At 36.1% G+C, this 72,089-nt stretch overlaps 2 protein-coding genes across 4 annotated transcripts; both read right to left on the bottom strand.

Moving 5' to 3' along the window:
• Positions 1 to 14,264: 14,264 nt before the first annotated feature.
• Positions 14,265 to 28,247, bottom strand: LOC129238456 (uncharacterized). Its single transcript, XM_054873480.1, has 7 exons — positions 27,969 to 28,247; positions 21,197 to 21,921; positions 21,040 to 21,125; positions 18,343 to 19,013; positions 14,567 to 15,315; positions 14,482 to 14,508; positions 14,265 to 14,419 (listed from the first exon to the last, which is right to left on the bottom strand). The coding sequence occupies exons 1-7, from the start codon at positions 28,153 to 28,155 to the stop codon at positions 14,312 to 14,314; spliced, it is 2,553 nt and encodes an 850-aa protein (XP_054729455.1). The 5' UTR covers positions 28,156 to 28,247; the 3' UTR covers positions 14,265 to 14,311.
• A 3,735-nt stretch (positions 28,248 to 31,982) lies between these two features.
• Positions 31,983 to 43,400, bottom strand: LOC129238457 (kelch-like protein diablo). Of its 3 annotated transcripts, none has more exons than XM_054873481.1 (8): positions 43,372 to 43,400; positions 36,709 to 36,953; positions 36,536 to 36,651; positions 36,102 to 36,476; positions 35,722 to 36,038; positions 33,166 to 33,370; positions 32,996 to 33,097; positions 31,983 to 32,936 (listed from the first exon to the last, which is right to left on the bottom strand). In XM_054873481.1, exons 2-8 carry the CDS (start codon positions 36,920 to 36,922, stop codon positions 32,757 to 32,759), a joined length of 1,509 nt encoding a protein of 502 aa, XP_054729456.1. In that variant the 5' UTR covers positions 36,923 to 36,953; positions 43,372 to 43,400; the 3' UTR covers positions 31,983 to 32,756. The 3 variants fall into 3 exon arrangements, with proteins under 3 accessions (XP_054729456.1, XP_054729457.1, XP_054729458.1); XM_054873482.1 differs by having other exon boundaries at positions 36,536 to 36,648; XM_054873483.1 differs by having other exon boundaries at positions 36,536 to 36,633.
• Positions 43,401 to 72,089: the final 28,689 nt, after the last annotated feature.

The following is a 72,089-nucleotide window of genomic DNA, read 5'->3' as shown; positions in this document are numbered from 1 at the left end:
GTCAAGCCTTTCTTCACGGTACAGTCAGCAGGCATACGGATCACATGGTTTAGCCATCTTATGCGCTGCTCTTTAATAAAATAAACTCTCGTTTTGAGTTAGACCGATCAGTTCTGAACAGAATACAAAGATCAGCCTGTATATTCGGGTTAAATGAAGCGCGTCGCTGGAAGGAAAAGAACTTATGACCATGCCAGTCTATTACTGCGACAAACTCAGTACACCTCGGTGAGGACCGCAGTGTCTTCTAGGCGGAAGTATATACAGCAATTGGCGAAGTTTTTAAGCTACTAATCGCAAACTTCTCTTTTAAGGGAAATGTCGCTAATCTTTCGGTTAGCTAACCTGCAGTCTAGGCAGGGGATTCGCCTACAGCAACCTCTAAATTGTTGGAAGAAAGGAGAAATAGCCTTACCAATTTGAGCGTAAGCCATAATGTTACCTTAGGCTGGGTTTCGGGACATCGGAACATTGAACAAAACGAAAGAGCGGACGAGCTGGCAAGAAGGGCCAGGAATAACAGAGCTCGCCAAGAAAATATTCTCACAAAATCGAAATTCATGCCAATGAATGCAATCAAGAATGCAATTTTCTTCAAATTCCTATGAATCGCTGATTGTAGATGGAGATACCAGACGAGACAACATGCAAAGTTAGCAGAAGGTTATTGTCCACCTACGACCACACCCAAGCGTCAACATTGATAAATAAGAAATGAAAGGAATGAACTGGCTTCTGGTCCACAGGAGAGCAAGCAACCAAAAGGGGTATCCCATGCAATAAATACTGCCATAGTTGTAATCAGCCGAAGAAAAAGGAAACTATCTGCCACTTACTCTGCGAATGCCCTGCTCTATGGAAGGGGAGGATGTTAACTCTTGGCAAACCGATTTTAGAAAACCCCGAAGAATTGGTCCTGAGGTTTCTTAATCGCACAGGTTATTGGTAACGAAAATGTGGCAAAAAAACGCTGCAGAAGCACTTTTAGGACCCTTGGCGAATCACCACTTCAACCCACCACCACCTTCAACTATTTGTTTGGGGAATAGATCGTAGCGTTTTGAAATTTTTTTTAATTTCCAACGATTTGTTTGCTGTTTAGCAAAGGGTAGGTATACATTCGATAGAACTCTTCCTGCTCTACAAAACTGTGTTAGATGTATTTTTAAGTTAATTTTAAATTAGTTTTTTTTATTAGTTTTGAGGCTTAGAAATGTCAAAAATCAGCAATGGCAAAAATCAGCTCTTCTTTGCTTTTCATCGAAGTCAAAAAGCTGCCGAAGCAGGTCGAGACCTTTGCGGTGTGTATGGAAAAGGTGTCATAGGCGAGTCTACAGCATGGAAATGGTTTGCAAAGTTCACAAATAGTGACTTTGACGTCGACGACGCATCCCGCAACGGCAATCTTTCTTAATTCGATGAAGAACGTCCAAATCACTTTTGAAAGAGGACGGTCGCCAAAAAAATGAACTGTGATCATAAAAAGATTCAGAAACACCTTCATTTAATGAAATTTATCACAAAATTGGGAGCCTGGGTGCCTCACGAGCTCAACGGAAAAAACAAGGAAAGTCGTCTTCAAATTGCTTCTCACCCTCTCGCCAGCCATCGAGCAGCACGCGGTCATGAACAACGCGTTTTGCACCGGATCTTTACGGGAGATGGGAAATGGCGCCTATACATCAATACGAAGCAAAGAAAAGAGTGGGTGGCTCCAGAAGCTACGCCAAAGTCGAGAGTCAAGCCGGATCTTTATCCATAGAAGATCATGATATGAGTTTGGTGGGACTGGGAGGGCATGGTGCACTGGAAAATTCTCGAAAAGAATGCCACGGTCAACAAGGAGCTCTACATTGCCCTGACCGAGGTGATCGATATGATCAAACCATATTCCTTGATGACAACGTCAGGACTCATGTTGCATAATTCGTCAAAGCCTCCCTTAAAGAGATCGAATGGGAAGTCCTTCAGCATCCGCCGTATTCTACGGACCTTGCACCGACCGGTTACCATCTTTTCCGTTCCGTGTCCCTTCGATTATAAAGAAGTCCTTAAAAACTGCCCTAAACATTTTTTTCTTTGACACCAGACCAAGCGATTTTTGATGAAACGGCATCAAAAAATTGGTCTAGAGGTGGGAAGAGACTGTACTCGTAAACAGCAGTGGCAAATGTATAATTGATTAACTAATTAATATAATTCTTAGTTTTTGTTTAAATAAAAGTCTTCGGTAAAAACGTTGCGAATTTTTTCCCCAACCTAATGTATTGGGCGCTTGTTTTTTTTTTTTTTTGCGTACCCTTCTCTTAGCGATGTCTCTTGAGGTGCCTCTAGGCAGTGATTGAGTTTAAAAATTTTTGGACTTTTCCTGAGTTAGTTTGAAGTAAATATGCATGTTAAATTTAATGATCCTAGAAGCACCCCTTCTAATTATTTTCTGCCAATAATTGTATGAAGCCAATGTGTGGCATTCAAAAAGTATTTTTGCAATATCAATTTTTCATTGAATTCTTGAATTCTTATTACAATAACTATAACCACTTCTCCCACTTAACATGGAGCGATCGATGCATATATTTCTAAAAGCATGCGGGACTTAGTTATTTTATTCCCTGCTCACAAAATGTATATAGGTAACTAAATATTTAGGCCTCCTAAAGCAAAATTGTTTGTAAAGCAATTCATTCATCGGACAAACTACCAATTCTGCGCATCAATAACTTCTCACAATTTTTTACGCAATTATTTTAAATACTTAAACATATTCCTCTAACACATACATACATACATTTTCTTTATGCTTTTGACTTCATATTACTTTCCTAATCATCTGTGAATATTATAACATTTTTTTTGTATAATACTTTTGAATTTGCTTTCTCCTCTCAAAAATTGTGCACTCAAGTAAACTGCGTTAACAAAAATTCGTAACCCACACAATTTTGTCAAAGGATATTTTTCTATAAGTGCACTTATTCTATAGCTCACTATGCACATACACACACACACACACACATATATATATTATATATACATGCTTTTTGTACGTGTTTTGTTCGCACATTCACGTCTCTTTCAATGTACTTCAACTTTTACTGTCAAAGTTTTTCGTTATTGATTTGAAAGTATCACAAAGTTATTTCACTCTTCCGGCTGAAGATGTGTGAGTAGGACTCACTTGCTTGCGTTTGTGTTTGTACTTGAGCGCTTTGCAAAAGTAAGATATAGCTGTATATCAAGTGCATGTGTGTGTGTGTGCCAATGCGAATCTATATACAAATATGTGTGTCACTTGCGATGCGAGTGTGTCGGTGTGCGCGTATTTCTTTAGCTCAAAAAATTGTTAAATTGCATGTTATTGGAGTATTACAAAAACGTAACCAATATTCATGATTGCAAAACTGAAAAGTTGAAAATGCGCATAGGCGTAGTTTGGGAAAGATGGACAATTTGGAGGGTAGTCGCAGAGAGATTGTGGGCAAATATGCAGGTACTCTTTCACACTGATTTATTGTACGAGTATGCAAGAGAAATTTTCTTAAATTTTATTAGTGGGTGTGCAAGTATATTATGATCGGATAAAGTGGCAACAACAAAAGAACTAATTCCTCTCCCTAAATGCCCTCAAAAGCCATAATTAGAACAGAAAATAAAAAAATAAAATAAAAAACTATATAATATATAAAAAACAGAGCAACCAAAAAACTAAACGAAATTGTAGAATAAAAAAGTTCCTTTTCCTCCAAAACACAAAAGTTCAGAATAAAAATAATAAAATAAAAATATAAATACAAAAAATTAAAAAAAACAACAAATTAAAAAAAAAAAAAAACAAATTTTTAAACAGAATTTTTCTGAAAAATTGAAAAAAGTGTATATAAACTAAAAATATTTATAAAATAAAAATTGAAATAAAAAAAAATTAACAAATTAGAAAGAAAGAAAAACTAAAACAAAAAACCATTAATAAAAGTTTGCTAAAACTTTGAAAAAAATTTTAAAATTGTGAAAATAAATTTTTAAAAATAAACAAATATAAAATAAACAAAAATATAAAAAACATCTTAAAATAAAAAAAAAAATTTATAGAATTTTGATTAAACTTTGAAAGCAATTTTAAGATTTTAGAAGAACAAAAGAATTAAATAAAAATTTAAAATAAAATAAGAAATAATAAATAAATATATAAATACAAAAAAATTAAAAAAAAAAATTCAAAATTTCAACTTTTTCACCAGAATTTTCAGAACTTTTCTGAAAAATTTAAAAAAGTATATATAAAGCAAAAATATTAATACAAAAATTAACAAATCAGAAAGAATGAAAACATTAAAAAAAGAAAAAACAAATTGATGAAATTTTGATAAAACTTAAAAAAAAAATTTTAGTTTTGAAAAAAAAAATTGTAAATAAACAAATATAAAAAAATAAAAAAACAATTTTAAATACAAAAAATTCTTAAAATTTTGATAAAATTTTGAAAAAAATTTTAAAATTTTGAAAAAAAATTTAAAAACAAAAAAGAATACAATAAAAACAAAATAATTATATTAAATAAAAATCCAATAATAAAAAAAATGCCAAAAACTATTTTTCTGAACAAACTCCACTCAAAAAGAAAAAAAAAACAAATGAAAGGAAAAATAGTTATTAAAATAAAAATAGACAAAAAACAGAAATATACATATGTGTATGTATACTACATATATAATATACTATAAAAACGCAACCAAAAAACAAAAAACCGGAAAAATACCAAAAAAAAGTCTTTTTCTCCTTTCATAAATAAAGAATTGGAATAAAAGAAAAACAAAAAATTCAATAAGAAAAATCAAATACAAATAAAAGTCCTCCCTGGTCTCATACACTGACGATTGTACGATAATGGCGTTGGGCAATGACGTTGATGGCCTGTGCGCCTAAGTGAACGGCTACCTAACCGACCTTTCTCGCTTTTTCACTGCGAGTAATCTCCAAATTCCCAAATTAAAACTAGAAATAAAAAAATATAAAAATAAAAAAGTATTGTATATAAAATAAAAAAGTATTTTTAATTCTATAAAAAAGCTATACAAAACAAGATGGATAAAAGAAAAGAGAAAATTATGCCAAATAGCCGCTTCTCCACAAATACCCTTAAAAAAGGATTAGAACAAAGGGAAAAAAGAATAAGTGCATACAAAAAAGTTCCTCTCTAAAAAACAAAGAACACCAGAAAATAGAAAGATATATAAAATAAAAGTAAAATAAAAAAATACAAAAAAAAATAAATAAATAAAGAATAATAAAAATAAAAACATGAAAAAAATAAATAAATGTAAAAGTAAAAAAAATATAAAAAATGTAAATATAAATAAATTAAAAAAATAAAAAAAAAACACAAAATTAAGTATAATGAAACATTAAATAAAACCCGCCCAAAAAGCTAAATTAGCAAATAAAAATATATTTAATATATATAAATAAATTAAAAAAAAATTAAAATTAAAATTAAAAATTCAATAATCCAAAACAACAAAAATAAAAGACAAGGCAAAAAACAAAATCCCCGAACGAACCCTAAAGAAAAAAAATTCAAAAAAATGGATATAAAATAGGAAAAAATTATATAAAAAAATGGGTATAAAATAGAAATTCAAATAAAATAAGAAATTGAAGAAAATATATATAAAGAAAAGTTTCATGCTTCCAAAATATTTTGCTTTTTTTAAACATATTTGCATAAATGCTCTATATTTTTTAATAATAAGAAGAAAATTCGCAATACCGGTAACGAAAAAAATTATAAGAAATGAATGCGATTCTTCGGCATCTTTACACTTGCACTTTAAAATTTAACAGGCCATAAAAATACATACCAACATTTTTTCTAGGAATTCTAATTAAAACCCGTTGAATTATAATGAAAAGTTTGAGGAATTTTAATAATTCTAATATGAAGTTAGAAATTTAGATTTATTTGGGTTTTATTAAACATAGAGTTATTTTTATATTAAAAAAGAAATAAACAAAAAAAAAAAAAAAAAAAATACACCAAAAATTGTCTAAACGGGTGCAAAATGTTGAGGTGCTACACTTTTTTCGTGGGCTGTAGACCATTATTTCTTTTTTGTCGTGTTCTGTTGAGACGTTCAGATTAAGATTTTCATTACATTCCTGAGACCCACTGAGTGCGCGCTGCTCTGGAAAAAGTATCAAAAGAGACGCAGTAAAGTTATTCTCCAGCAGAATAATGCTCCGCCTCGTGGCACAGAAGAGCTGAAGGCATACTTAGAAACGCTGAAATGGAAGATCTTACCTCTCTAGATATTACTCCTTTCGACTATAATTTGCTTCGATCGATGGTGCATACTTTGGCTGTTTAGTATTTGCACTCTTATGAAGAAGTCTAAAAAGGGATTGTTCATTTAGGCGATCAGAAGACTAAGACTTATTTATGTGCGGTATCGTACACTATTCAAAAGTTGGTAAAAGGTAATGGCAAACGACTGATAGCACTTTAAATTTAGATAACACCATAAAGTTTGAGGAGGCAAAATTGTACACAAATACCTAAAACAAAAAAATAGTTTCAGTTCTAGCTAACTGTTTTATTTCAGTTATGAAATATCTGATTAAAATTTAGCGACCAAAAATTTCACCTTTTCTTTCTTTAATTTTCCAATCCCATTTTTCAACCATCGCCCCCCCTGAGACGCTGTCTTTTCTGTCTCAAACTTCAAAAACTTCATTCATATTTTTCGTTGCTTCCCTACTTTTCTTTTCTTTATGAATTTTTCCCTCCTAAAATGACAATATTTATATAACTGCATATTTTTCTTGATCACAATCAATAATTTGAATGGGTGTGCGCTTGTTTGTCGTTGGCAAATCTTCGTGAGTTGGCGCATACATGGCATGATAACGGTACATAGCAGTTATCAATTCCAATTACATACACCGTTCGCTACTTGAGACTCGATAATTTGAAAAGTTCAAAAGTTTTTCTTCGTTAAAACGAAAAAGCACGCACACATACATATACGCATGCACATGGATCCACATACTTTGGACGTGCTGAGGCAACAACGGTGATAACAAATACTAATGGAGCACAAAAAGCCAGCATAAGCCCAGCTAGCAAAATTGTCACACATTTTCTGATATCAGATAAGTTCGATAAGTGTCTGAGTGATATGTTGACTAATACGACAGGAGATTTCCGGCCTAATTCAATTCAAGAAATTAGTGTGAACAATAAGAACATAAGAGGACAGCAATAAATTAATAAAACAAATTAGAAATGGCAAACTTTAATTTGAAAAAGGGAGTAAAATAAGAAAATTTATATGTAATTAATTTCTTTTTATTTAATATTCAACTAAAATTCACAAAATCCTCAATCAAAAAAAAAAATACCAAAACAAAACAAATAAAACCAACAACAACAATACGGAGCTATTCCACTCCTATTAGTTCTACTCCTCAAATTGTTGTAAAATTTTTTAAAATAAAAATATATAAAAAATTAAATTATAAATAAGAAACAATTTCTTTTCCAAAACTGTAATTATTTTCAAATTTTATCAAAACGCTTAAATTTTTAAACAGAATTTTGAGAATTTTTCTTTAAAATTGAAAATGAAAATATATGTAGATAAAAAACCTTTTTTCTCAAAACGTAAAATTGTTTTTAAAAATTTCATCAAAACTTTCAAATTTTTAACCTGAATTTACAATTTTTCTAAAGAATTCAAAATAAAAATATATATAAAACAAAAATGTCAATACAAATTTTCACAATTTCTCTAGAAAATTCAAAATAAAAATTTACATAAAAAAATATATATAAAATAAAAGTATTTGTAAATAAAAAATTTAATTTTTTTTTCAAAACTTTAAATTTATTTTGAAAATGTTATCAAACTTTCTACTTTTTAAACAGAATTTTCAGAATTTTTCTAAAAAACTGAGTTAAGTATATAAAATATAAATATAAATAAAAAAATATAATTTTTTTTCAAAACTTAACATTTTTTTGTCATGTTTTATTAAAACATTTTTAAGAAGAATTTTCACAATTTTACTGAAAAATCGGAATAAAATATATAAAATAAAAATATATAATATAAATAAAAACAATAAAATTTTTTTTTGCAAAATTAAAATTTTTTTTTTCAATTTCATTCAAACTAACAAATTTTCAACCGGAATTTTGAAAATTTTTCTGAAAAATTGAAAATAAAAATATATATAAAACTAACAAAATGCAAATTTTTTTTTCAAATTTAATTCACACTTTCAAATTTCTAACCAGAATTTTCAGAATTTTTCTGAAAAATGTAAAATAAAAATATACATAAAAGAAATATAATTTTTTTTTTCAAAATATAATTGTTTTTTTTTTTTAATTTAATCCAAACTTTTAAATTTTTAACCCGAATTTTGAAAATTGTCTGTAAAATTGAAAATAAGAATATAATATAGGTAAAAGAAATTTGAACTTTTTTCCAAAATTTAAATTTTTTTTATAAAAAAATTATTTTTTTATCAAAACATTCGAATTTTGAAACAGATTTTTTTTGTGTACGCAGTTTAATAGCCCATTGAATTTTAGTCCAAAGTGCAAGTTTCAACTGACTACAAAAGGCCTTTGACTTAATTTTTTTTTCGCTCTGGTGTCATGCCTTTTATTTTATATAAACAAAAAATTGGGCTTTGCCAGGGATGCATATGAGAATAAATCGTAGGGGTGCGAATTAATAGTGGGTAGTAAATATGTAAATAATTGAAAATTCCCCACGCTGCGTCTGTTAGATTCGTCTCGCTGATTGATATGAGTCTGAAATCTTAAAGATTTCGCAATTTTTTGCAGTCTAGTCAGACAGATACGTGAAATATGCTTGACAATTTTTCCAGCTGGGAGCTGGAGTTCTTTATTCTATACACGTGCATAGGTATGTGTTTACTTACACACACAGGCATATAAATATTCTACAAACACGCATATGCGTGCACGCAGGTGCTGAATATTTCTTTGGAATTCGGAATTTCGTCAAATTTATTTGCCAAAAGTTTAATTTGACTTGAAGACTCTTAACTCCATGTCAGTATGTCAAGCTTTTATTTACGTTGTTGAATTTCGTTTGTGAAACTTAAAGCAATACACGACTTTTGGCTTAGAAAACTAAAAAATAAAATAAAAGTAGTTAAAATATTGCTTTCATTTCATAGAGTGCCTTTATTATCATTATTAATATTTGTTGAAAAGGAACAAAGGAATTATAAAATTTAATGCAAGAAAGTGAGGTTTTTAAGGAAATTTCTTGTGTTTTTTATTCTAGTTAATCGTGGTTAGCTTCAAGGCTTTTAGTTCAATGATCCGCCAATAATTTTACATTGCCTGTGTAATGATTTTCTTTCTGATTTGCCCCACAGTTACAATGGCAGCCTTCTTAGATGAAAGTAGCTTTCCACGAGGGAATTGCTTTAAGTGTCTAAAGACTTGGTAGGAAGTCGTTGAAGTCACATTTGGTGAGTATAGTGACTGTTGAAGTAATTTCTACTTGCATTCATTCAATTCAACCAACACCAAATCACGTTGAGAAATTTGTCTTTGATTCCGATTTTAATCGCTTTCTTAAGGCCAGGTTACCCCTGATCATTTTTAAAAAATCGAAAATTTTTTTTTTTACATAAAGTGCTAGTAAATAGTCGTAGAAATAATATAGAATTAGTCCTGAAGGTCGGCACTACCGAGAAGCAGCTAGAAAAGACCGGGGAGCGGTGCGCGCCAAGCGGTAAATCCGGCCGCTCGGGCCCCTGTGGTAGCGGCAGGTGCTGTGTGCCTTCGGATCGACTGCTATTGTTCTTTTCCTCTCTATTTTTCGAAAATATTCTCTCCTTTACAGTTAAAGAGCGTCCTTCGAATATAATATACGGTAGTACAAGAGAAATTTTCGTTGGTGATGGTTAGATTTAGTCTTCACACGCGTCGGTAAATTTTTCGTTCGTTTGCTCTCAAAATTTTTCGGTAAATTTTTCGGTAAATTTTTCATTCTATTGCTTTTAATCATGGATAAGAAAAAGAAAAGTGGTCAGCACCATAGAGTGAAAAGAAGGAGTTTTTTGGGTAATCAACATACTTCAGATGAGTGTACAGAAAAAACCAGCTCTGCTGCAAAGAAACTGAAAAACGCCGATCCTAAACTAGAAGTAAAAATTCATCCGTTTTTGAATTACGTGATCGTTCAATGGTCTGTATTTGCTACACTGCAGCAGAGAGTTGTTTGTGCAAAGTGTGGAAAGAAAGTGGAATTTGCAAAAAGTGATGAAAAAGGATTAGGTTTTGAATTGGAAATAATCTGTGATTGTGAGGAGAGTGAATCAATCCCTTCAAGTCCAAAAATCAGCCATGGTTATGAAATAAATAGAAGAATTGTTTATACAATGCGTTTGTTAGGAGTTGGATTCTGTGGTTTACTGAATTTTTGTGGACTAATGGATATCTCAGCAACTGCATTAAGTTTAAATGGCTACTATAAAATCTTACAGCATATTTATATAGCACTGAAGGCTGTTACTAAAACAGTTTTTGAAAAAGCTGCTCAAGAAGAGCAAGAAATGAATAAAGAGAGAGGATTACCCGAAGATAAGCTTATTGTTTCGGGCGATGGTTCCTGGCCAAAAAGAGGATTCACAGCTCTACTTGGTATTGTCACTTTAATCGGCAAGTATACAAATAAAGTCATAGATGTAGTAGTAAAGTCGAAAATTTGCCAAGCGTGCACTAACTATTCCAAGAAATTCCCCGAAGATACGCCAGAGTTTGATGCTTGGTTTATCGAACATTGTGAAGCAGGTAATTGCACAAGAGATCATGATGGTAGTGCCGGACTTATAGAAGTTGAAGGAGTGCAAGAAATGTTTCTCAGGTCTGTGGGAAAGTACGGTGTTATGTATGAGTACTACATCGGCGACGGCGATTGTAACACTTTTAAGGGACTCGAAGATTTACAACCGTACGGTGAGGCTCTTAAAGTAAAAAAAAAGCATGTGTTTTACACGTAGGCAAAAGTATTTATCGACGTGGTAAAGAAGCCAAAAAAAACCTTGCGAAAATGAAAAGAGCTCTGAAAGCGCAAGAAAAAAAAGAGGCATTAGAACGAGGTGAAGAAGTACCAAAAAAAAGAGGGCAAAAAAAAAGTGATCAACCTGCAGTAAAATCTCTACAATTCACTGAAGCGCAATTGTCTTAATTATCTAGTTACTTCAAAAAAGCTATTTTAACTCACCCCGATTCTATGACAGACATGAAAAATGCAATTCTGGCCTCATTTTTTCACAAGTGCTCCACCGATGCTAAGCCGCAACACCAGTATTGCCCAGCCGGAGCAGATTCATGGTGCGCCTATCAAAAGGCAGTAGCTACAAAGCAGAATTATAACCATCCTCCAGCTTTTGATGACGAAGTTCAAGGTCTTTTACAGCCAATTTACGAGGAACTAACCGATGAAAAGGTGCTGGAGAGATGTTTAGGGGCTAACACCCAGAACAACAACGAAAGTTACAACTCGTGTGTCTGGAACATAGCCCCTAAACATAAGTTTGTTGGGAAGAAAACTCTAGAAATTGCTGCTCTAAGTGCTGCATGCATTTTTAATGAAGGACTTTTACCAGTTTTAAAAGTGATGGAAGTTATGGGTGTCAAAATCGGCCTGGAAGCAAGGCGCTTTGCTGATAAGGCCAACGACAGGCGCCTAGACCGAGCCGAGCATGAAGCTACTGAAGCATCAAAGGAGCATAGAACTGCTGCTAGAAATTCTAGGATTCTTCAGAACGATGCCTACGAAGAGCAGGAAGGAGTTGTGTATGAAGCTGGAATTGATATGTAAGTATAACTCACTTTTTTTACGATTTTTCAAGTATAAAAACTTTAAACGCGTTTATCTCAAAACCATTTTTCATATGGATGCCACTCTCACTTGAAAACTATACCACTTATTAATATGATCCAAGTAGCATTTTATTTCTTAGATGTCTCGCTATAGCCGCAAGCAGAATCACAAACATTTATTGTTATTTAAAAAAGTTATAAACAATTAAAAGTGAAAAAATAGTGGCAAAAAATTCAAAAGTCCGCCATTTTGTTTTTTTTTTATTAAAAATATTTGATTCTGCTTGCGGTCATAACCAATTCAATACAGAAGATGAAACCGTTTGATTTTTTACTTTCAGATAATTCGTTTTCGAGATATGATGGCATCCAACTACGAATCAGCTAAAATTTAGCAGCCATTTTGAAAGCCACCATTTGAAAAAAAAAAAAAAAAATTTTTTTAAGCAATTTAATATTTGTTTTTTCACATGTAAAAAAATTGATTAATAAATATATTTTGTACTATGAATAAAGTTTATTTAAAAAAGCACACAAATCAAGGGTAACCTGGCCTTAACGAAAGCTTGAGACCTGCCGCAAAATCAAAACATTGTGTTGGGGGATTCATAGCGTTTTTAATATTTGCTTTTATTCTACAATGATTTGTTTGCTGCTTGGCAAAGGGTAAATATTCATTCGATAGAAATCTTTCTGCTCTACAAACCTCAACAAATTTGTATTTATAGTAGCTATTTATAGTTTCGAGACTTAGAAATGGAATACCCAGGAGGCAACAATCAATATTTTCGACACCTGCTTTTTTTCATTTTCATCGAGCTCAAAAAGCTGCCGAAGCAGCTCGGGTCATTTGCGACGAGAAGGTGTCATAGGCGAGTCTACAGCATGGAAATGGCTTGCAAAGTTCAAAAATGGTGACTTGAACGTCGTCGACACGTCCCGCAGCCGCAGGCCATCTCAATTCGATGAAGAACATCTCAAATCACTTTTGAAGAGGATCGGTCGCCAAAACAGTCATGGATGGGCAACAAAAAATGAACTGCGATCATAAAATGATTCTAAATCATCTTTATTTAATGAGTTCACGCAAAGTTATATGAAAATGTCGGTGCAGTAAAATAACGAATCGAAAGAATTAGAAATCAGAGAGCATAAATTTTGCATCACTGCTTGGCTTCTGCACCGAAGCTTGCACCTTTGTCTTCACTAACGGTTCCAAGATTGAATTGGGAGTCGGAGCAGGGGTTTTCTCTAAATCAGCCAATTTATCTATCTCCTTTAAACTGCCGAACACTGCTAGTCTTTTCCAAGTAGGAATCTTTGCGATCCTGCAGGCATGCAAAATGCTTAGGGAATACGGGAGAGAGGGAGATATTAACATTTACTCCGATAGTCAAGGCGCGATCAAGCCTCTGACGACACGATGATGCAGATCCAAACTGATCAACTACTGCAAGGTGCAGATCAAATCTCTTGTGTGTCCAGGTGAGATTTCTCTGATCTGGGTTCCAGGACATAGGAACATAGAGGGAAATAAAATTTCTGATGAGCTTGCCTGTAAGGGGACTGAATTGGCCTCAGAGACCTCTTATTCGGTCATCGGCGGTTGTTAAATGGGAAGTGCACAAATTATTTCTCAGGAAAGCGCAGAAAAGATGGAGCTCCATTTCTTCATGTGCTATTTCGAAAACCCTTTGGCCCCAGTACAATATACGAAGGACTCAGAAAGTCCTTCGGACTCCTCGCCATTTCATTTCCAAACTCGTAGCTGTATTTACCGGTCACTGGACGACCGGCATACACGTGAAAAAGCTATGGTTACCATTTAAGCTTCATTGCAAAAGCTGTGCGGACCCTTCAGAGAAGGAGACTGTAGAGCATTTTCTCTATAAATGTCCGGGTTTGGCAGCTAGACGACTATGGTCCCTGGGTGCTCCTTTCTTCGACAGCCTGGGGCAGAGCGCCAACCTAAGTCCCATCAATCTTCTCCATTATATCAACAGCTCTGGCTGGCTACAGATGTCTGCTTGTTGAAGGTTTCATAATGGTATCAAAACGGCGCTTCAGTGCTACTTGAGGAGTGCCAGACTGGCACTTCAACCATTTCACCTACCTACTTTCTTTTTCTCGCTCAGTAGAGTTTGGCACATGGAATTTTTTTTTAAATTTTAGTAGCAATAGAAAATGGCTAATAAACTAATTTCTCTTTCTAAGCTTTTGCATTTTATGTCAGAAAAAAAGCTTTTATGGAGAGGCAAGCTTTCAAATACAGAAAACCCGATGCAAATCGCAGCATTCTGTGCATAGTTATTCGCGAACATAGCTACACACTTTGGAACTTTTTTTTAGATATAGAGATAAACAAAACCCCGCATACTTTTCAGTCCATTTCTAGCACGTATTTATTTTACGAATATTTCTCTTTTGCCACGTATTTCATAACTCAGTTAGAATTTCGCTTGGGCTTAATTTTTCTGGTCCAATTAGTTGTTCCTCCACAAAAATAACTTCTATAAAGTCTTGTATGTCTGCAAACCGTTGCACCTGCATTTTGTTTAAGACAATTTGTTAATAATCGTAAAAAACAATATATCGCGAATACTCACTGCATCACTGGCGCTACTGGAACTGTCCTAAAAGTAGAGAGCAAATATAAGGTGCCAGCTTTCAGCGATCAATACGAGTACTCACCTCACTGCATGCATGCTCTGTTGATTCTTCTCTAGAATCAATCAAATATAAGCTCAATGGCAACTGATGCCTAGCACGTTTTCGCTTCAACACTTCAACGATATCGTAGGCCACAAAATCCGAGAAGCCCACACAGTCCTTCAATCGCACCACCTTGATTTTTCTGCATTCGCCCACAATATGAATCACGCCATCATAGCAGTAGGAAAAGTTTGCCAAGTATAGATATTCCAAGTTAATTAGTTTTCCAATAGATTTATAAAAATCGGGAGTTATGCGTATATCATCGTCTTGGTAGGCAATGATGCTCAGATGGGTCAAGTGTGTCAAGAGCTCCAAATATTCACGATTCCTACTCAAAAACTCAGCCTCAAGTGTAAGTCTTTTGAGGCCTCTGCGCTCACGGAGTATACGAAAGAAGCGCGTAATTTCCATTTGTGAGAGTTGTTGATGTTCAAAAAACACTCGGGAATAGCTTCGCATTTCAATGTCCGCTAACGTGTGAATAATTTCCAGTATATTTATTGTCTTCCCATTCAGCCAGTCCATTTTGAGTTTAGTGAGAGTTACACAACGCAGCCACATTTCATTCATAAGATGTGTCGACAACAATGACAATGAACTGCCTCTGATATCCAGTGCCTTTAAGGCCAGCGAACTCAAGATGTCAGCTAAGTAAAATTCATTCAAATTTTCGCAGTGATGTAGGGATAGCTGCTCCACTCTGAGGAACTCTGAAATGTATTTGCCTGTGGAAATATAATTTATGATTTAATAGGTACCGACTAGATAGTTTTCCTTATTTCCTAATTACTAAAATTCTTAATAAGATCTCGTACAACTTCAAATTGACAGACTCAAGTAGCTGCACGAACTACCCAACTCGCGCTCTATTGCTGCATTCAAGGCTCATAAGCAAATTTCAAGGAGCTTGATCGATCGCTTACAAATATTTTCTCAAAGACGCGTAGTTCATAGTTCAGATTTGTAGGGTTATATTAGAATGTGCCCAGGGAGTGGGCACACTTGAACGAAGAAACCACATGCATCCTTTGTGATCCCTCTGCAAAGGAGGTAAGGTGAAGAAAATCGATAGCTCGAAAGATGAGGGAGGAGGGGCTGGGGAGAAAAAGAGGATTAGGTTTTTGTGAATTATGTACGATGACCGAGTTACGGTTGAGCTAACCGTTTTATGCTCCTGATGAAGTTCAACAGATTTTTAATATGGAGGCCTGCTATATCAGCAGACGTAGCAAAAAAGTGAGCACCACCATGCCTTAATCTTAGCCCCGCGGGAGCAGGGCCACTAAAAGAAAGTGCTGAGATGATTCCTATTCATCCTTCGTACAGCTGACGCAAAAAGGACTCCAAATAATTCCAAGTTCTACAGTTCGCAAACCTCGCAGCTAGTGTCCCGTGAGGACATCCATGAAATTCGACAGCCCAGATTTTGTCAACCTCATAAGATTCCTCAAACTCCTCTGATCTACATGTGGCTAGAAGAATTTCGCGACTTTAAAAGTTTGCGTACTTGCCCAGCGCTCGCTGAGTTGACGAGAAGCCATCCGCAAGTAGCCAAGATGATCTAAATTTTTTCCTTTCGTGGGGAAACTACCACGCAGGTCGCTTGTCTGACCAACTCATATCAAACGAGCCTTATGTCAAAGAATTCGTATGCGATCGAAAGTGAAGTCAGGCATTCCCTGACCAGTTTAGAATGCATCGTCATTGAACCCAGGGCCCTAATGCCGGAGTAGATATTTACTTGATGCAAATGAGTAGCGGCTCGGCTGTTTCCTTGAATGCGGTTACCTCTACTTGGAACACAATTCAGTGATTCGGCATTCTGAACTTGAGTCTGATTGAAAGCTCCTCGCCGAATGATTCTCCACCAAACCTTCCTTCCCCCTTCGAACCGTCCGTGAACAAGTTCAAAAGTGTGGGTGGAGAATATTCCGTTTGGAATAAGTGAGGGCGTACATTGATCTGTCGTCAAGAAGATGAACCCAAAGTTTCCGAGTGCCCGTAAATGGGGTCGAGCATGTAGTTCGAACCTCTCAGCGGGTACATGCAGCGGCAGTTTTACTCGCTATACCTAAAGATACTACATAACATTTGACATTGTGTTAAGCGCTAGAGTAGGAGTGGTTCGAATCGCCTCACTGATTCCAATGAGTGTAGATCTTTGAACTCTCTGCGGCTTCTTTACCGATGTCACCCTCTCCAGTGAGTTCAACCAGACAATGAGTCCATATAACAAAATTGGCTTTATAATGGTATTATAGAGCCAAAATACCACCCCAAGCGAGAGGCTCCATCTTTTAGGGAACTCTTTAGGAAATATTATTAGTCTTGAATAGGTGAACAGGGCATTATTTTTCTCCTTATCAACTGGACTCAGGCCCGTAAGTCATCATACTTTTTTCTCAATGCTCTAAAAGGGTGAGAATGGTTGTTATAGAATCAGATATAATGAGAGCTGCTGCGCGTTTGCAAAGGGGAAGATGTTAATGGTTGAGCCATGCGCATGAGTAAGGAACATCCCCAAAAACCGTTCTAACATTGCTATGCGCTGGCCACCAGATGAAAGGGAAGTCTATGAAACCCTGGTTCAACGGCGTTATCAAAGATAACAGGAACTTGAAAATACATAACTGGTGATCTGCTGCCTTGAATCGTGAATTCGATCAGGTTAGGTTAGGTTGAAGGACAAACTCGGGAGAAATAGCTTCTTCAGAGGCCGCATGGGTAATTTGCCCTTATCTCTCCTAAATTCAATGTGTGCTTTTCACAAATTTTAGAATATAATTGACTTCTAAAGAGCTACAAATCTTCCAATTCATAAAAAATTGTCTACCAAAAATGGGAAATCTACGTCTGTAGAGAGCAGGACAATAGCACAGAAAGTGCGAGATCGTCTCCTTCTTTTCCTCATCTAGACAGTTTCTGCCCGCCCTCTAGGCGTGCCTCACTATTAGACAGTGCCCCGTTATAACTGAGAGCAGTGTGCTAAGAATGTGCTTATTTTGGCTTAGCAGAGATTCTCTGCGTTTAACATTGAGAGTCGGCCACAATTGTCGGACAATTCTTGAGGTTGTTTTATTAAGCCACCTTTCATTCGCTGCTCTTACGATTTCCTCAAAGATAAGTAGCTTACAAGTCTGTAAGCGTATGCCTTTGTCTTTTTCTATGTATTGATCAGTCAATTTGGTGCCGAGTCTCGCTAGTTCATCAGCTCTGCAGTTACTCTCAATGTCACAATGGTCAGAAACCCATCTTTAGGTGAAATGACTCAGCCATCTCGTTAGGATATGTGCGCATTTAATGGCTTCCTTGGAGTTTGTTCACTGCTTTTTGAGAGATTTTAGCGCCGCCTGGCTATCAGTGTAAATACAGATATCAACTCCAGGTATCGTATCACCCTGCGCCAGTATCGCGGCTCTCATCATTGACATCAGCTCAGACTGAAAGTCACTATAGTAGTCAGCGAGCCGAAAACTGAAGAAGATCCCCAGTTGTTCGGATAAATTCGATCAGAGCCAATACGAAATATGCCAGAGCTTCTTTAAATTGAATTATCTTGGGAGATTTCTCATACCCTAAAATCATTGAAGATGAAAGCAATATGGCTTTATTCCAGTATCCAACAAGTCTTCGTCTCAGTATCGAAGAGTATCGTCGAGCTCAACTCTAAACGAGATATGCTTTACTTTCATAACTAACAAATTTTTTATTACAAAACAAATATTGATATCAACGAAAAGGTAAAAACATACCTGTAACCTCGGAGTTTCTGAAAATATCGAAAGTTTTCAAATTTGGTAGATGCTTTAAAAATTTGATGTCCTCATCATTCAAAACAACTCCACAGGCAATTACGCTCGTGACATTTTCGAATACATTTCTTAGCGGAAATATCGGCAAACTCTTCTCCAAAATATTCAATTTGTTAAACATAATCACTTTTGTGGTATTAGGAAAGAGCATCGCTATTCTGCGCCACAAGCTTACCGGATTCCCGTGCCAAATTTCCAAATCTCTTACGCTGTTGTACTTCTTGCTTCTCGGGAATTTATCCATTTTAATATAGCAATTGACTAATTTCAGTTGCTCTAGTTTAGGAAAGTCATCAAATATGGACTCAAATATAACTTTACAACAACTGAGTTCCATTTTCCTGGCATTCGTACAGGGACGATTTTTGAAAAAATCCTTATTTTCAGATGTGATCTCTAGGTAGGCGTTATATATGTCATTGCATACAATTTTCGCCTTGCAACACGCAACTATTTTTAAATGACGCTCCTCTTCGATGGCCGCATTTTCAAAATCTTCACAAACAGCTGCGAATGCGCGCGCTGATGGCTGGCATCTGAGCTTCCTATAGATCTCGAAAAGCATATAAATGCTAAGTTGTATGTTGGGTGGTGGATAAGGAATGATGAGGCTGCGAAAGAATTAGTAAATTTATGGGTTAAAAGTTGCAAAATGAAATATTTTTTTTTTTAGGTTAGAATATCTGACTCTTTTGTAATGGGAGAGCAATGGGTTGTTAGGTCTGCTAAAATCAAAATACTAACCTAATAAAATTAAATAAATAATTGGCGCGTAAGCTTCTGTTAGCTATTTGGCCAAGCTCCTCCTCCCATCTGTGGCGTGCGTCTTGATGTTGTTCCACGAACGGAGGGACCTACAATTTCAAGCCGACTCCGAATGGTAAATGGTTTCTTATGAGGAGATTTTTCATGGCAGAAATACACTCGGAAGTTTAGCATTGTCTACCGAGGAGCGCCTGCTATTGGAAAAAACATGTGCTATTATTTCATGTTTCATGCACGGAGATTCGATCTTACTTACTCCCGAATAGTAAGCCATTCGATTCATTTCATTTATAGAGCTGCCATTTGCTGACATCTGTACAATCACTGGTAACTGCTAACGGGTAAAATATTTGACCTAGTCCACATGGAGCTCACAAGCTTTGCTACTGTATAAGAAGGGCATTGATGAACCCAAAAGTATTGGCTAATCTTGAAACTTTATATCGCAAGTTTTGGTACTATTGAAGGGTTCTCAGATTCAAGATTCATCAATCGATCAATTACCCTATTTTCCTTATACACTCGCAAAAAATTGTTGTTGGCCCAAGATACAAGGACCAGAAAGACTTTGAGAGATACAAGACTTTACCCGGCGTAAGCAAAGTTGTATACTGCAGCTGTGTAGCTCACAAGTGTCAAATATAATTGTGCTTACGTCATCACGACTATTTACAAAAATTGTAAATCTTCTGATAGACTTATTACTTTTTCACCACCTTCTACTTATAGTCAGATCAAACCCCACACCTACATTTCTTGCTGTAGCAGCCTTACTAAGCCATGCATAGGTCTCGTCATGAGATCATCCAAGAGTAGACTTAAGAAGTGTGCTGTTTCCATTCCGCGGCACGAATGGTGGAGGGGTGTTGGATAAATAGTTTCGAGTTGGGAAGAAGTGGTTAGCGCCGCGCCAGGTTTTTTGTCGGAGTCCAACCGAAATAACCGATACTCTAATAACCGGATCGTAATGTCGCCAAATGCTACTTTGGACTGGGTAAATAATTTAGTAGTAAAGCTCCCTCTCGTCGAACTAGATTTTAGAATCTCATGTTATGACGCAGAACTTTGGACGATACGTACATCTCATTTGAGTGTTCAAGGCAAAGATTCTAAAGAAGGTTTAGTGACCTTTGTGCGTTAGCGATGGCGAATATCGAAGGCGAAAGAACGATGAGCAGTATCAGCTGTACGCCGGCATGGACACAGTGCAAGGAATTATGATTCAACGGTTCCGGTGACTAAATCATATGTACGAGTGGACACAAACCCAATGGCTCTGAAATGGTTTGATAGGGTACGAGAGGGTAGTAGCAGAAGATAAGGAAGGCCTCCACTGCATTGAAAGGACTAAGTGGAGAAGGGCTTGTATTCACTTCACTTATCTAATTGGCATCAATGAGCATATGAAAGAAACGACTAACGCGCTCTGCTGAACTCGGCCAAAATCACTTAAGCGGAGGAGTAATGTTGCTTGCCTATTCTCCGGGGAAGCGTAGATAAGGTAGAAGGTACGTAGAAGCCGTGGGCGCTGTGGGCAACGGATGGCGGGAGAAACATGTGGCCACAAACCGTGTGCACCACACCCTATGTGTCGAAAGGCCTGAGCAAGTCTTAAGATATGCAATTTGCGTGGAGCCGTCTTTGGTAAACGCAGCAGAAATAAATTTTGGGTCCCGTATTAGGCTTAATGCCAGCCTTAAGGAATAGTATTGCGAGCAGTCTTACTACATGAAGCTGCTCCAGTAACCTTAAACGAGGGGCGACGTTCGGCACACTAGGCAGGGTTAGTTTACTGGGGCGGCGGCCGTTAGTCTGAAAAAACCCGCTCCATTCCGGTACGCAGAACCGGCTGCCATGCGCATGAGTACTTACTCGTTTCGGTAGCTGGTTGTTGCATGTTTACATTTGAAGAATAAAATTAGGCTCATGGCGGACTCAGCTTTTGCATATAGAGGATGCTTGTAAAGAGAAAAAAGAGAGAGTTTTTATTGAATTTTGACTCTTTACATTACAAAATATCTAGCCTTACCTCCTGTATGTCTTCACTGATGCCAGCGCAGCCGCACATTTCAAGATTCAAACGCGCTTTCAGTGGGCGATCTTTATCGCGTTCACGCAAAAACTCAGCTACTTGGAATATGAAATTTTCTGTCACACCATCACAATAGTCCAACGTGATTTTGGCCAAATTTGGACAAGTTACTATCAACTTCAGCAAGTCTGCATCGGTGACATTAGTGGCATGCTCCAGATAGATCGTGTGTAAATTCTTAAGGTTACACAATCTGGCCAAACAGTTAGCAGCGCCGTTTCTAATATGAAAACCCAGTTCTCTGCCAGTCAACGTGCTCAAATGAGCGATGTCATCCTCATTAGGTAGGCCACCAAACGTAATAGCTTTGACGCTTTTGTGCTCAGAGAGCGCCTTCAAAAGTGCTTTACAGCCATTATTGCAGTCAGGTGCAGATGAAATAGGAGCATTTCGACAGCAAATATTTTCTATAGTTAGTCTTTGCAGAGTCTTTAATTTATCAAATAAATTTCGCCATTTAATATTCGGCTGCCAACTTAGTGTTAGGTTTGCAAGCCTTGGGAAGTCATATTTGAAAAAATGTTCCTCAAAGTCGATTGAACAGCCAGCAATGTCTAGGTTCTGTAGAGCGCAAGTACCAAATTTACATCTAATATCACGCAAACTCGAGCAGTTCCTGAGGTACAAGGTAATGAGTTGTGTTCCGGAAAGGTTTATGGAAACTGTAAGTAGTAGCAAATGAGATTAAAAAATTTTGAAGGAGATAAGTTAGGGTTTATTATATATTTTTTTTTGCTGAAGCTCAGGTAAAAGCAATTGAATAAATGTAATAAAAGTGTGAGATGAACAAATGGGAGCAGAATAAAATACGAAAGGAAGAGTGGTGAAACTGATGAAGGGAACGGAAAGGAATCAAATGCAAGGGAGTGGAAATTTATGGAAAGTTAATACAGGGTGGCGCACGAATCGTGCTACAAAAACAAAACGTAATAACTTTTTTTCTGTGTGAGTAATCGGCTTTTTTTTTTTTATTTTGCAGATTAGTATTTAGATTTACAAAAAATAGAGGCTTGGGATACCGAAAAGAGGATTTGGATAGTGCAGCGGTACCATGCTTTGCAGTCCATCATTTCCGTCCAAAGGGAATTTAGGCGGCACTCCCCCGAGCAGATAGACCATTATGAGGCTGGTGAACATGTTTGCTGAATCTGGAAGCATCGCACGCAGACCGTACCATCGAGATCCCCATGTTCGGGTCGAAGCCACAATCGCGGCTGTAGCATCGTCAATTCAGGCAAATCCAAGAGTTTCAACTCGTAACTTGTCGGCGCAAATTGGAGTTAGCAGACGGTCATTGCAGCGGATAGTTCATGATGACTTAAACTTGTTTCCGTACAAAGTTCAAATCACAAGCAAATTAAACCCTCTGGATTTGCCTATTCGCCTGGAATTTTGCCAAAAAATTATTGAAATGGCCGAAGACGACAACAACTTCATAAATTGCTTGTTTATGTCTGATGAGGCCCATTTTGATCTAAACGGCAATGTAAACAAGCAAAATTGCCGTATATGGAGTCAATCAAATCCGCAAATACTCCATGAGATGGAACTGCACCCAGAACGAGTCACAGTGTGGTGCGCAGTTTCATCAAGGTGCATTGTCGGGTCATACTTCTTCGAAGAAAACGGTGTAACAGCGACTGTAAATGGGGACCGTTATTTAAACATGTTGAAGGAGTTTTTTTATCCAGAACTGCGGCGAAGACGTATCCCTTTTAACAGCATTTGGTTCCAGCAAGATGGAGCAACTGCACATATAGCCAGACCGGTTATGGAGGAGCTCCAACGAAAATTTAGAAATAAATTGATATCCAGAAATTCCACTTTCCGCTGGCCCCCAACCACCTGCTCAGGTCACCTGAGTTATTACGTTTTGTTTTTGTAGCACGATTCGTGCGCCACCCTGTAAATTCAGCAGGGTAAGGGACATTGGAAGGAAACGAATCGAAATGAGAGGAACTGCTGTAGAATTGAAGAAATTCATAGGGAGTTTAATAAAGTGGTATCGAGTGGAGTATGCTAGAAGTGGATATAGTAGACTCGACTGAAATGAAATAACATGAAGTGAAAAGTAATGCAATAATATGGAAGGAAATAAAATATACTTAAATAATTAAAAATTATGTAAAATTGAAAAGAACCAAAAAGAGTGGAACCGTGAAAAATAAAAAGAAAAAACAAGCAAAAAAAACTTATCGTGGCTAATGCAGGTAGCTAAAAATAAAATATAAGAATTGACCCAGAGCGCCATGCGCCGGCGTGAAGTGAGATCGAATAGAATAAAGCAAGCTGTAATTGCGACTCTTTTCTCTAATAACATTTCACCACAATAAAATTGATTGGTTCCAATTGCGTCTCACTTGCGGTGAAGTTTTGAAACTTGCTACTGGCGCTTTTAGGGAAACGTATCGGGATTTTAGCTACTTGTATCTCCTTTTCCTATTTCTTTTTCCATTTCCAGCCGCCGTAGCCGAATGGGTGGGTGAGTGACTTCCATTCGGAATTCACAGAGAGAACGTCGGTTCGAATCTCGGTGAAAACACCAAAATTAAGAAAAACCTTTTTTCTAATAGCGGTCGCCCTTCGGCAGGCAATGGCAAGCCTCCGAGTGTATTTCTGCCATGAAAAAGCTCCTCATAAAAATATCTGCCGTTCAGAGTCGGCTTGAAACTGTAGGTCCCACCATTTGAGGAACAACATCAAGACGCACACCACAAATAGGGTGTACGCGCAATTATATATATATATATATATATATATATATATATATATATATATATATATATATATATTTCATCATTTGCCATCCTCACGCTTTGTGGGACAATAACAACATCAGCCTTCATACCAAATTGTGCAAATCTGTTCTCCTTTATGGTTACACCCCAAGGAAAGTAATTGCGGCAGTCATGAGACGCTTGCAAACGTTTTTCAACCACTACCTGCGCCGCATTTCGCCAAATTTTTGGCGCCGTAACCAGCTTGACGTAGTGAGTAACTTTCTAAAAAGGAATTGGCTAGGACGTACGCTTAGAAAATGTGATGATAATGTTCTAGGCAGGCAATCCGACAAGCAGGCCGAGGAGAGAGTAGGCCTCGTACCATATGGAGACACCCAACAGAAGCTGCAATGAGCGGTCTAGAACTTACGTGGAACGAACTGGGATATGTATGTAGCTCAAAATAGTGTCCGTTGGCGAAAGGACGTAGTTGTCGCCCTCTGCTCTAACAGGAGCAGTTAAATATCGATAAAATTTAAAAATTGCTGTTTGATAAACTCAAAAACTTAAACTCCATAAATGGAAATATTTATTTATTAAGTCAATCCATATACGAGGTGTGCTCAAAAAGTATAGCGATTTTGTGTTTTTTCAAAAATTATTTATTTTTTCATTAATATCTATTTTGTCCCCTTCAAAGTAATCCCCATGAGATGTTATGCACTTGTGCCAAACTTTTTTCCAATCTTCGAAGCACTTCAAAAAATCATTTTTTTTATCTTGTTCAGCTTCTCCTTCCATGCCGTCTTTATCTCGTCAATCTTAGCGTAGCGTCGTCCTTTCATGGGCCTCTTCAGTTTCGGGAACAAGAAAAAGTCACAGGGGGCCAGATCTGGAAATACGGTGATACTAATGATGCCATAGCCATTAGTGTGTTGTTTTTGGCCAAAAAGTCGCGCACAAGCAACGATGTGCGAGTACTGGCGTTATCGTGATGCAAGAGCCAATTTTTGTTCTTCCGCAAATCCGGGCGTTTCTGGCGGATTGCTTCGCGCAAACTGCGCATAACTTGCAGGTAGTATTCCTTATTGACCGTTTTACCATGTGACAAGAACTCATGATGCAGAACGCCCCTGCAATCGAAGAAAACGGTAAGCAAAACTTTTACATTCGACCGAACTTGGCGCGCTTTTTTCGGTCTTGGTTCGTGCGGCAGCTTCCATTGAGATGAATGAGCTTTGGTTTCCACGTCATAACCATAAACCCACGATTCGTCACCAGTTATGACCCTCTGGAGCAAATTTGGCTCGCCGCGGACAGAGTCCAACATCTCATTAGCAATGTTCATGCGATACTGCTTTTGGTCGAAATTGAGCAGTTTCGGAGTTTTGGTACGAATTTTGCGGCGACGAGTCTTAGTCCAGTACCAACATATCGCCACAAAAAAATCGAAATTCGAATATACGTAACCTGCGGAAATTCAAAATTCGCGATACTTTTTGAACACACCTCGTATATTTTAAAATTTATACACATATAAATATATATTCAAGAATTTCAATGGGCGATCTTTTAAAAATGAAAAATCTATCTCAACAAATTTTGAGAGGCCAACTTAGAATAACTCCGAACTACGAAGAGTTCTGGCCGGAATATTAATGAAAATCTCCTGAATAAGCACGGGACACGAGCAACAGCACCACAAATCAAATCGAAAATTCGAAAATGAAAGGCAACATAAGATTATTCCCTGCTCTGCAATGATTTTAAGTGAATCAATAAGCATCGCGCTTAGGTGGCGATAGGAGCCGAGAAGTGTAAATTACTCAACGCGAAATGTAAGAATACTTTCTGGATTCGTTCAACACTAGCGGCATGGCGCGTATAAAACAGAGACCAAATGAAGAATGCATACATTAGTTTGGACCCTCCAAACGCCATAGCGAATAAGGGTCGGCGAAATCGGAGCAACCAAAAAAATTTCTAAGTAAAAATAATTTTTCTGAGTAAACAATTTTTTCCCACAAATATAATTTTTTTTCGTTTTTCAATTCAGTTCGATTCGATATTGTGTTTTTTGTTTTTTTTTTTTTACTAAACACTTTCAGCGTTAATTGTTAGTTTTGCAACACTTTTATTTTCATGTTAATTAAATCTTTAAATTTAATATTAGAATATTAGCACTAAAACCAGTTTTTCCATAATGTGTTGTTGCTTTTTTCCATAGAATTAAATTCTCCTTGTTTATTTCTAATTTTGGTTTAATTAACTTCATATCTCAATTTTTTGTCATTACATTCTTTATTCGAAAACATGCTAAATTATGCGTGTATATATGTGTGTGTGTGCATTCAATATCTCTAAAGACGCATGCGAGAAAATTAAAATAATTTAATGCTGCAATCTCGCGAGTGGCTAAATAGAACGCATGCATGTAAATACGTCAATTATCGCTAATCTATTGAGCCAACATTTAGCAACGGCGAATTAGTAATCTAATACAAACAGACGATAACAGCAGCAGCTTAAGCGAATTAAAGGCGAATTGAAGAAGAAGAAATCAACTACTCTAATCACAGCACCTGCTCTATAGATACGCCTTAGCAGCAATAATGAACGATTAATGCAATAAATACAACAATATAAGAATAAAACAACAAACAACAAATAACAATCAAACAAAGAAACAACAATAAATGTGGTAAGAACTCTAAAGCGCGGCGAGTTTGACGATGAATCAACTAATATAAGCGGCAACTAAAAATAAAAACATGTTTATGTACACATATCGGGTGTTTTTTAAGAGCTTGAGAATTTCAAATGTATAGTACGAAACAGAAGTATTGTTGGAATGATGGTTTTTAGGGTAAAAAAAAAATCCATTTTGGTTTATTTGAGAAAATGAATGTACATAATCTCAAGAATGTTGTGTCCAAATTTTAAGTCAATCGGTGCAAAATTCACAAAGTTAGAGCATTATAACCGTTGGCCGCTCCGACTCGGCTACCTGCTATGGTCGAACACCACGTGTATCGACGCGCGGCACACATACACACCCATCTACGCAGCTGTCTCGGTCCCTTTGCATTATTTTCGTCATGAAAAGACCTTCATAGGTACGTAGATGTTTCTAACGTACATACCGACCTGGCATTGATGACTCAATGTGAGTATATCCCAAATTTAATTTAATTCATAATTTTTTCCTATAGAAAACTTTAAATCGATTTTCTGGAAAATGACGTTTTTCAAGTCGGTAGACACTTTTTCTCTGTATCTACTCGACCGATCTTCCTGAAATTTTGTACACACTTTCTCGACATAATTACCGAGGTAACCCTGGGAGGTTTTTTTTTCAATTTTTATTTATTTTACAATAAACAATATTATGCGATTTATCGTCTAAAAATTGCACTTCTACTTCAAATGTTAAAAAAAATTGAAAAAAAAATTTTTTTTAATAAAAACTCGACAGAGTTACCTCGGACAATTGATTACCTAATGAAAACTCTTTGATTTTTTGATTTCAGATGATCCAATGCTGAGAAAAACTGTCCACGGCAAATTGACTTTTTCGAGACATCTGCGTAGATCTGCTGTCAACGGCTCAATTTTGTATATTTTCTTGTGAAAATTTTTGAAAATATTTTTGAAATATGAGTTTACAGTATACTAATTGGATAAGTAAATTTACATGAATCATCTTTCGAAAAAAAATTCAGAAATAAGTGCATATTTTTAGTGGAATTAACCCTAGAACTTGAACCGATCACTGAACAGAAATGTGAACACAGTTTGCCATTCACAGCTGTCAAGCCATAGTTGTCGATATCGAAAGTTTTCAGGCAGCTTAAAAAACACCCGATACATAAATATATATATATATACAGATGTGAATAGTTGTGCCATGCATTGGCTGCAAGAATTGATCCATATCCGAAAATGAAGTTGCCTACGATATTCTCTTCACTTTCATGCCAATTTATTACCAATTTTCTCGTTATACGACAAATCCAAATAAGTTGCTCCCATAAGAATATCTTCGTTCATATCAATGTCCATTTGTTCAAAATTGGCGTGTCTTAAAATAATTGTTTTCAAACTTGCAAAGTCTGAACTCTTCAATTCACTTTTCGTTAAAATCAGTTCTTTATCACTTTCCGATTTACGCTCCATGTTTGAAAAATATTTACAATAAAAAACTGCACATATTTTTGTGTTGAGAAAATATTAATGACAAATTACGCGTTTACCGGTCGAATTGGTGCTCAGCGCAAGCGAACGTAAGCGACTAATGATGCAAATATTCTCAGGTAGCTTTTAAGTCGCTGGCTTAAGTAAAAAGCAGCTCCACAACCAAGGCGAATTCGTACGAGGTGGTGGCAGTAGTTAAAATGTATGCACTTTGTTTTTGTAATTTGGTGATTTTAATGCCAAAATGAAGTAATTCATTTCACGAATTCCTCCAATTTCAATCAAAATTTTAACAAAACAGTTCTCGTGGACTTTTAAGCCACTAAAAGGAAGGAACGAAAAAAAGACTTATCAACTCAATGTATCAGCTTACTACCACCTGATATTACTTACCACCCTGGTGACAACAACATTCTTATGAGAAAATTTAGCAGTGTTGATTGTTCGGCATATCATCTGCATACTCATTACGATCTCATAACACTATGAAAAATAAAAAGTAAAATCCACAATGGAAGCTGCAAAAATTGAGTTAAAGTAATATCCAAAATGAGTTCCCCAAAGAGAAGTTTCCGCAAACTAAGTTGCACAAATAAATTTCCACACTTCAGACATCCAAAATTAAATAACCACATTTTCTTGCTTTGTATCTAGACATCTTGGCCTGTGATACTTGATTTCAAACTCCATTGGAAGCCACTGAATCGGGTATAGAGGGCCAGTATAGCTTTCAACTCCTGCAAATCTATCCTCGGCAAAAAATAAGGATTCAAGCCACAGGACATATAGGGACATGGAATTGCTGATTAGATTGCTAGGAAGAAGACTGAATTGATCTCAGAGAGCCCTCTTACCCGATCATCTTTGCTTATTACCTGGCTGTTGCTTATTTCTCAGAAAAGCGCAGAAGAGATTGATCTCCATTGCATCGGGTACTATTTCGAAAACCCCTTGTCCCCCGTACAATAGATACAGTACTCAGAAAGTCCGGGGGGCTCTGTCGGACACTCGTTGCTGTGTTTACCGGTCATTGAACGATCAACACAGATGCGGGAAATATAGGTTTACCATTTACTCTCCATTGCAGAAGTTGCGGGGACCTTTCAGAGAACTTGAGCACTTTTTTATTATTCGGGTTTGGCAGCTAAACGATAGACGATTTCTTCGACAGTCGTGGGTAGTGCGCCAACCTAAATCCCATCAATTTTCTCCATTATATCAATAGCTTTTGCTGGCTGTAGATATTTACCTGTTGGAGGTCTCATAATGGCATTAAATTTTATAAATAAATATTTATACAACCAGGCGCAGCTAAGAGTTTCTAAAGGTGAGGTGAATTGAAAATCGGTGAGCTCGAACCGTAAAAAAATAAATAAATAAAATTTTGATAAGGAACTGCTGTATTTACGAGTAAAAATATAATACTTTTTTTCACCTTAAGTTCGGTTTTGCCTTTTTTGATTTTTATATGTAAATCGGTATTAAAATATGAATTAATTAGGTAACGCTTTAATTTTGAAAACAAAAATATTGCGAATATCATTGAAATGCAGTCATGCACTTTTAAGCACCTTTTGGTTCGAAATATTACGTGTAGTGTTGCCACATTTTTCAAAACAAATAACTTAGTGTATGGATTTCAAGCGAGTGAATATATTTAGTAGATATGAAATAAAAGACGCATGCTCGCTGAACTATACAAATTTTGAACAGCGTTGCCAGATGCATTTTTAATTAATTAATCAATTCAAATTAATGAATGAAGTTATTTATGTTTTAAATATTGAGTGCTTCTAGTGGACGGTATCCACAAAACTATAAAAACCATGAATAGGGTTGCCAGACTATTTTTTACCTAAAATAAAAATAGTTAATATTTATTTTTTTTAACCAACTCATCGGTTCACAGAACTCACCACTTTATTCATTTGAGTATAGCAATCTCTAATAGAGTTGCCAGATGATTTTTAAGAACTTAAAATCAAAAAATTTAATATAACTTTATTTATGTTTTCAATGATGTGAGTTTGCAATGGACGCTATATATTTAACTATAACAACTTTAGATAGTGTTGCCAGAATATTTTTTTCCTAAAATAAAAATATCTATTAGTTATTTTGTTCAATAATCTGGGTTACAATATTAAACATTTTACTCATTTAAGTATAACAATCTTAATAGGGTTGCCAGATGTTTTTTAAGTAAGTTTATATTTATGTACCTAATACTGTGAGTTTGCAATGGCCGCTATATATTTAACTATGACAACCATGAAAAGGGTTTCCAGATAAATTTGTTTAATTAAAATACAAATATTTATTATTAATGTTTTTTATAACCAATTTATGGCTTTACTCATTAAAGTATAATAATCTCGAATAGAGTTGCCAGATGATTTTTTCAACTACATACTTAAAATCAAAAGCTTGAAAAAAAAATTATTTATGCCTTTAACGATGTGGTTTTGTAATTTGCGGTATGCACATAACAACCATGAATAAGGGTGCCAGACTATTTTTTCAACTAAAATAAAAATACTAAAATTACATTTTAGTTAAAAAAAGGTAGTATTTATTTTATTTATTAACCAATTTACCGTTACACAGAATCATAATTCTCATTAAAGTATAACAATCTCAAATAGAATTGCCAGATGATTTTTTTAACTGAAATAAAAAAAACCGCATACATTTTTATTTGCCTGTCCAATGCTATTGCTTTTCAACATCTTTTTTACATATCAGTAGTTCAACTATTACAATTTTGCGTAGCGTTGCCTGCTAATTTTTATTTATTAAAATAAAAAAACTACGTAATTTCTTTTTACTCCTCTAATTTTGTGATAAGCGCCTTGATATTGTTTTACAACCGCCTTTGAATGGCAGATGTGTTCTTATGTGTTTATAGTGATTTTAGTTCTTTGATATTTTTTCATACCATCTGCCTATTCTCCAAAGGTTTCATACAGCTTTATGCAATTCCATCTTCATTAGAGTCACCCAATATCGCAGATTCAGATTCTACATAAAATTCTAAGAAAAAAGTTCACTAGAGCATAGATCTAATGCCTGTTTCGAGCACCTACATCCTTTCTTGGCTGTTTGCCCGAGCTGCTTCTCGAATTTGTGGTGTGCGTCTTGATGTTGTTCGACAAAACCCGCAGTTGTGTTATGAGGGGCTTTTTGGAACTGTTTAACTAAATAAAAATCTGAAACTTTCCCTGTCTGGTGTGAAATTTTCTCTTATTATTGTCATTCGTCTTCACCTAAGAGCTGGTCTCTATAGCGAAGTGTGTCTGTATCGTTTTTGCTTATCGGTATTTATTTAAGCTTTTGTCTCACTAATAATTGGTGTTGGTCTTCGTATTGGTATTTTTTTCGCCTTGTTTTCCATTTTCGTGCTAGTCTCAATTCAAGTCTGGGCTTTAGACTTGACGGTAGTCGTGAATAGTTTTGGCTTTGATCTCATTTGAATTCATTTTAGGCTTCTATTGGTCTTAGTCCTAGTCACGTACAGGTTTCGTTCTGGGTTTAGTTGGCTGCTTTTGTATTTGTAAATAAATTTTGGTCATTCGAAGCTGTTTCACAAATAGAATTGACTTACAGCGGATGACCTTTATGAGGAGTTTTTTCATGGCAGAAATGCACTCTGAGTTTTTGCCATAGCCTGCCGAGAGGCGATCCTTATTAGAAACTTCTTAAAAAAAAAATTCTTATTACAAAAATTCTTGAATATAAACATTATTATTATAAAAATTCTTATATATAAAAATTTTGTAATATATATAAACATTAAAATTATGTTTTTTTTATGGTCGCAGTAATCGTCTACCGACTTTCGTTGAGCTCCTCATAGCACGCTAGTCGTTTTTTTTTCATTTAAGCCAAAGCTAATAAGAAATATCAAGTGAAGTAAAGTTCTTACTTCTACCCCAACCAGTGGAAGCCGCTTCCACTACTTTCAATGCTGTAGCATTTCTCTCCATTTAGATTGAATGATCCGTGGATCTTTAACCATTGCACTACACCTGCACAGCATTAAATAACTATTGACAAGTTTGGACAGTTTCGTTTTCCATTTAATTTTACAATTTCTTATGAATATCTGGTTGATTTTTCTAAAAACTATATAAATATAAGTTTCGAACTTTACGCAAATTTAAAAAGAAATGCACTAATTCTCATCAAAAATTTTACATTTTTTAATCAGAATTCTTAGAAAATTTCTTCTTCTTAGAATTATATTGCAAGAGTGCAAGTCCAAAGTAGCTCAAAAGTAGTGTTGATTTTTCAAAATTTTATGTTTTGCAGGTGGTCTTTTGAATTTAAATTTTTTTCCGAGTTCTCGACTTTGTTTATATGGTTAAGAGCACCCAACTTGCTTAATTAGCCCAAAATAGCACTTACTGATAAAACAGACTCTCTCTTCAGGGGTCAATAATATTTTCGTAAAACATCGCGCTCTGTTAAAGTTGCCTAAGTTTAATTCCTAAACTTAACTTTCCTAAGACGAATCCTTTTGTAAGTTATTCAGCTAATATTAGAAACCCGAAATTTGTGTATGTATATGTGATATCCATCACTTAATGCACATATCTGCCAGCTTCCGGCAGCATCTTTTTTTCAATCCATTTATCATTTTCCGCATCGTACACTTCCACATTGTCCTTAAGTACCCCTTCGCTATAGCCACCGAATGCCCACAACTCCTGATTCATAGACACCGCACAAATACTGCCACGCGCAACATTCAAACCGGAAATCTGTAAGAAAAATTAAAATCAATTACTAACTAAAAATACGCACTTTTATGAACACCCACTTTAAACCATTTGTTGTTCTCCAAACTGTAGCGTTCCACCGATCTCAGTGCACCATTAAACCAACCGCCGACTACATAGATTTGTCCATTATGTACAGTTACCTAAAAAGTAACATTTTCGTTTAATTAAACTTTTAGTTCATCAGCAATCCACCTTATTCTGTACTTACTCCAGGCCAGCCACGTGCATCGTTCATATCCGTGCATTGTGCCCAGATATTCTTCGCTGGATCATAGCGCTCAACCACACTTAAGTGCGTTTTATTGAAGCCGCCAATTACGTAGAGTTTGCCATCCAAAACAGCGGCACCAGTACCCGCACGCCGTATTGACATACTAGAAAGTGTTTGCCAATGACCAGCTGTAGTATCGAACCTGAAAAAATTTGGATATGAAACTTAAATGCAGGGAAGTGGATGAAATAGATTCAAATAGATTGATTTGTAGTCTAAGACAGACTCGCGCAGTATTCATCAAATTCCAACCTTCATGGAACTGTTTAACTAAATAGGTATCTAAACATTTCTCTGTTATGGCATTGATCCTAAACTTGCCCAAGATTTTCTTTTATTATTGGCATTTATCTGGACCAGAGAGCTGGTCTTAATGCTGATGTCGCTCTGTATCGTTTTTACTTATTGATATTCACCACAGCTTTTGTCTTGCTAATAATTGCTTTCGGTCTTCTCCAGGTTTTCGTACTGATACGAGTCACAGTTTGGTCCTTGCCTTGGTCTTGCTTTCAGTATTTGTTTGATCTTAGCCCCAGTCTCAGTTTTATGTTTAATCACAGTTCCGATCTTGGTCTTGTCTTCCATTTTCGGTTTTGTCTTAATCCAAGTCTGGTTTTAGTCTTAACAATCATCGCGAATAGTTTTTGGTTTTGATCTTCATTTTGGGCTGGCTTTAGTTTTGGACTTAGTCTTCGTCATGATCTTGATCTCGGTTTCGGTGTTAGTATCGGTCTCGCTGTTCCACAAATGGAGGGACCTACACTTTTGTGTTGCCTCCGAGCGAATGGTCTTTTGTGAGGAGCTTTTTCATGACAGAAATATACTGAGATGTTTGCCTGCCGGGGGCGTCCGGTTTTAGATACAAAATGGTCTATCATTTGGTGTTTCATGCCCCGGTTCGGTCTGTTAGTTCATGGTTTTACTTTCCCGCGGTTTTGTTTTCACCTCAATTTTGGCTGTTACTTTAGCCTTTATAATGAGATAAGAAGTAAATAAATAGCTGGCGTGCTTGGCCGAGCTCCTCCTCCTATTTGTGGTGTGCGTCTTGACGGTGTTTCACAAATTTAGGGACCTGAAGTTTTAAGACGACTCCGAACGGCAAATGTTTTTATGAGGAGCTTTTTCATGGCAGAAATGTACACGGAAGTTTGCACTGCCTGCCCAGGGGCGACCGCTATTAGAAAACACTCTTTCTATCATTTTGGTCTTTCATTATGGTTTACATGGAAATTTGAACCTACGCACTCTCGACCGGTAGTCATGCACCAGCCCACTCGGCTGCGCCGACCGCACTGATCTAAGTTAGCTTTGATTATGATGATCTGAGTTTAAGTTTCGGTTTTGATCTTTACTTTGACCTTGCCTCGGCTTTGATCTAAGCTTTAGTTTAATTTACGCTGTTGATCTCGGTTTCGGTCGTACTATAAATATCGTAAAGCAGAGCTTTTAGATGCGATTTTGGTTTCGGTCTGGAGTGGAATTGTGGTCTGAATCTTTCTCAGAGTCTGAGTTTGGCTTTGATTATAATTTTGGCCTTAGTATTGGCCTTAACTTTGTTTTGGTTTTGGTATTGGTCCAGATCTCGGTCTTATTCTTAGTCTCAATCTAAATCTAGAGCTCAGTTTCAGTAATAGTAAAGCTCTCAAGCGCGGTCTTGGTTGTCTTATATGTTTCTAAATAAGTTTTAAGTGGTCTTTCAGGTCTCGCGTCCTTACCTCTGTCTTAAAATTAGCGTCACCTCTAGGTTTGAGTTTTAAATTTTAGATGTTATGTTTGGCTTTTGTGTCAATGGTAGGATTTGTCCAGGTTTCCCTAATGCACGTTTTAGTATAGATTGCAGAGTTTTTGCCTTCACACCGACATCCCTTTAGGCTTAACAGCATCTTCTCATAATTGCACAATTGCATCCTTCTAGTTTAGGTCCCTGGACAGAGGGATATAACTGGGAATGAGGTATCGAACGCATTGGCGAGAAAGGCTGCGGCCTTGTTACCAATAGAGCCCGAGACCTTCCTTACCATGGGACAACACACTATCAAGGAGAAGCTGAAAAGTGAAGAGCTAAGGCTAATGGAGATTTGCTGGCACCAAACTATGGGGCTACGCCAGACAAAATCCTTACTGGGAGGGCACAATCAAAAGAGGTTAAAAAAACTCATAAACCTCCTCAAGGATAAACTGAGAATGCTCACTTGCATTCTCACAGGTCACTGCAGACTGCCAAGTCATCTGCATATATTCGGGATTTGTACTACGGACTCTTGTCGTTTCTGCGATCAATCTCTAATGTACCTTCTTGGCCATCTGCAGCCAGAGGAAAGGCACATACGCTCTATCCGAAGTTTAGTAAGGGAACCTCATTCAAAATACTGCGACGAGTAGAGCGCACAAAAAACCATGAGGTCGAAGCACAAACCTCATTCATATATCTATCTATCTGTCTTGCCTTGCCATTCAACCAAACATAACCTAAGTATGTGGGACAAAACTTACATTTCCACTGAGTTGAGTGCTTGGTATTTCTCGTCCTGCCCACCAAAAGCATACATTTTGCCATCCAAAAGCGTTACACTCAAGTAAACTCGACGCTGTTCCATTGACGGCATTTGCTCCCAGGTTTGGGTATTCAGATTGTATCGACTAACAAGATTGCTCGGCCTGTTGTTACGTCCCAAGCCGCCAATGCAGATAATGCTATCATCCATTTGAACTACGCCGAAGTTGCTGCGCTCCAATTTTATTTCAGCCCACTTCTGCCATTCACCATCGACTTTGTTGTAGCGCAAAACACATTTCTCAGCGAACCTGCGCTAAAAGTTAAGTTATTTTATACGAAATTTTGAAAGAGAAAAGTCACCTCCTCTTGCACTTACGTCTCCTCGCGTCTGGACTGCATACCAATATGTTTCTTCTTCTGCTTGCAGACCCTTCCGAGGTTTTGTGAAACGCAACATTATATTGGAGCGCGCTGATGGGCGAAGCAGCCATTCCACTGCTCTATTCACCAGCAGCTCACAGCCCGGCAGCGTGTTTATATTCGAGTATAAAAATTCGACATCGAATTGTGTGAGACGCAAACAGCCAATCAAATTTGGTAAGTGTTCTTGTCGCGCTTTTGTGTCTTCTTTATACCAACGCATGATTGCCCGGAAAACATCTGCCTCAGAGTTCACATTCAAATCATCATTCTCTACGATGCGCTGCAAGTGTTCGTAGTGAAAATCAAGAAACTCCGGACTTTGGTGTACCTGTAAGAAATACAAAATGCGAAGTAGGTTTTATACCAGTCTACTTAGAGCCGACTTACCTGCATGAAATTTCTAATCTCATAATCGGTGATGCGTTGGCGTGCTATTTCACACCGTGCCTCGCTCTCCAACAGATCAGCTCTAGCCAAAGTGTAATCTGAGATAAGTGCCGCTGCTAAATTCAAACTTTCTTACAAATAACTTTTTAGTGGATGCCAAGTGGCGTACATACTTGATAGGTCTACCGAAGTTTGTGCGAATATTTCTCGAGATCGATCGGAATAAATGCCTGATGTTGCAGAATCATCCAATAGAGTCGGAGCAAATGTGCTCGAAGATTCATCAGAGTATGTGAAAGATGCTGCTGTATCCATTGACGATGAGTGCGCAAATATTCGCGGAGATGACGCCACCGAGCACGAACCATCACTAGATGCCCTTCGCATGTTTTTCAAGGTGTAAGAAGAATTATGAGGTCTAAGCGAATGCGGAGAAGTGATTATTAATGTAAGAGGGGAAAATTTCGATAAGATGTGAAGGAAGGAATTATATTAGGTATAATTCAAGGCAAGTAGTTTGAAAGTTGTGGTAGGGTGCCACTTAAAGACACTCACATGACGTCACTTCTCCAGATATTCCAAGCAGTTTTTAGCTATAGCAGAGCCCACAACGATTTCTAATACTGAAGATTACTTCAATGCTGCCTAGGCATAGTCTTTTCATTAGACTCTTATGTTAAAAGCATTCAATAACTTTCGAGGTTTTATTACTGAGCTTTTATTGTTTTTTCTAAGCGGTTTTTAAAGGTCGTCAAGTTTCAGGAACTAATCAATGGTATATAAAAACCACAATAAATCTTTTTCCACAAAATTTTTTTGAAATCTATCCTTAAGCTTCGTCGCGTTAGTCGAAAGATCAGGTGGAGAAGCACTTGGCTTTACTTGGTGTGTTCAACTGTCCAACTTCATTAAACTCGGCTAAAAAGCATAAGCGGTTATCACGCCAATTAAGAAAAAGCAGAAAAAGAATGGGTTAGATCATCACTGCCATTCGGAAGTGCATAGGTCCCAAACCCCAGATACGAAACTCCAATTGACATTCTCCAAAAGATATTCTATTCGCACTTCGACTGGCAATGGCAAACCTCCAGGTGTATTTCTGCTAGTTGGTCCCTGTTGCTGAAAAGTTGGTCTCTGAATTTCATACAAAAAAGGGACTGCATTGATATCGCCGAGGACATTATTTTGAAGACTGTAACCACCCCAACATTTATTACTGGGGACGAGTCGTAGGTTTATGATAACCACACGCAATCCAGAAATCAGACGAGTGAGTGGTGAGCTCCGAATTAACCGAGACCAAAAAACCAACATCGTTTTTAGTCAAGAAAGAAACCGATGCTCCACTCACGGTTTTTATGGCTTACAAATGCATTGTACAAAACGAATTTTTGCGAGGTCAGTCAGTTGATTGGTTGGTTGGTTGAAGTGATGATTCATCCAGAATCCAACTAGCGCTTCCGCACCATTTTATTGCCACATCCTCGCTACCAGTCTGCTAATAAGGAGTACTAGGTGTGATTTATGAGACGTCTACGTGAAGAAATACGACAAAAAAGAAGGGGTTTGTGGGAACATAACTCGTGAATCGAAGATGGCTTTGATGGTAGAGTTCCACAAATGTTTGGAGAGCTCGATCAAATGCTAGCATAAATGGGCTTGTGTGGAGCACTTTGAAGGTGACAATATCACTTTTGAAGAATAAATTTGTATTTTATTTTTTCAAGCCATACCAGAAATAAGCTTTGTAAAAAATTTAAAAGTGTATTGGACTTCCGGTAGTAACAAATATCGAAACGGAAGCTTAAGGGGGGCCTCTACTGTAAAACTTAAAAAAAATCGATTTTTTACTTTTTGTTGAAACATACTCAGAAACAACTCCAGAATGTTCCATGAAAATCTTAAAAAGAAATCTTGAATAGTTTTCATGTTATAAAAGTTTTAGCAAAGCAGGTATAAACTGAGCGCTCGAGCGGTTTACGGTCATATGCGCTTGATCAAGAGATAAGACGTTCCCTACTCCAACCTTCTACTTGGTTACCCATGTCAGAATATCTATAGATTCTTTTGACCTTGAAAATGCTCCTTGGATATTATTTCGGATAAAAGAATAAAGCATTAAGAGAGGGGAGCTAGAAGAGCTACTCAACAGGTATATATTTTTGCAACGATTAGATGTGGGTATAGGTCTCTCGGTTAGTATAGTTCAGAGCAATCTGCAGTAAGGTTCTCTTACTGATCTAAGAAACAGAAGAGTTTTATTTTAAAAGTGACGCACACTGGGGATTTTGCGGAAAAAAGTCAAATTTCCAACATACCACCTACGCAATGTTTAATGGTATTTCTAAATTCCAGAATAGAACCAACAATAAAATCAAAAAGAATTACTAAATTCCGACTTACAGTTTTTTTTTTTATAGATATGTCAAGAGTATAATTGTTTTATAGTATTGAACTGACTAAGAAAAAACTTCAAAGCCCAAGGTGTTTTGTTTCCTTTTGCTTGAGCCGACTTCGAATTTTTTATTTTTCATTTAGGGTACGATATTTTTATATATTTTAGCCGGAAGAACAAAGGCTGTGAAGCATTTGATTATCTATTTATAATTAATTTTACAAAAACAAAAAAAAAAATCATATTCCTTCATATTCTTGGATCTGCAAGTTGAGCTACATTTACCTACGGTCAGAAACTAGTATCAACGTGTTCCTTAATAGCGTCTCTTTCAGTTTTAATCAATTGCAAGTGCCACCAGGCGCCACTGCCTTTTTTTTGGCAATGATAACACAGGGCAACAAAAAAAAACAATCGGCGGCAATAATTTTGTTAATGGTTTTCATTAGCACTATTAGCATCATTATATATATTGAGTATGAAATTACATTTTTTGAATTGACTCTGGTTCCTGAGATAAACGCAAAATTAAAAATTACTAAACAAATTTAAAGTGCCCTCCTACAGTTGCACTAATTTGATTAAACCTAACTACGGTTTCGTTATCTGTTTGCATATTTAGGTAAAACACTTTCTGCTGTTAGACTCAGAAGTTATCAGTTAGTGTCATTTTTCAGTTTTAAAGAAATTGTTGTCTCGAAAATATGAGTTCGTCACGAAAACATTGTGTTAACGATTGCAACAGTTTTTGTTATATATGTGGCAAATTTTGTTCGCAAAAGCAAAGAAAACAGATCACAGAGTTTGTGAAAACAACCTACCAAGCATACTTTGGGATAAAGTATGTACAAAAGAATAAATATTGGGTGCCCAATATTGTGTGTAAGTCTTGTGTAGAATCTTTGCGATACATGGACCATCTTCTGCACCGAATGATGGTGACATCAGACCCGTTGATATCACATTTGACATAAGAAAAAGCACAGTGATTTAACCAAGGAAGTAATTGCGCTTTTACAAGAATAAAATTTGCAAAAAAATATGTTTTATATGAATATGTAATGTGTATAATTTGTGTATATATGACATCATTAAAAATAAATATTTGTTCATTATTTATTCACTTGTCGGCAGTCCATATAAAAATTTTCATATTTTTACAAATAACGCAGTAGTATATATTTCTATATGGAAAAAACATTGATTTTCAACATTTTTTTAAAACAGTTTTTAAACATTGTTTTAAATCATGTTCTTTCCATATATTTTTAAAAATAAAATTTATGAATTTTAAAAAACATTATTTTTTTAAATTTTTTTAAAAAAATTTTTTAAAAAATAATGTTTTTAAACATGTTCTTTTCATACACAAATATATACAACTTCGTTAGTAGTAAAAATGTAAATATTTTTTGGTATGTATAATTTTTTCCGCATCTCAGTACAAAAATCCCCAGTGTGTGACGCTGCTGAAATTATACAGCATTTTACTTTCAAAATGTCGTTTACGAAAAAACCGAAATTTTATATGGGGCAGGAATAGCTGATTAAGCTGTAAGTATGGAAAATTGTTTAAGCGTGTTTTTCTCGAAACCACGTTTTCAAAATTGCCCACATCACAGCTCCGTGAAAAATTAACATATCAAGCTCAAACTTTGACAGTATATTTTTAACAATATTTACTAGTTTTTAAAGCTATGGTGGGAAAAAATTTATTATTTATAACCCCTTTTTTAATAACAAAATGACAACAAAAAAATGTCGATTTTTTAAAAAACTTCAAAAATTTTACAAAAAAATTTTTTTTTTGCAAGTAATAGGCTTAACAACTAAAAATAATGATATATAATAAAAAAAAATTTGGTTTTTTTCATTTCAGATTTTTTTTAAATGCGCGACAGTGTGGGCAGATTTCAAAAGGCGTTTCGGGGGAGCGGCTGTACAGCTGCCATTTTGAAATGAAAATAAATTTAAACAATTTTTTTGTACACTCAAGACCTGTGTTTATGTAACCCTAAACTTTTCTTTACTAATTAAATTAATACAAGTATGATAACAAAATCCATGAAAATTTGATTTTTACAGTAGAATCCCCCCTTAAATAAAAACAAATTTTTCACTTCTGTCTCTTCACTTCTGGAACTATTTGAATTCCCCTCGTAGGTTGGGTAGTGGGAGGGCTCACACCCCATCAAATACAATAGTATTACTGTAATTTGATATGAATTGAGTGATAATTATATATAATATTTTCCTTGCATGTATTTATTTTTATTTTTATTTATTAATTTTTTTTTGAATCCTATTAATGCAATGTTTTACAGCTGATTGATGGCAAATTTGTGGGGGTTCCTTTTGTATTTGTATAAATAAATTAACATTCCACACAATCAAATCACAATCAAACAAATGCAATTAAAGATCTCACTACGCAACGGGTTTTTTCTTTTGAATACCAGTTTTAACACATTGAGCGCCGTCATATTTATATGTACACACAAATCCGATGCGACAAAATGGCAGCACATCAATACTTTCAACACTTTGGACAAATATTATTTTTGTGTAATAAAAAAAATGTAAGTCCAATTTTGAAATTATACCCAAAAATGTTATTGCATATGTCAATGACATCGCGATGATTGCGCGAAATAAAAAATGTCTGAACTTCCGAACTTTTTCTCAGCATTAAGAAAGGTGCTGATACCGGAGGATTAAAAATAAATGCAGAAAAAACTAAAAATCTGAAGATTTCACGCAGTGTAGAGTGAATACTGCCACAAGAAATGGTAATTGGCACTTACCACTTCGAGTGCCATACATTCGTTTAAGTAACTGGGGGTCACAATACAAAGCACAAAGCAAGATTGCGTCAGAAAACATACCATATTTCGTTCATACCAAACTAATAAAATCTCAACTTCTTACGAGAGATGACAAACTACTTCAATTACAGCCATGAAGACTGCATGCGGCTGTGAAGGCTGGGCAATGACTTCTAAAGATAAATCGTGTCTAAGACTATTCGAAGGAAAGTGCCGCGAAGGCTGTTTGGTCCGCTATGACTGCAAGATGATATCTACCGGATATGCTACAATGAAGAATTACTACAGCTAAGTAATGGCGAGGACATAGTGAAGTACGAAAGGGGATCGCGCATCTAGACTTAACTTCCCTTTCAATCCCATCTGCAGAAGCTGTGAAGCGGAAGGGGTGAAAGAAAGTCTGTTCCACTATTTATGCGAATGTCCAAGTCTAGCTAGGGCAAGACTTTGCTCTTTCGGCAAGCCCTTCTTGCGGCAAATTAATGAAATCTCAGACGTAGAAATCAAAATTTGCTGTTATACCTAGAACACAAGACATCATCACACGAGAACAGTGGTAGTAAATCGGTGCTAATCGCTAATTACGAATATTTCAGCAGGAATACTCAACCACTACAACAACATCGACGTAAATTTCCAAAGACTGCGAGGATTGGGTTATATTACGCGCTATGGATAGATGAACGCCCCCAGAAATCAATCGTGTCATACACCTCCGTAGCACCTAAAGCACGAGGATGACCACGACTAACAAATTCTAAGGGACCTGAGTTCACTGGGTGTTAGAAACTGGAGAACTGTTACTGAAGGTCAGAAGAGATGCAAGGAAAAGAATCGTGAACGAAGCTAAAGCTCACTCCGAGCTGTAAGTTGCCCAAAGATGATGATGACGATCCAAAAATCGAAAAAATTCCAAAATTTTTTCAGAGCGATTCCACGGTTTTTAATTAGTGCTTCTAGATAGATTTTTGGTATGCAGTTTTATTGCTTATTACATTTTAATTTACTGAAGTGTGAAGAAAAATTTCGTTGACTTTTATACATATATTGTTGTCGGAATTTTGATATATAAAAATTAACATATTACATAAATTGTCGATCATTCCTCGCTCTAACAACTCTATACTTGAGTATTTTTCGTCTCCTTTCTATAATAATACAAATAGTCCAAGCCAAAAATAGAAAAAATCATAACTGTTGCATATTTAAATTTAATTTCATCAAAATAGGTCCAGTAGAATCGGCTATATTTGTGCTCATTGTCCATGTGAAGACCATTTTTTGAAGGCTGGAAACTTTTTGAACAAACCTCATATGGTCAAAAATTTTTTTTAAATTTTTAACAATGTATGAAAAAATAAAATACTCAAACAAAAAATATTTTTTTTTTCGATTCCGTTTTACACGCTTTTAAAGAAACACCCAAAAAACACCAATTCAAATGTATCGAAGGGGCTTTAATAAAAGCAAAGCACGGAGCGCCGACTCTACACACATGCCACTCAACGCGTTAATGCTGTTGTTTTAACTTGATTTACGCTGCACTTGCTTAATATTTATTAACATTTAACGCAAAAAAAAACAAAAACTGGACATTTAGTAGTGCAATTACTTACATTTCGTTGCGAAGTCAACAACTTCACCGCCTTTCAAACGAACTCATACTAACCACCAACCTATGCGCATTCAACTTAAACGAGCAAGCGCACTGCAGTGCTGATCTCAGCATTGCAAGCGTTAGAGAGTGGCGAGCGCAGCTGGCTGGCATTCCTAATCGTATAGCCATATCAATTAGTGGAGAGAAAAATATTTCTTCCAGGTGTGAGAAATACTAATTAAAACATTGTTATTACTTTAATACAATGTTACAACTATGTAAAAATACAGCACAATCAAAGCGCGCTCTTTTTCACAACTACACTAATAGAGGGGAATATGGTTTTCATTTCTAGTAATTGCTGTCTCGCGTGATCAAAGAACAAGAGTATGTGCCAAATTAAGCAAGTAGTCTGGCAGATGTGCACGGTGTAGTGAGCGGCCGTTTTAATAGTGCAGCAACGTTGCTGAGAGCTAAGAAATCAACTTAGTTTTGTTTTTATATTCACTTATAAATTTTGCAGCGATGCAGGTAAAAGCTCTAAGCGCTCAATTGTTAATTTTTTGAATTGAAACTACTGGAAGAGATGCTATGTTGATTGCAGGTAAATCATCTTTTGAAATGGCGAGTAATATGCTTACAACTTTTCATTATTTGCAGATATGGAAAACAGTTCAAATAAGAATGATGTCTTGCAAATATTCGAGGAATTAACTAAGCCTGCCAAATTGACCGATAAGTATATTACATAGACAATGACATAGGCATAGCCTTACAAACATGTAAGATTTTAAGGAGTTAAGAGTAGTCAGAATTTTCAAGAGATTGGATTTGTTTTTGCATTTTCTTAAAGTACAGTTACGGATTTGAACTAGGTATTATTTGAAGAATGGTAACACTTAGCTGTCATCTGATTTTACAGAAAATTAGTTTTATTCTTCCGCTGAACGAAAATGGTTATGTATACGCTCAAAGAACGCTGGGAAATATTGCGACATTACTTTGAAAATCATGGTAATATTGCAGAATGTGTACGAAAATTACGTACGGCAATGGGAAGAAGAAAAGCACCGAATGAAGCGTATGTGCGTTACTTTGCGAAAAAAGTAAGAGAAACTGGGTTGCTTATTGACAAACCAACGCGTGACCGACCGCGTGGATTATTATCTTTGGGGTGCCGTCAAAGACCAGTGTTATGCCAACAAATCAGCAACAATTGATGCACTGAAGACCAACATACGCGATGTCATAGCTGAAATACAGCCGCATACAATCGAAAATGTGTTGAAAAATTAGACTGATCGTATGGGATGGTGCATGGCTAGCCGAAGCAGCCTTATGAATGAAGTTGTGTTCCATCATTAACCGGAAGGTTGTACTTCAAAATAATAATAGCATTTTTAATTCCGTAAAGTTATTTGGCGGACCCTATATATGTAATATCTTAGAAATAGTGTGTAAAAATTTGAAGTGAATCCGACAAATATTTTTCAAGTTATTCTACAATTAACAAAGGGCGCTCTGGAGTGTTCGAGAGCAAGTAGCTAGCAGCAGCTGAAGCAACTTTAAATGCATTTTTCTCAAAACTATGTTTTTTGAACTGGTGATCCCTGTAATTTAAAAACCGCCTGGTAGATTTCAATCTGTGCCTCTGACGAACTCTAACCTCTTAACTTTGAGGAAATCGTAATGAAAGCGAATGAAAGATGGCGTAATGAAACCATTTGCAGAATCGCCCAACAATTGTGACCGACTCTCATTGCTAAACGCAGAGAGTCTCTGCTAAGATGAAATAAGCAAGCCTTAGCTCACTGATTTCAGCTACTTATATAAAAGAGCACTGCTTAATAGGGAGTCACGCCTAGAAGTATGACTTCTGCAGAAGCTGTATAGATGAGGAAGAAGAAAAACCAATCTCACACCTTCTGTGCCATTGCCTTGCACTGTTTTACGTAGATGATTTTAATTAATTGGAAGATATCAGTTGTGCGAAAATCAGGGATCTTTTAAAAGTTTTGAATAGTGCGGACTGGTTTTAGGAGAAATAAGGATAAGTTCCTCATGCGGCATTCCCATTTGCTCCGAGTCTGAGTATGTGTCACCATGACAACCGCTTCAACTTAATCTAATTGAGGATCATTTCATTGTATTTGTAATCTTTAGTGTACACTGAGAATTTACGGATATCAGCAATGCTGGCAAGCAAAACAGCTAAATAAAATTATAAGCCAGGGTTGCATTATAACTGTGGAAAAACATGAAATGCAAGGTTTCTCCCCATTCACATTGTTAGTCTTGTGAGATGGTACCTTATAGTGATGAGAAATCCGTTAATTTTTTGAAGACAATGCTTCTTTAGGCGTATTTGATATCTTTGCAGAGGTAAATTTACATGTTCATTAACAGCGTGCAGTTGATCTTTAGCAAAAAATGTAACAGCAATACTGTAACAATAATACTGCAGCAGTAGCTTCTCTGTTCGGCAACAACGAACAGAACGAACGCAACCGACCAATATACACAGCACGAGTATATGCGGAGAACTGATAAAAATTGTATTAGCAGATTAGTTTGCCGAAGAGGAGAATGAGTGATGGGGTTCAAAATGTAAACAGCGCAAGTGTATGCAGTGCATAAGGCTTGTGCGAGTGCGCTTATTAATAACTTTTTGTTTTTCTTTTAGAAGAAAATGAGTAAGCAGGATGTTTAGGCATTCGTTTTTTCATGTGTTTTAATTTGGCTGCTACGAATATTTAAATTTTACACACACTTACATACATATCTAAGCTATGATGACCTTTTAAGTATGTAGCTGCATGTTTAATATTATATTTTGGATTACATATAAGATAATTTTTTTAGAATAATTTTTATAAGAAAATTGCAAATTTTCAAAGTACGATTTCAAATTTCTCAAGCTAAATATTTCGTGTTTTAGAAAGTATTTTATATTAATATGATAAACTTTTTATTTTCTCTCTTAAAAGTTATAATGTATGAAGACATTTTGCAGGATACATAGAATTTTTTGAAAGTGGATCACTCGTACTTTAACTTTGCTTTTCATCCACTTACATAAAAGTGAGGTTATTTCGAAATGTCATAAAATCATAGGTAATTTTTTCGCGTTTTATTTTTGCAAACATATACTTGATTTTTTAAAAACAAGTTTGGATTATTTTATATACATATATATATAAGTACACCCTTTTTGGGTGTTTGGCCGAGCTCCTCCTCCTATTTGCGGTGTGCGTCTTGATATTGTTCCACAAATGGAGAGACCTACAGTTTCGCAGCCATTTGAGCGATATTATTTTTCATTCATTAATGACAATGTTCAATCTTCAAAATAAAAATAAAAGTTTGAAAAAATATTGATTTGTTGTTTTTTTATAGCCGATTCAAAAAGCAAATTTTACATGGGTCACCCTATACTATGGCAATTAATATAAAAACTCTACCTTATTTTGTAGTTTAAGTTTTCATTTCTGTAGGCAGTTCTCATAACTGACTGCAAAACTGTTGTCGGAAACAAACTTCTTTGCTCATACGGGCTACCTATGGCTGCTATCTGGTCTCCAACGTCAAAAATTGCCTAGCTAAAACAAAATTCCAGTCAATAAAAAAAAACAAGATATGGCTTAGCTTTGAAAAAGAAGCTTATTTTACAGCAATGAATGAGATTTTAAGAAAAGTAATTTGTGATAAAAAGAAATCACTCAAAAAGCAACATAAATAAAAAAAAAATGTTTAAAAAATTATTATAAAAAATTTGTAAAAACTAAAAAAAATTAAATCAAAATTTACAATACTAAACACACTAGTATAAAAATGGAGAGAATAAATGTGAAAAATGCACACAAGTAAATGCCTGAATTTGGTATCCCCACAAAACTAATACGGCTTTGCTAGATGACCTTGCTCAACACCAGCAGCGCCGTCAGAATTGGGAAGGACCTCTCGGAGCCGTTTGATACCAAACGAGGTTTCAGACAAGGTGACTCGCTGCCGTGTGACTTCTTTAACCTGATGTTGGAGAGCATCGTACGAGAACTTAATCGCTCAGGCACAATTTTTTATAAGAGCGTACAATTGCTGGCGTATGCCGATGATATTGACATCATCGGCCTTAACAACCGCGCTGTTAGTTCTGCCTTCTCCAAACTGGATAAAGAATAAAGCGAATGGGTCTGGTGGTGAACGAGGACAAAATGAAGTACCTCCTGTCTTTAAACAAACAGTCGGCGTACTCGCGTATCGGCACCCACGTCAGTTAGAATTTCGAGGTTGTAAAAGACTTCGTTTATTTAGGAACCAGCATTAACACCGAAAACAATGTCAGCCTTGAAATCCAACGTATAATCTCTCTTGCCAAAAAATGCTACTTTGGACTAAGTAGGCAACTGAGCAATAAAGTTCTCGCTCGACGAACAAAACTAACTCTCTATCAGACTCTCTCTATGTAGAGGACGATGACAACATCCGATGAAGCGATGCTTGGAGTGTTCGACAGAAAGATTCTGCGTAAGATTTTTGGACCTTTGCACGTTGGCAGCGGCGAATATCGCAGACGATGGAACGATGAGCTGTATGAGCTTTACGACGACATAGACATAGCGCAGCGAATAAAGATCCAGCAGCTACGTTGGCTGGGTCATGTCATCCGAATGGATACAAACGCTCCGGCTTTGAAAGTATTCGATGCGGTATCAGCTGGTGGTAGCAGAGGAAGAGGGCGGCCTCCTCTGCGTTGGAAAGATCAGGTGGAGAAGAACTTGGCCTCACTTGGTGTGCCCATCTGGCGCCGGTTAGCACGAGAAAGAGACGACTGGCGCGCTTTGTTAAACTCGGCCAAAATCGTGTAAGCGGTTATCGCGCCAATTAAGAAGAAGATATTTAATAAAAAAAGTGTAAATAAAAATAAACTGCATTTAAGAAAGTTACAAAAATTGGAAAAAATAAGAGAAAAATTTAAGTAAAAAAAGTATTATTATTAAAAGCAGTGAGGTATAAATAGGGGAAACATTTTAAAAGAAAATTCAAAAAAATTTAAATAAAAACTAATAATAAAAAAACTAACCAAGTTTAAAACGAAGATTATAAAATTTCAAATAATTAAAAGAAAAAATATGAAAAAATATATTATTAAAAACCAAGTTTACAAAATATTAAGAAAAAAATAATATATCGACTTAAAATAAGTAAATAAATAAAAACAAATTTTGCATACAAAAAGTTATAAAAAATAAAAAGTATAAAAGAAAAAATTTAAATCAAAATTTATAAAGATTAAACGAACTGAAATATAAACTGAGGGCAAGTTTAAAAACACATTTAAGTAAAATTAAAAAAACCTAAAAACAAATATGTAAACTGAAGGAAAGGAAAAGATTTAAAACTATTAAATGTACAAATATTAAAAAAAAAAAAATAGACCACGTTTACAAATTAAAACAAGAACAAAAGTTTTGAAAAACCGAAAAACAAGCGTTTTCATTTCGATAACGTTCGAAAAATCATTGCTCCCTCTTCTGCTCTAGTCTTACCGATTTTCACAAAATCACTTTTACGCACTAAAGTTAAGCTAAATTGGATGATATATTTTACATGAAATTTGCCTATCAATTCCTAATGCACATCTGACGCGCCATCAACAGCTTATTTCAGCACCTCATTGGCAAAATGTAAATGTGTATGTATAAGTGTCCTTGCCCATGTATGCATGTGTATGTGGCCAGTCAGCTACACCATTTCGATAGTTTATGAGTAATAAATATCCTGATCAAGTGTGACACAGGCGCTTTCAGCAACAAGCACTTTGCCATCAATACTCAACACAGGCATGGACACAAGTGGCCAACAACAATAATGATGGCCAACAAAAAAACATAACAACGTTGTGTCATCAACGCTTAGAAAGCATAAATTAAATCAAGTGTTTCATTACTTCAGCGTTCACTGTGTTCGGAGTACTATGGGCCAGAAGTTCCTCAATAGTGGTGAAAATATCAGGTCATTAATTGGTTGCAATGAAGCTTTCCATAGAGGTGTTTTAGAGGTCGCTGATAATTACTCTGAATTGGTTTTTCAAAATTCAAAATGCGTATGCAATTTGGCGGGTGACTATTAAAAGAATAATCTGATTTTAATTAAAAAGATCGTATAGGGCGTGGGTCTATGGATAGTTGAAGCAAAGAATGTTAAGGAAAATTCTCTGGTTGAAGGTCTTAATGCTGCTCGAGGTGCAGCGCTGCAGTTAAACGCAGTTGGATTGCTGGGGCTTAAATATTTATTCTTTTACAGTTACCGTCTTCCCGCCCAACCAGCACTAGGGGGCAGTCTACGCTGGGCCAAGGAAGTCATACCCATAATTAAAGAAAAGGCTCTGTGCAAAAAAGCGGTCCATTTAAATTATTCTTCTGATTCTGAAGACCAATCAGAAAAATAATTATTTAGAATTAGAAGACAAAATTTTCCTCTAAGGACGGCGGGAAAATATAGAGAAAGCAAAATATAAAATGTGAAAAACTAATAAGTAAATAAATAAAATTTTGATTAAAAAATAATTATAAAGGATTTATAAAAATTACAAAAAGTTAAATCAAAAATAGAAATGAAGACGCAACATTAAAAAACTCACGCAAGTAAAATACATTTTTTGCCAATATTTTTAAAAATATTAATATAATTAAAAGAAGTACAAAAATTGAAACGCGATTTAAAAAAATTAAAATAGGCAAACACAAATTTGATAAATATAAAAAAAAAAACAAGTTTATAAGTTACATTTATGACGCTGGAATATAAAAACAAAATGAATAATAAAAAAATAAAAATAAAATAAAAATAAATTAAAAATAAATTTTGCGTAAAAAATTAAAAAAAAATTATAATAACTGGAAAGAATAAGAGACAAATTTAAGTAAAAATTTATTAGAATTAAAAGCACTGAGATATAAAGAGGGGAAATATTTTCAAAGAAAATTTAAAAGAATTTACAAAAATATATATAACTGAAAAGTCAAAATAAATTTAAAACGAAGCTTATAAAATTTCAAATAACAAAAAGAGAAAATATGAAAAATTAATATATTAAAAATCAAGTTTAAAAAATATGTAAAAATAGATAAAATATCAACTTAAAACTTACTTACTTACTTAGGTGGCCATAACAACCCGTTACCGAGTTACGGCCGACCTCACTAGCTCTCTCTCTTTGCTCCGCGCGAGTTACGTCAACTACCCATTCCAATAACTCAACACACTCCCTACCCATTAATTGGGAACAATAATTTAATGAACCCAAATGTCAACAAACTGCATTTTCTTTATTTAACAATATTTCGCAATAGTAGCAATTTAATGAACTCAAATGTCAATAAACTGCAAAGTTCGACAAACTGTTTTTTTTCACAAATAATTCTCAAATGTCAATAAACTGCAAAGTTTGACAAACTGTTTTTTTTTTCACTTAACAATATTTCCGCAATAATAACAATTTAATAAATTATTATTTTTGCAATACTTATTTCAACAGACGTCAGCTGAACTTCTAAATAATATTTTAGTTTATAAGTATTACATTTGTAGCTTTAGCTTCAGTTTTAACTGGGCTCTAGAACAGGTTGGATTCATTTTGTAAAATGGACTGATAAATAAAAGTAATTTTTTTTTACTTACGGAACCCTCGGACTCGTTAGTGGCGCAGTCGACGTAAAAGAACCTAATATCGGAAAAATAAGTGATTATCCCGAAGGACACTATTAAATCCGGCAAAAAAAAAAAAAAGGACAAAATATCCTTGCGAAAAAGTGAAAAGTGACATTAAAAGCCAAAAGACTTCATTTAAATAATTTTTTCAGACTTCATTTAAATAACCTTTTCAACGTCTAAAGACAATATAGCACCAAAGAGCTATAACGAAAAAGGGAGCTAAAACCCACAAAATAAAAACAAAAAAAAAAAAAAAAAAACAACGTTACATTGTGAAGTGTCTAAAGACAATATTTTTACAAAGAAAAAACAAATCATTACAAAAATGTCCACACAACAAAGCACCAATAACTCACCAGCACCAGCCGTACTATCTGGATCTGACTTGATGAAGGAAGTTGCCCGGATCAAAGAATTCCATGGTACGAAAGACTATGATCTATCATCTTTTATAAGAGAAGTGGAGCTGATATTGCCATTATTCCAAGAGAATGCCATCCTACAGCAGTTTGTATTCGAGAGGTACATTAGAAATAAGATCCAAGGACCGGCTCTACAAGTGGTAAGGGCCCTAGGACCAGAATCAACATGGGAAAGAATAAAGGAAGAGCTAATAAAAAACTTTGGCATCAAGGAAGGGTATCACAACCTTTACCATCAGGCGATTAATATAAAAAACTACAATAATGTAAGCGAATATTTTAAAAATCTTAAAAATATATTAGACAAATTAAATACTAAGTATGAATTTGACATCAATAAACCCATAGAGTTTTCACCTCCTACAAACGAATCAATTGTACTAAAAACATTTTTGAACGGTATACATCCAAATTTGGCTAGCATTATTTATAGTAGGAATATATCCACCCTTAGGGAAGCTTACTACGTCTTGGAAGAAACAGGGATACTAAGACAATATAACAATAGGTTTCAGAAATACACATATAATACACATCAGCGATTCCAACAACAGGGAAACCATAACGAAAACGGACAGAACAAGACATACCAACAGAAACAAACTTTTACACACCAATCACCCCAAAATTCACATAATAGTCCTTCTCAAGTTCGTCAAAATAACAATCCTGCTCAATTTCGACAAACTTTCTTTAACACAAATAATTCTCAGCAATCAAGACGAACCCAATACTCGAACAGAACTCTTGGACATAATAATAATGGGCCTACCCCAATGGAAGTAGACCACATCGAGAATAATAATACAGGAGAGGTAAATTTTCAGTGTCAAGCCCAAAGATTCATTTACCGATAGTAGAATTAAGTATAGGAAACACGAACATTAAATGTTTACTTGATACAGGATCAACGACCTCATTGCTTAACGGAAAATTATTACCAACATTTGAAAGGACAAAACTAGAAAAACCCATATTCTTTAATACAATAAATGGTAAATTTTGTATTGACGAGGAAATTATCACACCCCTTCCTAGGGAATTTAAAGAAGACAATCTTATGTGCTGGAAATTAACCAACTTTAATGGTAAAAATTTCGATGCTTTAATAGGACAGAATATATTGAAAGCTTTTTCAGCAATCATAAACCTTGAGGAAGACTTCTTACAAATAAACGGCAATAAAATTAAATTTATAGATTCTTGCCCATACAATTTAGAAGAAATTCAAACCTTAGAAATACAATCAGATAACATTTTAGATAAATTAAAACGTGATGATATGAACAAAGAAGAAGAAACATTTTTAACGGAACTTATTCAAAAAAATTCCGATCTATTTTTCCAAGAGGGTAACTTACTTACTCACACTCATGAAGTACGACACGAAATTACGACAACGATTAACAAACCGGTATATTCGAAGATATATAGGTACCCTCAGATCCATGAGGAAGAAATCAACAAACAAATGCGGGAAATGTTAGAACAAGGGATAATTAGGGAAAGTATATCTCCATACAATTCTCCTTTATGGATTGTGCCCAAGAAGTCGGACAATTCAATGAAAAAAAAATGGAGAATAGTAATAGACTACAGGGCTTTGAATGAAATAACTGTCAGTGATAAATTTCCCATCCCAAATATTGATACAATTTTAGAAAAGCTTGGTCGAGCACAATACTTCACGACTCTCGACTTAGCCAAAGGCTTTCATCAAATCCTTATTAAAGAGGAAGATAGGAAGAAAACAGCATTTTCTACTCCATTAGGTCATTATGAATTCGTTCGTATGCCTTTTGGACTAAAAAAGTAGCACAATACAAGAACATAAGGATAGTATACAGAAAATTTTCAATGCTCTTAGAAAACGTAATCTTAAGATTCAAGTTGATAAGTGCAATTTTTTCGCAAAATCTACCGAATATCTAGGACACATTCTTACCACTGAAGGAATCAAACCTAATCCGAACAAAATCGGGGCTATCCAAAAACTAAAACTTCCAGAAAATCAGAAACAGATAAAATCATTCCTAGGTATAACAGGATATTATAGAAAATTCATAAAAGACTATGCTAAAATTGCCCATGGTTTGACAAAATATTTAAAAAAGAATACCAAGATTAATAAAAATGACCCTCAATATACGGATGCATTCTACAAACTTAAGAGACTACTAATCGATACACCCATCCTTAAATACCCAGATTTTAAACGGAAATTTAAATTAGCAACAGATGCCAGCGAATTCGCAATAGGCGCAGTAATAAAACAGGATAATCATCCTATCAGTTACGCAAGTAGAACCCTAAATGAACACGAAAGAAGATACTCAACAACAGAAAAGGAGTTGTTGGCTATCGTTTGGGGAGTAAATTACTTCAGGCCATACATATATGGAAGAAACTTTGACCTTATGACAGACCACCAACCACTAAAATGGCTACAAACAAAATATAAAGGAAAAGACATAAATCCTAGGCTTCAACGTTGGTTACTCAAACTTGGTGAATACGATATTAACATCGGGTATATCAAAGGCAAGGAGAATACTCTAGCCGATTTTCTCAGTAGAATTAACGCAGATACTGGTGAAATTTGTGCAGTAGATGAAAATACAAGGGAAATTGACTTAGACAATATAAGTACAACCGCTACTATTCACTCTCAAGAAGAGGAACTGAACGATCATTTTCCCATATTAGAATCAGTCGTTAACCGTTTTTATACCCAAATAATCTTGACAGAAAGTAAGACGGAAGAAATTAGAATAGTTGACAATAAAAGAAAAATTTTTGTAAGTCTAGACGATATTAGGAGTGGATTCATGTCGGACATTTTCAGAAGATTTATAAAAACGGGGAAAGTAGGAATTTATTCAGGAATTTCAGATTCAGACTACAATATAGTGCAACAGAAGCTAATAGAATTATTTAATGGTAGTGTAAAATTCTACAGATGCTCATATCATGCTAAAGATATGAGAAACGAGGAAGAAGCTTACAGATATATTCAAAAATATCATAAAGAAGAAACTGGACATGCGGGGATAAATGAAAATTATCAGGGTTTAAAAAATACAATATACTTCAAAAATTTGAAACTACTTATCCAAAAATATATTAACAATTGTGATATTTGTTGTAGAGGTAAATACGACAGAAAACCATATAAACCGAAATTCTTTATAACGGAAACACCCACAGATACGAATGAGATAATACACATGGACACTTACGTAATTAAGAAACATAGTTTTCTAACCATCATAGACAAATTTTCGAAACAAGCTACTACTATTTACTTAGAAGACAGAAACAGTATAACACTTATAGAAAAACTTCGTTTATATTTCTCTCTCACCTCAAAACCGAAACGCATAGTAGCTGACAACGAATTCAACTCAACAAATGTAAAAGATTTTCTTAGGCAAGAAAAAGTGGAAATTCATTTTACAAAGCCAAATTCTCATACCGGAAACGCGGATATCGAAAGGTTTCACAGCACCTTAGCAGAAAGATTTCGAATGTTAGAAATGGAAAATTCAAGTTTAACAGTCCAGGAAAAAATATATAAATGTACTGAATGGTACAACAGATCCATCCATTCCGTAACCAAGACAAGACCAATAGATATAGCAAATGGAAAAATAGAAAAGAACAAAATTTATAATTTACTACGGACCACAAAAGAGAGAAAAATTACAAAATTGAATATTGACAGGGAGGAATATCAAAACACAAATCAGGAAGGGTACGTGAAAAACTATAAGGCTGTTCGACATAAACAAGAACCTATATACAAAAAAACGAATTTATCAAATATTCACCCAACTAACATAAAAAGGACTACTAAATTTTCAGGTACACATGACACTGCTAATAACCATAAGAATGACGCTCTTCACTGTAAATAACACCACATTAGTTGTCGAAAACATCAATAGTACAAATGGCTTCGCTGAAATAGCACTAGAAGACGCAGACATAACTTACAACTACGACACTATTCTACACATCATTGACCCCAAGGAAATTCAATATGTCATAGAAGGACTCGAAGAAAATACAAAAGTAATAGCAAATATCAACGACAGACACTTCCTTAATACAGAACTGGAAAAAGCAAAATCAAAACTCAAGACAATCATTCCTACTAGACATCCGAGAGGACTAATAAACTTTATTGGAACAGGCATGAAATGGCTATATGGCACAATGGACGATTTTGACAGGACAGAAATAGAAAGACATTTACTAGCAATTGACAACAACAATCATGCAATAATAAAAACCCTTAACGGAAACATAGAGATAAACCATGTATTTAACAAAACAATTTCAAAACTAAAAGACGCAATAGAAAATGACAGAACGCAGATTACCTCAAAATTAAATCAAATATCCAAGAATGACAAAGAATTAGAAAATAAGCTCCTATATCTGGATATATTGCTAAAAATTAAAATTCTGCTAGACAATATTGAACACATACAAAATAATCTTGTAGCCACAAAGACAAATACTATGAATAATAATGTATTAACAAGTGAAGAAATAATTCGTTACAACATCGATCTCTACAAAATGCAAAATACAAGATTAAGTGCAGGACATTATAAAGAAAATAAAATAATTTTTATAATACAAATACCTAAAGGTATAAGAAAAGTAAAAAGATCAATTTTTGTACCTATACCTAATGAAAACAAAGAAGAACTTGTTTTTGAAAAAAGAGAGATCCTAAGAATAAACAATTCAATTTATGATTTTAATAATGAAGTAAAAAGAAGCAATTTAAAAAAGTCTAATCTTTGTATTTTCAGAAATAATTGCTTAAGAAAAAAGAACAAACAAGTAGAAACTATAGAAATACAACCTGGCTTAATAATCATAAAAAATCATGTAAATTCTATAGCTAATAGTAGTTGTAATAATAGACAGTTCAATTTAAGTGGAAATAAACTAATAACATTTAACGGTTGTAAATTAGAAATAAATGGAGATCTGTATTATAATTCTGAAGATAAGTTTGAACAACACTTTTTAATAAATAATAATTTTAATTTAAATAATATTACATCTCAGCTAACGTTTGATGAATTAGTATCGAATCAGATCGAAAACATTCAAAAGATCGAAGAAATCAGATTTCACAAAAAACTAAACTACATTTTTAATAGCCTAGCGTTGACATTCAGCTTAATAGCCCTAGGTACAGTAGTCATATTTTACATATATAAAAAATCAAAACATAACGAAATAGAGATAACTAGAAAAACTCAGGAGAGTTTTCAGTCAAAGGGGGGAGGAGTTACGTCAACTACCCATTCCAATAACTCAACACACTCCCTACCCATTAATTGGGAACAATAATTTAATGAACCCAAATGTCAACAAACTGCATTTTCTTTATTTAACAATATTTCGCAATAGTAGCAATTTAATGAACTCAAATGTCAATAAACTGCAAAGTTCGACAAACTGTTTTTTTTCACAAATAATTCTCAAATGTCAATAAACTGCAAAGTTTGACAAACTGTTTTTTTTTTCACTTAACAATATTTCCGCAATAATAACAATTTAATAAATTATTATTTTTGCAATACTTATTTCAACAGACGTCAGCTGAACTTCTAAATAATATTTTAGTTTATAAGTATTACATTTGTAGCTTTAGCTTCAGTTTTAACTGGGCTCTAGAACAGGTTGGATTCATTTTGTAAAATGGACTGATAAATAAAAGTAATTTTTTTTTACTTACGGAACCCTCGGACTCGTTAGTCGCGCGCCTTCTCCAATTCTGTACACCAAGCGAGCATAGGGTTTCCTCCACCTGGTCTTTCCACCGGAGCAATGGTCTTTATCTGCGTCGGCTCCCTTGGACTTCGCCCTCGAACACCTTCTTTGCTGGAGCTTCTTCATCCATACGCACGACATGCCCTAGCCAACGCAGGCGTTGGATGGCGATGCGTTGAACTACGTTAATGTCGGCGTAGAGCTCATACAGCTCGTGGTTCATTCTTGAACGGTAGTCTTCGCCAACGCGCACAAGACCGAAGATCTTACGAAGAATTTTTCTCTCGAACACCCCAAGAACAGCTGCATCGCTTTGTGACACTAACCATGTCTCTGCGCCATAAAGCAACACGGGTATGATGTATGTATGGGATTTAGCAATACAAGGCAACGGCCTTGACTGGGTTTAACATGGCAAATTCCAGGGCTCTATCCTTGCCACTTGCTTTACCCAAGTCGACACACAGTCCCCTGGATTTGATCCTCTCTTTTCCATGGCCATCCTGGATAGCTGCTGAGCACCCGCCGGCAGTGAACGAATGTGTGAGACGAATGTCCCCCCAGGACATTAAATTTGGGTTGTGCGCTGGGTTTGGGACCCGCCACGGAAAACAAAAAATAACCAGTGATAACCTCGGATCAACTTAAAACTAATGTATAATAAAAACGTAAATAAATAAAAACAAATTGTGTATAAATAAAAAATTAAAAAAAATTATAAATTTTGTATAAACAACGTAAAAAATATTATAAAAATTTATAAAAAATAAAAAGGATAAAAGAAAACATTTAATTCAAAATTTATAAAGATAAAACGAATTGGAATATAAATAAGGGAAGAGATTTAAAATAATTTAAAAGAAATATAAAAATAATTTAAAATTAAAATAAAAACTGGAAAGTTAAAAATTTTTAGTTATAAAACTTAAAATAACAAAAAATAAAACTACCCGACCCGAGGATACGTCTCAATAGCGCCCATTGATGCGCTATCTTTCACAGCTGGGAGTAAGGAGCTGTTCTACTTCAGCATGAGAGCTGGTTGGCGTTTATTGCGCTTATTGTAGCCCTCTGAAGCTGGAGCTAATTGTAGTCTTCTGAGCGCTAATGCCATTTGTGGGACCCTATGACGCCTTTGCGCGCAGTGTGAGCTGATTCGTTTGCAGATGCATTCAGAATCGTAGGCTTCTCTACCGGTGGAGATTTTAGCAGTAGGCTTCTTATTTTAAAGGTCATTGCTTTATCCACACTGTCCTCATTTCATCTATATCTGCTGCCTTCTTCTGTTGTTTTCTCGCTTCCCTCTTTTTGTGTGTTTTTGTTCCTTTTTTGATTATTGTTCATTCTCTGTTCTATTGGGTGCCGACTTCAGGCCGCTATCTTTACTCGAAAGTTTAGTCCCCTAAATATTCGCATGTTTAACTATGCGGGTTGACTTTACGCTGCAAGGGGGTAACAAATTCCAGAGCCAGGACGTGAGCTAGTCAGGATTTCAGAGCTGAGCTTGCCCCGCTGACTAAATGGTGACATACGAAGGATGAGGTGTTACCACATTAGCTCGCAAGCCATTTCAGCAAAAGATATCACTCTTGTTTACTACCTAGAATACTACAGCAACCACTTTAGCAGGTACCCAGCTGGTGCTGTGGTTCCAGTATCCCCCGTGTGCGTGAACTAATCTTGGGGGTGTGAACTGCTTGATATGTACTTGCAAGGTTCATGCTGGGCATTAGCAGGTTAAAGCCGGTCAGCACTTCGCCTTGTCACTTGCACCCTACTCCCCAAGTAAATGCTAAAAATGGTAAATTTCACATAACTTCATGTAAGCAGAGGTATCAGATCAACTAACTAAATCACTTGAATTTAAAAAAATTACATCATTTTGGAGAAAAAGGGTGGATGGAAATAGGTTTAAAATTACTTTTGGAACCTGAAACTAAGCATCAAAGTGCCGAATGGAAGGCCCCAGGCGAGCCACCAACCAAAAAATCGAGTTTGGAGAATCTAGTCGATGTTCATTTGTTTTTACGATTCCAAGGGAATTGTCCAGAAGGAGTTCGTGCCAACGGGCCACAACGCCAATGAAATTTTCTATCTTGCCATTTTGAAGCGTTTGCTGTATCGCATTCGTCGAATTCGCCCTGAGTACCCCGAAGGTGGAAGCGGACGCTTATTGCATGCTAATGCACCATCTCATCGATCCACTCTTGTGACTGATTTCTTGTTTAGAAATCGCATTTCAACCACCAATCACTCACAGCATTCGCCTGGTAGGGCTCCCTGTGACTTTTGCCTATTCGGAAAATTGTATTTGGTCATGAAAAGAAAACGTTTTGGGTCCGTGGAGGTCATCCAAAGGGCTTGTATGACCATCCTGAAGGGCATTCCGACCAATGACCTGAAACACTCTTTCAAAAAGCTTTTAGATCTCGCAACACAGTGTATCGAGGCCAGAGGCGACTATTTTGAATAAATAAACTCGAACTTATCAGAACAAAGCTTCTGCCTTCCTATTTTAGCTCAGCATTGTTTATTTTGAACTTCACCTTATAATGCAATAATTTGCGAAACCAAAAACACATGAATCTCAGGCCTAATGAACTTCCTTTTAGAAACAATAAGACTATTTAGTTCATTTCACCAATTAAAGAATTTAATTTCGGTAAAATTGCGCTACTTTTAATGGACTTCTGACCCATAGTGCGTCGCACGGATTGCCTGTCTGCCACTAGACAGGCTGAGTGTGGCTGTAGTTCCAGCAAGAGCAGCAGACAGGCAACTGCACACACCTATTTGTGTTTAGTTTAGGTAATTTTTTGTGTGTAGCTATGAAAATCCTATACCATAGCCCTACGACCAACCAACATAACAACAACAAATCACACGTAATAAATCAATTGATATTTACATACACGAAAGAAGAAGATCTCAACTGAAGACTTAAAATATCAAAGGAAATAATTCTTTTGCTGGGCAGTGCTGTTATGTGCTACGTATTTTTACTCACATATTGTTGTTGTTTTTGTTATTGTTATATCTTCTATTGTTATACCGAAGTATTGGCATATTCTTTGAAGATACGCATATTAATAATAGAAAGCAATCAGTTAGGCGCAATGCACAAAGAAAGAGAAACAGGCTCACGAACACGTGCTTAGTTTGAATGGGGCGACTGTGAGGGACAATTCAACAGCATACAGAGATAACACCTACAAAGGCATTCGCGCGTAGTTTGCAGGGAAATCCACTGGTATTGGACTGGCATGGTTGGAAATGGTTTCAAAACGGAAGAAATGACTTGAGCGAAATATCCGACGAAGTGCCAATCAAATAGCGAAATCAACTCAAAATATCTGACCATAGCATCCATCGCATACTGGAAAATGATCTCCAAGTCAAGCTTTACAAGATCTAAAGGGCGCAAGATTTCACACCAAAGCAACAATAAGTCAGACTTGAGAGAGCGAAGGAGTGGCTTCGCTTGGTCGAAAGTGGTTAATTTCCGTCCATACGGGAATTTGAGTCATCGAAGGGCCAGAAGGCAGCACTCGCCGCCACAGGTAATGGTCTCGGCCGCTGTAACCGCAGTTGGGCGCTCTCCAATTGTTTTCATGGAGCCTGGCGTCCAGGTAAATGCGACATATTATCATGAAAGTATTCTCGAGGTTGCTTTGAAGCCGTGGACAGACAAGTATTTTGGTGGCAGGCTATGAAAGTTTCAATAGGACTTGGCACCGTCTCACAAATCTCGAGTGAACCAAGAACGGATAAAAAACAACGTCACGAACTTCATAACGTAGCCTGTACATACAAGAATCTCTACTACGACAGAAGGATTCCCTTACAGATTGTCGACTAAATCAAGTCCCAATACGAGGCTTTTGAATGGCAAATTTTGCATAATGGAATCTTATCGGAGCCAATACTGAAACCGGTGTGAGGCAGGGCTGCATTATATCACCGCTTCTTTTCCTCGTCATCTTTGATGAAATTAATGTAAAGAAAACAAAATATTTGAATAGACAAAGTGAGCGGCGTTCAATATTGGAAGCCCATTCACGGCAGATAGGGGATGCAAAAGTGATGTTTTTCGAAGACAGCAGAAAGCAAGAAACGCACTTGCTGGTCTCCGAACAGTGTGGCTGTCCAAACAAATGGGCGTGCATACCAAACTTGGAATTCGTAATTCAAATATTAGGTCTTTCCTTCTCTAGGCTTATGAAACATGATGTCTACCAGCAGAAACCGTTCAAAAGCTGCAAGTGCTAGTAAGCCGTAATCTGAGGCACATCCTGCGCATTTGGTGGTCAGACGATTGGATATCGCACGTCGACTTACACCGACGATGCCAACAAAAACCACTCATGCAAGAAATCAGAGCGCGCAAGTGGAGGTGTCTAGGCCATACACTACGCAAGGTAGTGCTGATCTCCATGATCAGCAGGCAAGCACAACCGAGGTAGTCCTAAAGGCTTGTAAAGGCTTTTGCATTGAAAGTGAAATAAAAATTGTCATCAAAAACCTGATGTGGCAGCAAGTAAAAGTAAAAGCCGGGAACAGAACGGAGCTGAGAAATTTTGTTCTCTTCCTATGCTCCGCAACGGAGCTCGATGAACTTCGATGACGTTGAATACGAGGAGATGGTCCAATGAGCTAAGTACGCAAGTAGAAGATGCATGAGTAGGTGACTACTAGAGCAGATCAATATCTGCACGAAAAGCTCAACCAGAATTAGGCTCTGGATCATCTTGATATACAATTGTAGTGCAAGTGACTGCCAAAATCACAGCAGGAAGTTTCGGTGAACCAGAGAGCTTACGCTGCAAAGGCTCATAGTTTTTCTTTCGTACCTACTGAGGGTTGATACTAGGATAAAGATTCATATTCTCTCTTCGCGGGACTATCGCCAAGTATTGCATCGTTTTAGGGAAGGCGATTAGCAGGTACACCCGAAGGAAGTTCTCCAAAGGCTCTGTAGAGTTTTCCTCCGGCAGTACAGAAGCGTGAGAATGCGAAGAGTATGTGAAGTATATCTTCGCAAACGCTTTGGTCACAAAAACGGCAGTAGCGATAGACGTGCTGATTGAACCTGGGTAAATACGATTTCAAGCAGTCGTTTCTACTCAAGAGTTAGTCAGATAAAAGTCCACATAGGAACTGATTAGTCAAAACGTTACATTGTGGTTACCTTTGTGGGCCCAATGCTATTTTGTTGCATCGTCCGATTTTGTTTGTCACTGATCCATGCAGTTTTCTCTCACTGCTTCACCAACCGACGAGTCTTTGGGACTCCTCAGGGATTCTGTTTTGTTTTATTTAAACATTCCTGGTGCTTTCAGATCATAGGGTAGTGCCAGTCGTCCGAATGGATAGAAACGCTGCCGCTTTGAAAGTATTCGATGCTGTTCCAGCTGGTGGTAGCAGAGGAAGACCTCCTCTGCGTTGGAAAGATCAGGTGGCTTCAGGAGCTTAGTTTCACTTAGTGTGTTCAACTGGCGTCGGTTAGCTCGAGAAAGAAACGACGCGCTTTGACAAGGTAAAGAGAACTTTCAAAATGGGAAATTTGTTTCACAATTTTAAATTTTTCCTGCTGGGTATAGACTAAGCTCTCCTCTACATTGATACTCGTGCTGACAGACATTCATAAGTGTCTGCGCACATTTGGTGATAAATAATAAGCGGTAAAACGAGTATAAGTGTTGAAAGAAAGGGTAAAGAACGATATGTGGCGTAAAGTTGTTTTGAATAGGACTATTGTTAAGGCATAGAAAAGGTCCTTGAATGCTCAATTGGGCGAGTGAGGGAAGAAAAACAAGCAGGCAACTAAAGAAAAGGCTATTACCATAGATACCCTCTCGAAAGATGTGTGTGCAGATAAATGTGACAAGGAAGGGACAAAGCGGAGCCGGGACAAGCAAAAGAAAAAGGAGAGCAGAGGAGAATACAAGCAGGGGATGTAAGTAAATAAAATTCAATATCTAGGTTTTACGAGTACCATACTTTTGTATAAGAGTAACTCGTTAGTAGTTTTAAATAAAAGTAAACTTCGAACCTTCTGGCGCCCGCTGGTCAAACAATTCGATGTCTCGTGGCTCGACTTAAAGAAACTGGGTTAATGTGAGAACGAAAACCACCCGAACGGCTGTGAACAAGCACTGACTTTAACATATCCAAGCTGTGAGAGATATTATCGAGAAGGAGGCAAACCGGTCATACACTGGCTTTCTTCTCCACAAACACGAATTCTGACCAAAAATTTGCAGAAGTTTCCGTGCGAAATTCAGACGGTGCTAGTACAAGCCCGAAATACCTGATGCTTTCACGAAATTAATGATTAGTGACGAGACGCGTTTATACCTGGCTCGGTATGCAAATAAACAAAATACTCAGTTTTGGACAATGAACAATTGTCAAGTGCTCCGAGACCATTCCATACCATTCCAGGTTAGGTTAAGATGAGATATGCAAAATGGAAGATAGACCAAGGAACGTTTTTCGTGATACCATTGAAAAGATGAAATGGGGAAGAAACAGGAAATGCTATCCCTTGAGGGTTTAAAGGTTATCAAAAAAAAAGCTGAAAGTTAACTACTTACCTTTGTGTCAACAGCTTCATACTGCTGATGAAATTCATCAGGTATAACGAAAAAGCGAGAGCCGAGACGCCTATGCCTTAACCAAGTGAAGGCACCGCAACTGAGCAGAAGTTCCTGATACTCCACTTCATTGCCCATCTAGGCGGAAAAAGAACTCAAATTAATGCCAAGTTTCCACGTGTGGATCCTTGCGAACAATGTCCGGAAAGGACACACGCAAAATTTGGGTCCTCAGGCTTTGCCAACCTTACAAATTGCCTCGCGCGCGACAGTTCGACTCGAAACCAGAAGAATTTTGCTACTTAGTGAGCTGTGCTGTTGCTCAGCGCTGAGCTAGTGTGAAGTCCATCATTCTCCAAGACAGCAGGTAGCTAGGGGAATCCCAGCATTTGTATTATGCAGAGCAATCACCTCATGGCTCAACTTACCGGTAACCAAGTATTCAAATTCTTCTTTTGGGTTGGCGCTATAACTGCTTACGCGATTTTGGCCGAGTGTAACAAAGCGCGCCAGTCGTTTCTTTTTAGTAATTACTGACATTAGTTGGAAACACGAAGTGAAACCGAGCCCTTGAAGCCACCTGATCTTTCCAAAGCAGAAGAGGGCCTCTTTCTCTACTACCACCAGCTGGAACCGCATCGAATACTTTCAGAGCCGGAGCTTTTGTATCCACTCGGACGACATGACCCAGCCAACGCAGCCTCTGGATCTTTATTCGCTTTCTCGTGCTAATCGGCGCCAGTTGGAAACACCAAGTGAAGCCAAGTCATTCTCCACCTGATCTTACCACCTGTTGCCACCAGCTGGTACCGCATCGTATCCAAATGAGGTTAACTTCAAAATATACGCATGCTACCGAAAGGAAAGTCAGGTCCAGTTTCGAGCGAACCATCGTCAGCCTAGGGCTCTATTGCACCTTAACGATTTTAAGTTGATTATCTTACATCTGGCAGGGTACGAGCAAATATTATTTGAATACGCTAAAAGTGGCAATCAAACTTAGTTCTCCAAATGAAGGCCGCATATTCAAGCTCGGATCGAACTAAGGACGTATAAAAAAGCTTTAGGGTATGCGGATCACCAAAATCAGAGTTGAAACTCTATCATATCACAGGATTCGGCAATGGCACACTTAATGTGACTTAGGGATGAAAACTGTGAGTCAAAAATAACACCCAAGTCGGAGTTATTCAAACTAGAGAAACTAGAGCTGCTAATAGAGCAGGAAGTCGGGGAAGCAAGATCGAAGTTTTGAGAATGATGCATGAAAACATTTCCTTATATTGAGTTGCAGACAATTTTTTTGACACAACACCGTTACTTTATTAAAAACAGTTTGGAGCTTAATCGAATCGGCTGGACTATGAGTTTTAGAATAGATCTTTAAGTCGTCCGCATGGAAAAGATAATTTGGGTATGTAAAGCAAATGTCATTAATAAAAATAGCAAAAGGTAATGGGTCCACAATACAGTATCCGGTATTCGAAGTGTAACCAATTAAAAAGGCCATAAATTTAGTTTAGAAAATTACTTTTATTCAATTCAGAGTAAAAAATATGATAATGGGTAAGGTTTTCTCAAGTGGGCCACAAAATTACAAAAGTGAATAATTTTCGATGAAATTCAGCCAGCACTGAGTTCTGTCATCCAGAAGCACACTCAGAAAATTTTGTTGCAAAATTCTAAATAGTTTTTTTTTTTCAACTGCTGATTGAAAAAGGATGATATTTTCCAAATACGTTATTTTTGTTCCGAAACTTGATGTTTTGTTGTTGTAAATAATTTTTTAATAAAGAATTTAAAACTTAACTAATTTCTGTGCCTCTGGGATGAAAAATTTTTAAGGATATTTACGTAATAAACATCTGGGCATTTATGTATGGAAGAAAATGCGTGCAGTTCGAAAAGGATTGATTACAATTAATTTTCTTGTGCCAGGGTGCGCGCTCCGACTTGCGCGGAGATGCGGACTCGGCCGCTCCCGCGACGCGCACGAACACGCAAACGGCGGCTCGCGGGCGGCTTGCGAAAAACCGTGTTTTGGACTCGTCTCAACGCGATATGCTTCCGGAATATTAGTTTTGCTGACTTTGCTATTACTGGTGTTTAGTTGTTTTTAAAGATTGACCATATAGATAATTTACGTATGACAGCATTTGCGCTTTGACTGACGCGAAAATACGTAATGATAACACAAAAAAACAAAATCGCACTTTTTGTCTGATGAATGACTTTTGATACTTGATGTTTACTAATTTGACAAGGCTGATTCTAAATATACCCTCATTTTTTTTGTAACAGCTCTTGTTTACGAGTTATAGCTATCACAAAAAAATCACTGTATTTCAGTGTTAATTGACGAATATTTAAACAAATATTAAGTTTTCTTAATATTATTTGTTATGGCATCGTCAAGACGAGTTTGTATAAATGACCGGAATAGTTTTTGTTTTATTTGCGGAGAGTATATGTTTCAAGAAAACCGTTTGAATGTGACATCGTTCGTAAATGAGGCGTACAAAAATTACTGCGGTCACCCAATGGAAATGAAAAATAAGCCTTGGATTCCACAAAAGGTATGCAAAACGTGCGTTGAGTTTCTACGTTTGTGGACGAATATGAAAAGGAATAAATTTAGATAGGAAACTGCTATGATCTGGATTGAACCTGTGAACCACCACGACGACTGTTATTTTTGTATGGTAAAAATAAGTGGCATTAACCGAAAAAATCGAGGCAAATGGGAATATCCTTCCATACGATCGGCACATAGACGTGTATTGAGCCCTACGATGTCATCTGAACCTCAACCTGGTGCTTCACAGGAAGAACCTATACATTCTGAGGCAAAAACAGGCAATAGCGATAGTGACTTTGATTGTGACCTGGGAACAGCAAAACCATTTAACCAAGATGATTTAAACGACCTCATTAGAGATCTGGGACTGTCAAAGACTGGTTCAGAAATTTTGGCGTCTAGATTAAAAGAAAGAAACTTAGTCACAAAAGAAACTAAAATTTCTTACTATCGCAGAAGAGAACAAACTTTCCTTCAATATTTTGCTGAAGAAGATGACTTTGTATTTTGTAAAAATGTACCTCGTTTCTAGTGAGTGGCGTTTATTTATAGATTCATCAAAATGGAGTTTAAAATGTGTTCTCTTACACAATGGGAACAAATTGGCCTCATTGCCTATTGCACATTCTACTAAAGTAAAAGAAGAATATACAACTATTGCTCTGGTTTTAGACAAAATTAAATATGCGGAACACAATTGGGTCATATGTGTCGATTTAAAAATGGTAAACTTTCTTTTAGGCCAACAAGGTGGTTACACAAAGTTCCCCTGTTTTCTTTGCTTATGGGATAGTAGAGCTAAAAATCAACATTGGATTAAAAAAGATTGGCCTGCTCGGGAAGCGTTAGTACCGAAACAACAGAACGTGATAAACCCACCTTTAGTATCAAGAGATCGTATAATTTTACCTCCGTTACTTATAATATAAAACTGGGGCTTATACAACAATTTGTTAAAGCTCTTGACAAAAATGGAAATTGTTTTCTTTTTCTGTCTAAAAAGTTTCCAAAATTGAGTGCAGAAAAGATAAAAGCGGGTATTTTTGACGGGCCACAGATAAGGTCGTTAATAAAAGACTCAAATTTCATAGACACTATGACAGTGATTGAGAAAATGGCATGGAATGAGTTTGTTTGGCTTGTTAAAAATTTCTTAGGAAATAAGAAAAGTTCTGACTATTCTCAGCACGTCGAACAACTAATGGGTCACTTCCAAAGGGTTGGATGTAATATGAGCTTAAGTTACACTTTCTTCACAACCATCTGGACTATTTTCCAGCCAATCTTAGGGATCTCAGCGAAGAACAGGGCGAACGATTGCACCAGGATCTTCGTACGATGGAGGAACGCTATCAAGGTTACTGGAACACACACATAATGGCCGACTATTGTTGGAGCATTAACAACAGTTCTATGCCTTCAACTTCAGCAAGGAAATCATATAAAAGAAAATTTTTTTAAACTTAAGAAGGCAATAAAATAAAATAATCTTTAAATCTATAGTGTTTTATTACAAAAAGTCAAATGTGTCATATAGAGTCATATAGAGCTGATACAGGAATTTCAGTTACAGATTTGAAATTGTCATTAAAAATTGGACTAAAAACATGTATCATAACCCAATCATCAGAAATGCTGTTGTGCAGTGTAATTAAATCAAATGTATTCAAAGGAATGTATAACCTGTCATGCAAAGTTTCATATACAATATACTTCTTTATTACTCACGTTTATGTTTACATATCAGATCTATACATTGTAAGTTCAGTCCCCTTAGTGCCCTTAAAATTTCTCGCTGAAAAACAAAAACAACTCACGGACGGACACAAAAAGTGAAACAGATATAGAAAGTTATACAGATGTCACATATTCATTTGTTATTTTAAGAAAAAATGAAAATCATTCACGCTTTTTACACTTTTCATGTAGTTTGTTTTTAAAAGGGTATAATTTTATATTGATCGTGGGCAGAAAATATTTTGCACTCGATGGGATTTTTATCTTTTGGAATAAAAGAATGCAACTGCCTCGTATTTTTCAAAGTTTGCGCTTTGGAATAGCGCCTTACTAAAGTGATGTTCATGTTCTTGTTTATTACAGTAATCAAAATGAATTATCTTAGAATTGACTTTTGCCCAGTCATACAACTGTTTTGCAGATGCAAAAAAGTGCCACTCGGCATCGATGCCAAAATCCTTTTTGTGAAATAGTAAATTTATAAAATTATACTGTGATGCCGCCCCGTCGGAAAAATAATAGATTTTCTTCACATTTCGTTTACCAAACTGTTTAACAAATATTGAATCAATTTAGAATTGAACAAATTGACTGCGGAACTCTCATGTTCCAATGCTTCAGAAATTATCACGAAATTCTTACGCTGTTCTACGCCGTTTTCTTTGTAATGCACAACGTAAGGATGTATTGTTGCCTGCGTTGGGTTCCAGTATTCTGATTGCACAGAATATTGAACACGACATGCGTAATTTTCGGAGAAATCAAGGCAAAGGACGTACTCTTTTTCAATCAGATTCTTTTTAATATCGACGAGATACTGTGCTTGTGATTTCGCGAGAAAATCATGTTTTAAAACAGCAAGGAAATCTTTACTCAGGTTTTCAACGAATTCTGTAACAGGTTCGTTTTTTACTTGCAAAGTACATCTGTTAACAAAATGTGTGATTAATTAATTAATTTATTTATCATTAATGTTAAATCATATTTATACTGTATACACGTAAACAAAAAATTTGGAAGTCAATTAATATTTAAGTGCATGTAGGTATAACTCAAACTGAATTGTTTAATTTGCATTGAATTTCATTGGAATTTTTAGTTTTTTTATTTTTTTTTTTTTAACTTATTTCATAGGTACTTTTAATTTGAATAATAACTTTAGAAATGTGCACAATACCTGCCAGTACTTATTGATCGGAATTCACATAGGTTGCTTTTGCGCTTTGTAGAATTGAGTTCAGATTTCTTGATACAGCTTCTGTACCAGGGCAGTCAGGGCATTCTAGCAAGAAGCAAACGTCACTTGGACTTTCATATACTATGCTGCTAAAATAATCTCTATAGTGCAGTTGATTTTCTGTGTTATTGATAAATTTATTCAATCCAACAAATTTGAGACCAATATTTTAGTGAGTTTTACACACACACCCATTGTGCGTGTGTTTTGCAACAACAAAACTACACTCTTGGGGCGCAATTATTTGGACTAGATTTGTGTAAACACGACTATGGTTTTGTTTTCCGAAAGGGTTGCAACAACGATTTGGATGTTTATTAGTCTATACTTAGTTTTGTACACATTAACGTACGTGATTTACATAGTATCACAGTATCGGAAAGAGACTAGGCACAACTAATGACAGTGTTGGCAAAACTGATCTTCCGGAAGCATATCGCGTTGAGACGTGTCCAAAACACGGTTTTTCGCAAGCCGCCCGCGAGCCGCTGTTTGCGTGTTCGTGCGCGTCCCGGGAGTGCCCGAGTCCGCATCTCCGCGAAAGTCGGAGCGCGCACCCTGGCACAAAAAAGTTAATTGTAATCAATCCTTTTCGAATGGCACGCATTTTTTTCCATATATAAATGCACAGATGTTTATTACGTAAATATCCTTAAAAAATTTTCATCCCAGACGCGCAGAAATTAGTTAAATTTTAAATTCTTTATTAAAAAAATTATTTACAACAACGAAACATCAAGTTTCGGAACAAAAATAACGTATTGGGAAAATATCATCCTTTATCAATCTGCAGTTGAAAAATCATTGTAATCGGATACTTACTTTACGAGAAATGTGATAATTATTCAATCGCTGCAACAAACTTCGATAGTTAATAAAAAAAACTATTTAGAATTTTGCAACAAGATTTTCTGAGTGTGCTTCTGGATGACAGAACTCAGTGCTGGCTGAACTTCATCGCAAAATATTCACTTTGGTAATTTTGTGGCCCACTTGAGAAAGCTTTATCCTAATACAAAATTAAGAGTCAATTTATGTTTGCTCGATATGATCACTTTTTGCCTTGACTATGGTCTTGAGATGGTCCAAAGACGAATCGGAAGCTGCCCGAATGTGACTTGCAGGTATTTTGGCTCACTCGCAGACAGTGGCTGTTTTCAGCGTCTCGAGACTGGTGAATCTTTTAGTTCGGACCTTGCTATCCAAAATGGCTGTAAGAGAATAATCCATCGGATTCGCAGCTGCTGAATTTGAGAGCCATGTGTGGACACTCTGAAGTTCGAAACGTTGTTTTTTAGCCATTCTTGTTTCACTCGAGCTTTGTGAGATGGTGCCGAATCCTGTTGAAACGTCCATGATCTGCCACCGAAATGTTTGTCTGCCGACGGCTTCAAAGCAACCTCGAGAATACTTACCCGATAATATTATTTCGCAGTTACCTTGACGCCAGACTCGATTAAAACGACTGGAGAGCGCCCATTTGCGGTTACAGCGGCCCAAACCATTACCTGTGGCGGCGGGTGCTTCCTCTTGGTGGCCAATCGATGAATCAAATTTTCGTATGAATGGTCGTCGGTCAAATAACCCCTATCGTTTTGCTCAATTTGAAAAATTTTCTCGTCAGTAAACACAATGTTCGGAAATTTACCGCTTTCGCTCAAGCGAAGCAACTCCTTCGTTCTCTCAAGTCTGACTTGTTGCTGCTCTGGTGTGAGATCATGCGCCTTTAGGATCTTGTAAGGTTTGACTTTGAGATCATTTTTCAGTATGCGGCGGATGCTACGGTCAGATATTTTCAGTTCTCTCGCCATTTGATGGCCACTTCGTCGGGGATTTCGCTCAAGTCGCTTCTTCACGTTTTGAACCATTTCACGTGACGCTGGAGTTTTTTGGTGACCACCTCCATGCCCGAATATCAGTTGTGCGAGCTCTTTGAAGTTGGTTACATTTCGAGTGCTGCACCCTGTACTTATAAATAGTATTTTCAGAAATATTTCAAGGCAAAAGACACCTGAGTCGTAATTCTTTCAGCATAGAAAGTAGCCTATAAACTGTTCGCCAGATAGGGAATTTTTTCGAAAATGCCCTTAATTAATTCTGTTACACTCTTTTTTATTATTTTCTGATAATATCCCCAATGTACAGTTACGAAGTCCTACAGTTTTACGATAATAATACATCTCTTTATATGGACGTGCATCTTCACTGGCATTTAAACATTTCATGGCTCATTAAAACTTTTACGAAATATTTTAATTACGACTGGTATTTAGTTAAATGCACGCATTCATGAATATATTTTCATACACAATTATACCCTCACATACGTACATACATATGGTACACACACACACATATCGCCATGTGCCAAGAAGAAATATTTCGCAACTTAACAGCCAACCACAGCAGGCGAAGGCGGGCAAGTGCCATCCTTCATTCCGTTAAAGTGAGCAGCTGTGCGCATAAAATCCCACATATTTGCATAACGGAATGTGTGTAGGTGTATGCAGTAGTCACACGGATGTAGGTGCATATGTGTGCTTGTGTAAATGTTGCAACAACTGTGCATGAAACTCATTTACTGTTATTTAGTTAGCTGTTGGTAATTATAATTTTATACGTAATTGTGTAATTTACATAAATATTTAATAAGAT

The sequence above is a fragment of the Anastrepha obliqua genome, chromosome 2 (assembly GCF_027943255.1).
Source record: "Anastrepha obliqua isolate idAnaObli1 chromosome 2, idAnaObli1_1.0, whole genome shotgun sequence".
NCBI lineage: Eukaryota > Metazoa > Arthropoda > Insecta > Diptera > Tephritidae > Anastrepha > Anastrepha obliqua.
This window is presented reverse-complemented; position numbering and strand designations above follow the sequence as displayed.

Bases quoted from the DNA above. Each gene is read 5' to 3' on its own strand.
- LOC129238457 (XM_054873481.1), bottom strand. From the start codon at position 36,922: ATGCGAAGGGCATCTAGTGATGGTTCGTGCTCGGTGGCGTCATCTCCG. The intron at 36,039-36,101 runs GTAAGTGCAAGA...CTTAACTTTTAG, and splicing joins CAGTCCAGACGCGAGGAGAC to CGCAGGTTCGCTGAGAAATG. The intron at 33,371-35,721 runs GTAAGTTTTGTC...AAATTTTTTCAG, and splicing joins GCACTCAACTCAGTGGAAAT to GTTCGATACTACAGCTGGTC.
- LOC129238456 (XM_054873480.1), bottom strand. From the start codon at position 28,155: ATGGAGCGTAAATCGGAAAGTGATAAAGAACTGATTTTAACGAAAAGT. The intron at 15,316-18,342 runs GTATGTTTTTAC...ATATTTCCACAG, and splicing joins CAGAAACTCCGAGGTTACAG to GCAAATACATTTCAGAGTTC. The intron at 14,420-14,481 runs GTGAGTATTCGC...AACAAAATGCAG, and splicing joins CCAGTAGCGCCAGTGATGCA to GTGCAACGGTTTGCAGACAT.